The sequence below is a fragment of the Dendrobates tinctorius genome, unplaced genomic scaffold (assembly GCF_039654945.1).
Source record: "Dendrobates tinctorius isolate UK_male_01 unplaced genomic scaffold, ASM3965494v1 ptg000314l, whole genome shotgun sequence".
Lineage (NCBI taxonomy): Eukaryota > Metazoa > Chordata > Amphibia > Anura > Dendrobatidae > Dendrobates > Dendrobates tinctorius.
In genome coordinates, this window is record NW_027361981.1 from 3,108,323 (window position 1) to 3,180,411 (window position 72,089).

Sequence of the window (72,089 nt, forward strand, 5' to 3'; positions counted from 1 at the left end):
GGCCAACGCGCCAAAGTGATTGTTAAAGGGCCAGCGCACCCAAATGAGTCTTTAAGGGCCGACACACCAAATCGGAGACTGAGCCACCCCGGCCTCCAAATCGGAGGCTGAGCCACCCCGGCCTCCAAATCGGAGGCTGAGCCACCCCGGCCTCCAAATCGGACAATGAGCCACCCCGGCCTCCAAATCGGACAATGAGCCACCCCGGCCTCCAAATCGGAGGCTGATCCACCCCGGCCTCCAAATCAGAGCCTGATCCACCCCGGCCTCCAAATCGGAGGCTGATCCACCCCGGCCTCCAAATCGGAGGCTGAGCCACCCCGGCCTCCAAATCGGAGGCTGAGCCACCCCGGCCTCCAAATCGGAGGCTGAGCCACCCCGGCCTCCAAATCGGAGGCTGATCCACCCCGGCCTCCAAATAGGAGGCTGAGCCACCCCGGCCTCCAAATCGGAGGCTGAGCCACCCCGCCCTCCAAATCGGAGGCTGATCGACCCCGGCCTCCAAATCGGAGGCTGATCGACCCCGGCCTCCAAATAGAAGGCTGATCGACCCCGGCCTCCAAATCGGAGGCTGAGCCACCCCGACCTCCAAATCGGAGGCTGATCCACCCCGGCTTCCAAATCGGAGGCTGATCGACCCCAGCCTCCAAATCGGAGGCTGATCGACCCCGGCCTCCAAATAGAAGGCTGATCGACCCCGGCCTCCAAATCGGAGGCTGAGCCACCCCGGCCTCCAAATAGGAGGCTGAGCCACCCTGGCCTCCAAATCGGTAGCTGTTCCACCCCGGCCTCCAAATAGGAGGCTGAGCCACCCCGGCCTCCAAATCGGAGGCTGAGCCACCCCGGCCTCCAAATCGGAGGCTGAGCCACCCCGCCCTCCAAATCGGAGGCTGATCGACCCCGGCCTCCAAATCGGAGGCTGATCGACCCCGGCCTCCAAATAGAAGGCTGATCGACCCCGGCCTCCAAATCGGAGGCTGAGCCACCCCGGCCTCCAAATAGGAGGCTGAGCCACCCTGGCCTCCAAATCAGAGGCTGATCGACCCCGGCCTCCAAATCGGAGGCTGAGCCACCCCGGCCTCCAAATCGGAGGCTGAGCCAGCCCGGCCTCCAAATCGGAGGCTGAGCCAGCCCGGCCTCCAAATCGGAGGCTGAGCCACCCCGGCCTCCAAATCGGAGGCTGAGCGACCCCAGCCTCCAAATCGGAGGCTGAGCCACCCCGACCTCCAAATCGGAGGCTGAGCCACCCCGACCTCCAAATCGGAGGCTGATCCACCCCGGCTTCCAAATCGGAGGCTGATCGACCCCAGCCTCCAAATCGGAGGCTGATCGACCCCAGCCTCCAAATTGGAGGCTGATCGACCCCGGCCTCCAAATAGAAGGCTGATCGACCCCGGCCTCCAAATCGGAGGCTGAGCCACCCCGGCCTCCAAATAGGAGGCTGAGCCACCCTGGCCTCCAAATCGGAGGCTGAGCGACCCCGGCCTCCAAATCAGAGGCTGAGCGACCCCGGCCTCCAAATCGGAGGCTGAGCGACCCCTGCCTCCAAATCGGAGGCTGATCCACCCCGGCCTCCAAATCGGTAGCTGTTCCACCCCGGCCTCCAAATCGGAGGCTGAGCCACCCCGGCCTCCAAATCGGAGGCTGAGCCACCCCGGCCTCCAAATCGGAGGCTGAGCCACCCCGGCCTCCAAATCGGAGGCTGAGCCACCCCGGCCTCCAAATCGGAGGCTGAGCCACCCCGGCCTCCAAATCGGAGGCTGATCCACCCCGGCCTCCAAATCGGAGGCTGATCGACCCAGGCCTCCAAATCGGAGGCTGAGCCACCCCGGCCTCAAAATTGGAGGCTGAGCCACCCCGGCCTCCAAATAGGAGGCTGAGCCACCCTGGCCTCCAAATCGGAGGCTGAGCCACCCCGGCCTCCAAATCGGAGGCTGATCGACCCCGGTCTCCAAATCGGAGGCTGATCGACCCCGGCCTCCAAGTAGAAGGCTGATCGACCCCGGCCTCCAAATAGAAGGCTGATCGACCCCGGCCTCCAAATCGGAGGCTGAGCCACCCCGGCCTCCAAATAGGAGGCTGAGCCACCCTGGCCTCCAAATCAGAGGCTGATCCACCCCGGCCTCCAAATCAGAGGCTGAGCCTCCCCGGCCTCCAAATCGGAGGCTGAGCCACCCCGGCCTCCAAATCGGAGGCTGAGCCACCCCGGCCTCCAAATCGGAGGCTGAGCCACCCCGACCTCCAAATCGGAGGCTGAGCGACCCCGGCCTCCAAATCGGAGGCTGATCCACCCCGGCCTCCAAATCGGAGGCTGTTCCACCCCGGCCTCCAAATCGGAGGCTGATCCACCCCGGCCTCCAAATCGGAGGCTGATCCACCCCGGCCTCCAAATCGGAGGCTGAGCCACCCCGGCCTCCAAATCGGAGGCTGAGCCACCCCGGCCTCCAAATCGGAGGCTCATCGACCCCGGCCTCCAAATCGGAATTTCATCGACCCCGGCCTCTAAATCAGAGGCTCTTTGACCTCGGCCTCCAAATCGGAAGCTCAACGACCCTGGCCTCCAAATTGGAGGCTGAGCGACCCCAGCCTCCAAATCTTACCCAGAGTGGCCCCGCCCACCAAATCGGACCCTGTGGGGCCCCGCCCACCAAATCGGACCCTGATAGGCCCCACCCACCAAATCGGACCCAGAGTGGTCCCGCCCACCAAATTGGACCCAGAGTGGTCCCGCCCACCAAATTGGACCCAGAGGGGCTCCGCCCACAAAATCAGACCCAGAGAGGCCCCTGCCACAAAATCAGACCCTGAGGGGCCGTGGCCACAAAATCGGACCCTGATGGGCCCCAGTCACAAAATCGGACCCTGAGAGGCCCCGCCCACCAAATTGGACCCAGAGTGGTCCCGCCCACCAAATTGGACCCAGAGGGGCCCCACCCACAAAATCGGACCCAGAGGGACCCCTGCCACAAAATCCGACCCAGAGGGGCCCCGGCCACAAAATCGGACCCTGAGGGGCCGCGGCCACAAAATCGGACCCTGAGGTGACCCAACCACAAAATCGGACCCTGAGGGGACCCAACCACAAAATCGGACCCTGAGGGGCCCCACCCACAAAATCAGGCCCTGAGGGGCCCCACCCACAAAATCAGACCATGAGGCCAAAGTGGCCCCTGAGAGGCACCCACAGTTAAATCGTATCCTGAGTTGAAAGTCTTGCAGGGGCAGCAGGCAAGTCTCTCTTAAAGGGGCAGCCCGGGCACCATTTCAAACCACTATCTGTACTTCCTTCAGGAAATACACATCTAGTATTAATGTTGTAATCCGAACGCTGCTAACTTTTTCTTTTTATTCAGTTGATTTCCGTAATTAATGCGGCCCGAACCGCTACACGCACAGACTCCGTTGAGGTTTTGTTTCGAAGCCAGCATCCACGAGAGGTGTGCTAAGTATATTTCGTGTCGATCGGATTTGTAGTTTTTGCGCAATGTGCGTTAGAAATTTTTTTTTCCCGTCATTGGAATGCATGTCTCAAATCTTTTCAATGGGCAACTTAAAATGTGCCCTGAGGCAATTCAAATGGCAGTAAAGCTCATTGATATGCGCAGGCACACCCATTTACTATGCCAACGCCTACGAACATCACATGACGCCCCCAGGACAGAGCTTCTGGCACATAATATCAGCTCTTAAAGCGAAACCCACAGCACAAATGCAAATCTAGCTTCATCACATGGCGCATGCCCCTGAGAGAGAATGTGCACCAAAGTGGATTTAGAAGCCCAGTGAGCCACCCTGTCTCTAAAACAGCCGGCACGCCAAAGTGATTGTTAAAGGGCCAGCGCGCCAAATCGAAAACTGAGTGACCCCAGGCTCCAAATCGGAGGCTTAGCCACCCCGGCCTCCAAATTGGAGGCTGATCGACCTTGACCTTCAAATCGGACCCAGCGTGGCCCCCGCTGAAGAAATCGGACCCAGAGGGGCCCCGCCCAGCAAATCGGACCCAGAGTAGCCCCGCCCACCAAATCGGACTCTGAGGGGCCCCGCCCACCAAATCTGCCCCAGAGTGGCCCAGCCCACCAAATCGGCCCCCGAGTGGCCCCGCCCACCAAATCGGCCCCCGAGTGGCCTCGCCCACCAAATCGGCCCCCGAGTGGCCCCGCCCACCAAATCGGCCCCCGAGTGGCCCCGCCCACCAAATTGGACCCAGAGTGGTCCCACCCACCAAAACGGACCCAGAGTGGTCACGCCCACCAAATTGGACCCAGAGGGGCTCCGCAAAGAAAATCAGACCCTAAGGGGCCCCACCCACAAAATCTGACCCTGAGGGGCCCCGGCCACAAAATCAGACCCTGAGGGGCCCCAACAAAATCTGACCCTGAGGGGCCTCGGCCACAAAATCGGACCCTGATGGGCCCCAGTCACAAAATTAGACCCTGAGGGGCCCCGGCCACAAAATCGGACCCTGAGGGGCCCCAACCACAAAATCGGACCCTGAGGGGCCCCGGCCACAAAATCGGACCCTGAGGGGCCCCAACCACAAAATCGGACCCTGAGGGGCCCCGGCCAGAAAATCAGACCCTGAGGGGCCCCGTATACCAAATCAGACCCAGAGTGGCCCCACCCACAAAATCGGAACCTGAGGGGCCCCAACCACAAAATCAGACCCTGAGGAGCCCCGGCCACAAAATCGGGCCCTGAAGGGCCCCACCCACAAAATTGGACCCTGAGGGGCCCCGGTCACAAAATCGGACCCTGAGGGGCCCCACCCACAAAATCGGACCCTGAGTGGATCCGGCCACAAAATCAGACCCTGAGGCCAAAGTGGCCCCTGAGAGGCACATACAGTTAAAACGGATCCTGAGTTGAAAGTCTTGCAGGGGCAGGAGGCAAGTCTCTCTTAAAGGGGCTGCCCGGGCACCATTTCAAACCACTATCTGTACTTCCTTCAGGAAATACACATCTAGTATTAATGTTGTAATCCGAACGCGGCTAACTTATTCTTATTATTCAGTTGATTTCCGCAATTAATGCGGCCCAAACCGCTACACGCACAGACTCCGTTGAGGTGTCGTTTCGAAGCCAGCGTCCACGAGAGGTGTGCTAAGTAATTTTCGTGTCGATTGGATTTGTAGTTTTTGCGCAATTTGCATTTGAAAAAACATTTTCCTCAACGCATTTCAATGGGGAAATGTTGCCACAGACAAAACATGCCCTGAGGCAATTGAAATGGCAGTTATGCTCATTGCTATGCGCAGGCACACCCAGTTACTATGCCAACGCCTACGAACGTAACATGACCTTTCCAGGACACAGTTTCTGGCAGATAATTTCTGCTCTTAAAGCAAAACCTACAGCACAAATGCAAATCTAACTTCATCACATGACGCATGCCCCTGAGAGAGAATGTGCGCCAAAGTGGATTTAGAAGCCCAGTGAGCCAAACTGGCTCTTAAAGGGCCGACACGCCAAAGTGATTCTTAAGGGGCTGGCGCACCGAAATGAGTCTTAAAGGGCCAGCGTGCTAAATCGAAAGCTGAGTGACCCCAGGCTCCAAATCGGAGGCTGAGCCGCCCCGGCCTCCAAATCGGAGGCTGATCGACCCTGGCCTACAAATCGGAGGCTGAGCCACCCTGGCGTCCAAATCGGACCCAGAGTGGCTCCGGTCACCAAATCGGACCCTGAGGTGCTCCGCCCACCAAATCGGACCCTGAGGGGCCCCGCCCACCAAATTGGACCCAGAGTGGTCCCGCCCAACAAATCGGACCCTGAAGGGCCCCACCCACAAAATCGGACCCTGGGGGGCCCCGGCCACAAAATCAGACCCTGAGGGGCCCCGCCCACCAAATCGGACCCTGAAGTGCCCCGCCCACCAAATCGGACCTGAGGGGCCCCGCTCACCAAATCGGACCCAGAGGGGCCCCGCCCACCAAATCGGACCCTGAGTGGCACCGCCCACAAAATCGCACCCTGAGGGGCCCCGCCCCACCAAATCGGACCTTGAGGGGCCCCACCCACACAATCGGACCCTGAGAGGCCCCGCCCCACCAAATCGGACCCTGAGGGGCCCGGCACACCAAATCGGACCCTGAGGGGCCCCACTCACCAAATGAGACCCTGAGGGGCCCGCCCACCAAATTGGACCCTGAGGGGCTCCACCAACAAAATCGGACCCTGAGGGGCCCGACCACAAAATTGGACCCTGAGGGGCCCCGGCCACAAAATCGGACCCTGAGGTGCCCCACCCACAAAGTCAGACCCTTAGGGGCCCCGGCCACAAAATCGGACGTGAGGGGCCCCACCCACAAAATCAGCTTTGAGGGGCCCCACCCACAAAATCGGACCCTGAGGGGCCCCACCCACAAAATCAGACCCTGAGGGGCCACACCCACCAAATCAGACCCTGAGGGATCCCGGCCACCAATTCAAGCCATGAGGAGCCCAGGCCACTGAATCGGATCCTTAGGGGCCCCACCCACCAAATCAGACACTGAGGCCAAAGTGGCCCCTGAGAGGCACTCACAGTTAAAACAGATCCTGAGTTGAAAGTCTTGCAGTGACAGCAGGCAAGTCTCTCTTAAAGGGGCAGCCCGGGCACCATTTCAAACCACTATCTGTACTTCCTTCAGGAAATACACATCTAGTATTATTATTACTATTCAGTTGATTTCCGCAATTAATGCGGCCCGAACCGCTACACGCACAGACTCCGTTGAGGTGTTGTTTTGAAGCCAGCGTCCACGAGTGGTGTGCTAAGTATTTTTCGTGTCGATCGGATTTGTAGTTTTTGCGCAATTTGCGTTTGAAATTTTTTTTTCCCGTCATTGGAATGCACTGTCTCAATGCATTTGAATGGGAAATGGCAAAACGTGCCCTGAGGCGATTGAAATGGCAGTTAAGCTCATTGATATGCGCAGGAACACCCAGTTACTATGCCAACGCCTACGAACGTCACATGACGCCCCCAGGACAGAGCTTCTGCCACATAATATCAGCTCTTAAAGGAAACCCACAGCACAAATGCAAATCTAGCTTCATCACATGAGAGAGAATGTGCGCCAAAGTGTGCCCCCGCCTACCAAATCGGACCCTGAGGGGCCCCACCCACCAAATCAGACCCTGAGGGGCCCCGCCCACCAAATCGGACACAGAGGGGCCCCGCTCACCAAATCGGACCATGAGGGGCCCCGCTCACCAAATTGAACTCTGAGGGGCCCCGCTCACCAAATCGGACCATGAGGGGCCCCGCTCACCAAATTGAACTCTGAGGGGCCCCGCCCACCAAATCGGACCCTGAGGGTCCCCACCCACCAAATCAGACCCTGAGGGGCCCCGGCCACTAAATCGGACCCTGAGGGGCCCCACCCACCAAATCGGACCCTTATGGGCCCTGGCCACTAAATCGGACCCTGAGGGGCCCCACCCACAAAATCGGACCCTGAGGCCAAAGTGGCGCCTGAGATGCACTCACAGTTAAAACGGATCCTGAGTTGAAAGTCTTGCAGGGGCAGCAGGCAAGTCTCTCTTAAAGGGGCAGCCCGGGCACCATTTCAAACCACTATCTGTACTTCCTTCAGGAAATACACATCTAGTTATTATTATTATTATTAAGTTGATTTCCGCAATTAATGCGGCCCGAACCGCTACACGCACAGACTCCGTTGAGGTGTCGTTTCGAAGCCAGCGTCCATGAGAGGTGTGCTAAGTATTTTTCGTGTCGATCGGATTTGTAGTTTTTGCGCAATTTGCGTTTGAAATTTTTTTTTTCCCGTCATTGGAATGCACTGTCTCAATGCATTTGAATGGGGAAATTTTGCTATAGACAAAACATGCCCTGAGGCGATTGAAATGGCAGTTAAGCTCATTGATATGCGCAGGCAGACCCAGTTACTATGCCAACGCCTACGAACGTCACATGACCTCTCCAAGACAGAGCTTCTGCCACATAATATCAGCTCTTAAAGCAAAACCCACAGCACAAATGCAAATCTAGCTTCATCACATGACGTATGCCCCTGAGAGAGAATGTGCGCCAAAGTGGATTTAGAAGCCCATTGAGCCACCCTGGCTCTTAAAGGGCCGACGCGCCAAAGTGATTCTTAAAGAGCTGGCGCACCAAAATGAGTCTTAAAGGGCCGGCGTGCCAAATCGAAAGCTGAGTGACCCAAGGCTCCAAATCGGAGGCTGATAGACCCGGCCTACAAAAAGGAGGCTGAGCCACCCTGGCATCCAAATTGGACCCAGAGTGGCCCCGCCCACCAAATCAGACCCAGAGTGGCCCCACCCACAAAATCGGACCCTGTGGGGATCCGGCCACAAAATCAGACCCTGAGAGGCTCCGGACACAAAATCGGACCCTGAGGGGCCCCAACCACAAAATCGGACCCTGAGAGGCACCGGCCACAAAATCGGACCCTGAGAGGCACCGGCCACAAAATCGGACCCTGAGGGGCCCCGGCCACAAAATCGGACCCTGAGGGGCCCAACCCACAAAATCACTCAGTGACCCCACCCACCAAATTGGACCCTGAAGTGCCCCGCCCACCAAATCGGACCCAGAGTGGCCCTGCCCACCAAATCAGACCCAGAGTGGCCCCGCCCACCAAATTGGATCCTGAGGGGCCCCGTCCACCAAATCGGACCCTGAGGGGCCCCGTCCATCAAATCGAACCCTGAGGGGCCCCGCCCACCAAATCGGACCCTGAGGGGGCCCGCCCACCAAATCGGACCCTGAGGGGCCCCGCCCACCAATTCGGACACTGAGGGGCCCCGCCCACTAAATCGGATTCTGAAAGGCCCCAACCACAAAATCGGACCCTGAGGGGCCCCGCTGACCAAATTGAACTCTGAGGGGCCCCACTCACCAAATCGTACTGTCGGGATCCCTCAGATTACTCTTTCATCTGAAGGACCGATGTTCTTGGGTGTGAAGCATCATATGTCTCTAATTAAATCAGCTCCGTGGAGAAGAACTACACAGACACCAGCTGTATAATACAACTCAGGATGCCTCCAAGACGCCTCTGGCTTATCAGTTAGGCTTCCGTCTTTTATAGTAAAGAATTTAAATGTTTACAGACATGCGCAGTACAAATGATTTTACAACTTGTTTTCGACAAAGAAAGTCATTTAGGCGAAAAAGCAGAGGTATTTGACCTTGGTTCACAAGGGAGATGTCTGAGACATCTCCTCGAAGAACAGATAAGGTTTTAAACAAGAGAATGCAACATAGACAGAACTCAATTTAACTCCTTCAGTTCCTATCATTCCCCCCTTTGACATCTTCATTTTCCACAATCTGGAACACTGGATCCTGCAACAACAGCGGATAGTGGCTCGTTCACCAGGTACTATCCCAGGCCGACGGGTTGCCCAAGGGAGACAGGTCTTCTACCTTCTCCATCCCCCAGATACTGAAGCCACGTCCATCATTGCAAGAGTACGCTCCTTCATGCCAGAAATGAGATGTCAATCTAGGACTCAAAGGAATAATAGTTAAATTCTTGTTGTTTACAGTCAAACTTCCTTATCTATTTCTACATCTTTTCTTGCATACAGAGATACACCAAAAAACAAGTTTCAATAGCACATATATTACGAAGATACAAACAACAATGATTTTGGACAGCAACGGTGGTGTTCAATATATCCAATATATCCCATATTTGGTCATCTAAGTAATCTGTAGCCCTGACTAATTTATCCCACATTTGAGTAATCATAGGATAAATAAAAATAGAGCTGACAATTTTATTAGCCACACTCATCTGCACTATATGTGGTCTCCCAGAGAGGCGAGGTGTATTGTCAGCAGCTCTTTTGTACAACGTGTGTTTAGGTATGCTCTGAGTACTCAACTGGTCATTCGGAATAACAAAGGTAGCTGGAGTCAAACGACCCAGAGTACAAGCACCTTTTACCCCTACTGGCAACCATTTATATGCATTGTAAAGGGCTACAATACCCTACATCGGGATTTCCACAGGTGGGAGTTCCTTTCTCATATCCAGATGACTCGTTGCAAGGTATATTACCTGAAATATTAATACAAGTTTCATTATTGCCCTGGGGAAATAAATTGGAATACTCCCAGGACGTGTTATGCAACCTTCTTTCTAGCAGTATTGGTTTGAAGGCATCAGTAGAGTGGGAAGTTACATTAAAACTAACTTGTAGGCCATACATTGGAATTTGCCCCAGGTAGGTTAATCGAGTTCTATTCCTGGGTACCCAAGCCCCCCCTTTATATGCCAGATATTGAAGGTATGTATTACTTCCTGAAAGATTACCCTGCCACCAAGGGTATCCTACCCATCCCACAATAGGTATTCCAACAGTTGTGTTCCATAACTTCACATTATTTGTGGCCTTATTAGCAAGTGTATCAGAACAACTGGTCCAGGCAAATAATTCCTCGGGTGGCACAGGAATAACAAGGAACGGAATACTAGTGGCTGATACTGGTGAATGTGTGCAGATCCAGCAAATGATTTGACCAATCATTCAGTAATTTTTCATGATGTTGTATAAACTTATTATTCAAGGACATTGGAGAATTTAGACTATCCCACGCAGCTACCATTATTACAGATAATGCAACAAAACCAAACCAAAACATTATGCACTCTTATGCTTTGTTAATTCCTGTGGCTAGTTTGCAATGCGATGCGTGGATCCAGGTTGGTCGTCCTTCCAACTTAACAGAAGTAGGCGTTGTCAGGAGTACTTGGTAAGGTCCTTGACATCGGGGTTCAAGGGTCTTTCTGGAGTGTTTCTTGACATATACGTAATCACCAGGTTGTAGACAGTGAGTTCCTTCCACACTATCTGGATCTCTGTCTGATTCAATTGTTTCAGGGACACCGAATCGTGGTACTAGTTCCATCACCAGTTTCTTTGCAGTGGCTCGAGCTGTAGCCGTTTTCACCGGGTAGGCCTCTGGCCATCCAGAGAAGAGATCTACACATACTAGGATATTTGCATACACTCCTACCTTGGTAGCTGTATGTCGTCAATCTGCAGTCTCTGAAACGGGTAGAGAGGCCTAGGTGTCGCTTTCTTAGGGACTTTTACTGTTTTACCTGGGTTGTGCTGTGCACAGATGAGGCATGATTGTACAAGTTTCGCGGCTGCGCAACTGAAGCCAGGAGCGATCCAGAAGGCATCTACCATGGCACACATGTGACTTTTTGAGGTGTGATTGGGGCCGTGTGCTGCTTGCGCCATGATTGGGAACAGGGACTTTGGTGGGCACATTTTATCCTTATTCTCCCATACTCCATTTGAGTTCAGCTCAGCTCCCAGTCTCCCCCGGTGTACCTTCTCTGTTTGGGCAGCCTTTTGCTGGAGGGATTTCAGGACATCTAGACCCAATGTGGCTGGAATACGCTGACTCCCCGCCACCGTCCACTGCTCTCTCTAGGCCGCCTTGTGCTATTTTAGCAGCCTCGTTCGCCCTTCTATTGCCCTCTACCTCCACGGAGTCACCTTTGTGTGTGCTTTTACCTTGACAATGCCAACCTGGACTGGTAACATCAATGCCTCCATCAATTGTTTCACCAGCTCTGCATTTTTAATGGGCTTCGAATCTGTGAAAATATTAGCGACTTTACCTGCAGCGGCTCTACACGCCTCAGTGAGTGCCTTCAACTCTGCCTCCTGCGCCGACATGTGAGGAGAGAGTGGTCCGCTCGGATTACCTCATGTGAGGATACTACTGCATATCCAGTGTAGAATCGTCCATCCTGGTGGTATCTGGGGCCATCTACAAAAAAGAAACTCAAAGTCTGCATTAGGAACAGGTTTTTCATGAATGTGTGCAAACCCAACTGTCTCCTGACTCATCAGTTCTATGCAGACATGTTCATGCGTCATGTCAAAGTATCCTTCCTCACTTGCCAATACGGTCACCAATTCCCCCTTTTCTGAATCCACAGGCAGGAGGGTGGCTGGATTCAGAACGTTACATCTTTTGAGGAGTGACATACTCAGGAATTAGTAGAGCACACTCAAGTCGGAGCTGTCTGGCCATAGACAGATGTTTTGGTTGAACTTGTAGGAGTATGGCATGGATGTCATGTGGGGAATAGATTGTCATAAGAAACGTCAGTGTCATCTCACATGCCTTTCCTATTACTTCTCCACTTTTTTCCTTGTGCTCCAGCATACATGACAGGTCGTTTTATTGTCCTTGTTTGCTCAATTTCTTTAGCTACCTTAAGGAGGTCTTTCGGATCTACATGTCTCCATTCAGGTCTGGCTGTCTGTACTGCGTCTCGTAAGTCTTTGTTCATACCGTCAATGAATGCATTCACCAGTATTCTAACATCAAGTGGGTTTATGCAAATGTACCCCATGTCTGCCCATTTCAGCTGTAACCGTCCAAGGTATATCTCTACTCTCTCTCCTCTTTGCTGTGTCACATTAGTCAGGAGTACAGACTGCTCTGATTGTTCCACTGCAGCCCATTGTCTTAGTGACTCACAGTACGTCTCCCCAGATCGTGCAGATTTATCATCCATGCCCCAAGCCTGATTCTTTGTCACATCTGTGTGTCTGTAAAACGGGAATGGTTGGTCCTCAGGGGCAGGCAGCTGCTTCAGCAAAGCTAGCTGGTCAGAGGGGCTCCAGGGATAATACACCTGTATCTTTCTTATTCTATTCACACTTCTAGGTCCTGATGGGGTTGGCCGTCTGATGTCTACTGTCAGCTTACTCCTCAAGGGCCAATGTCCCCACTACCCACTATCCACACTATTATGTCAGCTTCTTATGATCTTGTCTGGATAGGATTTAGTGCAATTCTCTTAGGTCAGTAGCACAGGTCACACAAGTAGCTATTCAGTCTGGGTTTATCTGAGTCTGACCACAGTGTTTACAAGTCCATCTGTTTTGTCTGGGTCTCTGGTTACACTTTGTCAATCAAACATTCATAATACACCTTCCACACTGCTGCACATTCTCAAGCATCATTTATTCACGTGCTATTTTCTTCCCTTGTCTGTGCCTTTTTGTACATCCAAACATTCACACTCTGGTATTTTTGCCTTTTTCAATATTTGTCCCACTTGTTTTACTGCTTCCTTCCTTCTCTGTCTCTTGTAATTTGACACAATTTGCTATACAAATCAATCACACAACTAGAAGCAGGTTCAAACACATTAATGACCAAGCAATCACTTACAATGACCAAACAATCACTTACAATTCCCTTCTAAATTAGGCACCATATCTTACTTTTAACTTCCAATCTTCAATTAAGTACTGTTGCTTTAAAATGCACAAATCTTTCAGCGTGTACCTTACGGATAGAATTACAGAGAATTTTGAGCACAGCTCACACTCAGCAGAGATAAGAGCGAAGGGAGAAGAAAAACTACGCAGCGGTATCATTCCCCCCTCCCATCAGAATGCAGCGTCGTCCTTCACAGAATTCTGTAGTTCTTTAGACTTATCAAAATCAATTTCTACAAAGAAACTCAAAATCACGGGATTTCACTGTAAGGGCAGATAACTGTATAATGAGATTAACCATGCCTTGCCCTTTTTCTGGCCAAATGCATTCAGGAAACTTTACAATGTAATGCCACATATAACACGAACTATATCATTACTCAATTCATTCAGTCTCAGATGTAGATTTGAAATATCTATAACGCATCTGTCCGGGATTCCACCACAACTAGAAAGGTCACAAATCTCTTGACACAAAAATGATGTGTGATGATTCATTCATACGTGCTCATTCACTGATTTTTTTTTTTTTTTTTTACTCAATTACACATCTCTCATCTTATTCAGAGGTTCTCATAGACATATATACAAGGATTCACACAGCCTGCCTATCTTGCACTTTGGATTTGATTAATACTTTTTCCAGGTTCTTTGCTGCACTACTTCCATATCTATCCTCAATTATATCACATAACCGATTTCCTTCTTCAGGTATCTTTCCCTGACTGTTCCCCATCTTATCTTTTATTCTTATCCTGTCTCTCTTGTTGTCTTCCTGTTAGTCCCCTGCCTTAGGTGGTGTATTGGGTAAGCTCAAGACTAGGCTCTACTATACCTCGTTACCTTCTTCCTAAGGTGCTAACAGGCTAAATGGAGTGTCTGTTCCTCGGTGTACTACGTGTTTCGTGTACTTATATGCTATGTAGCATCCGAACAGAAATACTCCCACAACACACAGGATTGTAAATAAAGTGTCCATCTACTGGGGTTCTTCAGTCATATCCTGTCACAGGCTCATTTCACGGTCCTGTGCTCATTCGGTCACACTCTTATCTGTCACAAGGTTTATTCGTAAAGGGTGTTGATTTAAGCTTAGGCGGTGACCTCCCCGGAAGGACGCTGTCACATGACCCAGTTAGGCAATATCACCACTCTTTGAACGAATACCTACTGTGCAGCTTATTTTTCTACTTTCCACAACCTTTCAAATCAAAGTAGCCATTCAACAACCTCCTCTATTCCTAGTGCGGAACCGTCTATTGTGAAAAACTTGTCCGTCCGGGCTGCGCAGTATGAACTGTTCACCCAGCCTTATATTCCGTAATGTCAGACCTCTCCCATTTTGATTTGCATCAGCTCTTTTTCTAAAAATAGCTGTGCACACACAGAACCTACAGTAACCTCTCATTCGAGCAGAAATTACATATGCGTGTCACACCCGATTTCCTCAGAGTTCTTATATGGACCTGATTTTACGGCCCCCTCCTCTACTAGATTCCCCTTTATACGGACCTTAGTTATAATGATAGATTATGAAGAGCAGAGAAGAGAAAAATTGATCTCTTACCTGGCCAGGTGTTTAGGTCTGCTGTTCACAATTTCATCAGTAACTGGAGTGGTCTGTAGATCGGGTAGTCTTGGAGAGGTGCCTATATCAGGTCCCTGTTTCGGGCGCCAGGAAACTGTCGGGATCCCTCAGATTACTCTTTCATCTGAAGGACCGATGTTCTTGGGTGTGAAGCATCATATGTCTCTAATTAAATCAGCTCCGTGGAGAAGAACTACACAGACACCAGCTGTATAATACAACTCAGGATGCCTCCAAGACGCCTCTGGCTTATCAGTTAGGCTTCCGTCTTTTATAGTAAAGAATTTAAATGTTTACAGACATGCGCAGTACAAATGATTTTACAACTTGTTTTCGACAAAGAAAGTCATTTAGGCGAAAAAGCAGAGGTATTTGACCTTGGTTCACAAGGGAGATGTCTGAGACATCTCCTCGAAGAACAGATAAGGTTTTAAACAAGAGAATGCAACATAGACAGAACTCAATTTAACTCCTTCAGTTCCTATCAGTACCCTGAGTGGCCCCGCCCACCAAATTGGACCCTGAGGGGTCCCACCCACAAAATCGGACCCTGAGGCCAAAGTGGCCCCTGAGAGGCACCCACAGTTAAAACGGATCCTGAGTTGAAAGTCTTGCAGGGGCAGCAGGCAAGTCTCTCTTAAAGGGGCAGCCCGGGCACCATTTCAAACCACTATCTGTACTTCCTTCAGGAAATACACATCTAGTTATTATTATTAAGTTGATTTCCGCAATTAATGCGGCCCGAACCGCTACACGCACAGACTCCGTTGAGGTGTCGTTTCGAAGCCAGCGTCCATGAGAGGTGTGCTAAGTATTTTTCGTGTCGATCGGATTTGTAGTTTTTCCGCAATTTGCATTTGAAAATTTTTTTTCCCGTCATTGGAATGCACTGTCTCCAATGCTTTTCAATAGGAAATGGCAAAACGTGCCCTGAGGCGATTGAAATGACAGTTGAGCTCATTGATATGCGCAGGCAGACCCAGTTACTATGCCAACACCTACGAACTTCACTTGAACCCCAGCACAGAGCCTCTGCCACATAATATCAGCTCTTAAAGCGAAACCCACAGCACAAATGCAAATCTAGCTTCATCACATGACACATGCCCCTGAGAGAGAATGTGTGCGCCAAAGTGGATTTAAAAGAAGCCCAGTGAGCCAAACTAGCTCTTAAAGGGCCAACGCGCCAAAGTGATTGTTAAAGGGCCAACGCGCCAAAGTGATTGTTAAAGGGCCAGCGCACTCAAATGAGTCTTAAAGGGCCGACACACCAAATCGGAGGCTGAGCCACCCTGGCCTCCAAATCGGAGGCTGAGCCACCCCGGCCTCCAAATCGGAGGCTGAGCCACCCCGGCCTCCAAATCGGAGGCTGAGCCACCCCGGCCTCCAAATCGGAGGCTGAGCCACCCCCGGCCTCCAAATCGGAGGCTGAGCCACCCCGGCTTCCAAATCGGAGGCTGAGCCACCCCGGCCTCCAAATCGGAGGCTGAGCCACCCCGGCCTCCAAATCGGACGCTGATCCACCCCGGCCTCCAAATCGGAGGCTGATCCACCCCGGCCTCCAAATCGGAGGCTGATCCACCCCGCCCTCCAAATCGGAGGCTGATCCACCCCGGCCTCCAAATCGGAGGCTGATCCACCCCGGCCTCCAAATCGGAGGCTGATCGACCCAGGCCTCCAAATCGGAGGCTGAGCCACCCCGGCCTCCAAATCGGAGGCTGAGCCACCCCGGCCTCCAAATCGGAGGCTGAGCCACCCCGGCCTCCAAATCGGAGGCTGAGCCACCCCGGCCTCCAAATAGGAGGCTGAGCCACCCCGGCCTCCAAATCGGAGGCTGAGCCACCCCGGCCTCCAAATCGGAGGCTGATCCACCCCGGCCTCCAAATAGGAGGCTGAGCCACCCCGGCCTCCAAATAGGAGGCTGAGCCACCCCGGCCTCCAAATCGGAGGCTGAGCCACCCCGGCCTCCAAATCGGAGGCTGAGCCACCCCGGCCTCCAAATCGGAGGCTGAGCCACCCCGGCCTCCAAATCGGAGGCTGAGCCACCCCGGCCTCCAAATCGGAGGCTGAGCCACCCCGGCCTCCAAATCGGAGGCTGAGCCAACCCGGCCTCCAAATCGGAGGCTGAGCCACCCCGGCCTCCAAATCAGAGGCTCATCGACCCCGGCCTCCAAATCGGAAGCTCATCGACCCCGGCCTCCAAATCGGAGGCTCTTTGACCTCGGCCTCCAAATCGGAAGCTCAACGACCCCGGCCTCCAAATTGGAGGCTGAGCGACCCCAGCCTCCAAATCTTACCCAGAGTGGCCCCACCCACCAAATCAGACCCAGAGAGGCCACACCCACAAAATAGGAGCCTGAGGGATCCCGGCCAACAATTCAAGCCCTGAGGGGCCCCACCCTCAAAATCGGACCCTGAGGGGCCCAATCAACAAAATCGGACCCTGAGGGGCCCCAGCCACAAAATCGGACCCTGAGGGGCCCCACCCACAAAATCGGACCCTGAGAGGCCCCACCCGCAAAATCAGACCCTGAGGGGCCCCGGCCATAAAATCAGACCCTGAGGGGCCCCGGCCATAAAATTAGACCCTGAGGGGCCCCGGCCATAAAATCGGACCCTGAGGGGCCCCGGACACAAAATCATACCCTGAGGGGCCCCACCCACAAAATCAGACCATGAGGGGCCCCACCCACAAAATCGGACCCTGAGGGTCCCCACCCATGAAATCGGACCCTGAGGGGACCCACCCACAAAATCGGACCCTGAGGGGCAAACACCCACAAAATCCGACCCTGAGGGGCCACACCCACAAAATTGGACCCTGAGGAATCCCGGCAACTAATTCAAATCCTGAGGAGCCCAGGCCACCGAATCGGATCCTGAGGGGCCCCACCCACCAAATCAGACCCTGAGGCCAAAGTGGCCCCTGAGAGGCACCCACATTTAAAACGGATCCTGAGTTGAAAGTCTTGCAGGGGCAGCAGGCAAGTCTCTCTTAAAGGGGCAGACCGGGCACCATTTCAAACCACTATCTGTACTTCCTTCAGGAAATACACATCTAGTATTAATGTTGTAATCTGACCGCTGCTAACTTATTCTTATTATTCAGTTGATTTCCGCAATTAATGCGGCCCGAACCGCTACACGCACAGACTCCATTGAGGTGTCGTTTCGAAGCCAGCATCCATGAGAGGTGTGCTAAGTAATTTTCGTGTCGATTGGATTTGTAGTTTTTGCGCAATTTGCATTAGAAATTTTTTTTACCATCATCTGAATGTATTGTCTCAATGCTTTTCAATGGGGAAATTTTGCCTTAGAGACAATATGCCCTGAGGCGATTCAAATGGCAGTTTAGCTCATTGATATGCGCAGGCAGACCCCGCTATGCCAACGCCAAAGAACTTCACATGACGCCCTCAGGACACAGTTTCTGGCGATAATATCAGCTCTTAAAGCGAAACCCACAGCACAAATGCAAATCTAGCTTCATCACATGACGCGTGCCCCTGAGAGAGAATGTACGCCAAAGTGAATTTAGAAGCGCAGTGCGCCAAACTAGCTCTTAAACAACCGACGCACCTAAGTGAATCTTAAAGGGCTGGCGCACCAAAATGAGCCTTAAAGGGCCGGCGCGCCAAATCGAATGCTGAGTGACCCTAGGCTCCAAATCGGAGGCTGATCAACCCTGGCCTACAAATCAGAGGCTGAGCCACCCAGGCCAACAAATCGGCCCCGGAGTGGCCCCGCCCACCAAATCGGACCCAGAGAGGCCCCGCCCACCAAATTGGACCCTGAGGGGCCTCGCTCACCAAATCAGACCCAGAGTGGCCCCGCCCTCCAAATCGGACCCAGAGTGGCCCGCCCACCAAATCGAACCCTGAGGGGCCCCTCCCACCCAATCAGACTCAGAGTGGTCCCGCCTACCAAATTGTACCCTGAAGGGCCCCGCCTATCAAATTGGACCCAGAGTGGCCCCGCCCACCAAATTTGACCCTAAGGGGCCCCGCCCACCAAATTGGACCCAGAGTGGCCCATCCCACCAAATCAGACCCTGTGGGGCCCCGCCCATCAAATCGGACCCTGTGGTGCCCCACCCACCAAATCGAACTCTGAGGGGCCCCGCCCACCAAATCGGACCCAGAAGGGTCCCACCCACCAAATCAGACCCTGAGGGGCCGTGCCCACCAAACTGGACCCTGAGGGGCCTCGCCCACCAAATCGGCCCACCAATTCAAGCCCTGAGGAGCCCAGTCCACTGAATCGGATCCTGAGGGGCCCCACCCACCAAATCAGACCCTGAGGGGCCCCACAGGCCAAAGTGGCCCCTGAGAGGCACCCACAGGTAAAACAGATACTGAGTTGAAATTCGTGCAGGGGCAGCAGGCAAGTCTCTCTTAAAGTGGCAGCCCGGGCACCATTTCAAACCACTATCTGTACTTCCTTCAGGAAATACACATCTAGTTTTTACTTTGATCACTGGTCTCATACACTGGTGTACTCGTGAAGCAGTTTATCAGACTTGGCTTATTGCTGGATCTCACAGGCCACCATACCCTTTGGTCATCACATGACACCAGGGTACCATGGTAATGATCGGTACCCGCAATCCTCATCACAGGGGTTCCGATGGTTACCAAGATGGAGAGTTTTTATAAACAGTTCCAACTATTGACCTGTGAGATGGGCAGTACCCTAGATGTTGGAATTTAGATACAGGGGCCAATTTTGGAACTAGGTAATCTCCTTGCTAGAAAGTGTATGGAGTGACATTTACAGATCCATGTATATGTATGTTGGGATTATTTGAAGATGGCATGGGTCCTGCCTCAACCCTGTTCATGGGTATCTCTTGTATCCATTTAAAGCACATCTCTCTACATGTCACTGGTTACACACAACCTCGACCTATTGGAAAGGGAGCAATAAATAGACTTCTCTTTTCAATTAGATCACCGTATACACTAAAGTATAAGCCAAGGCACCTAATTTTGCCATGAAAAACTAGGTAAACTTATTGACTTGAGTATGCATTGTCACCTCATCCCTGTCCTTGTATGCATGGTTCCCATAAACACATCCTACTTGCCTTCCTGCACACCCTCACAGGATCTCATTCGTTCCAGCGCCAGCAGCACTTCTGCAGAGCGACCATGTGGCCCTGCTCAAGGTAATGAATATTCATTCCACACCTCTGGGAGTAGAGGCGTGCATATTCATTACCTTAATGAGCAGGGCCACGTAATCTCGGCAGGAAGGGCTGCTGGCGCCGGAACGCAGGGGATTCATTGAGGGTGTGCAGGAAGGTAAGTAGTATGCAGTGGCGTAACTACAAAGTTATGGGCCCCGGTGCAAACTTTCAAATGGGCTGCCACTAGGAATTTCTGGGCCCCATACTGGCAACATTTTCAGGGCCCCCTTGAGACCAGCCCAGGCTCATCCCTCAAACTGTCCACAGCCCCACCACTCCCATAACTCCACCCCCACATAGATAATGAAAGGAGCAGAGGGCAGGTGTCTGACTTGCTACACCTTAGAATATAATGTCGCCCCCCTATTATATAACACCGCCTCCCCCATAGAATATAATGTGCCCCACATGGTATACAACACTGCATGGTATACAGCACCCCCCATGGTATACAGCACCTTGGTATACAGCCCCCCCCGAGAATGGCACCACAGTCCTGGCTGTACTTACTGTTGCATAAAAAAACACTCTCCTCACCTTCTCCTTGTGCCCATGCTGCTGGCTGCTCCTGTCTCATGCTCTGCCTGATACAGTGAGTGAGCGATGATGTCATCGCTACCCGCTGTGTCAGAGGCAGAGCAGGGAATGATGGGAGAGGGAGCGTCAGCTGACGCTCTCTCCTCAATCATTTACTTTGAAGTGACGCCGATATAGTTCAATGCAGGCCCCCTCTGCCAGAAATTTCTGTTCTAGATATGAAGTTGATGGGGGGGAGGAGAGAGACTGTCTCTTGTAGGAATGCAATATTGATCTGCACTCCACCCCAATGGATGGATGCTGCTAGGGTTACACGCAGCCACCCTTCCCGTTACGCCTGTAATGTCTTCCGGATGCTGATGAGTTTGCAGATCATAATTGTATGTCCTTAAGTTTACTGGGCAATAAGAGAACTAACACTTGCCCAGTTTCAGCATTTATCTCACTATTAAACTATAAGCTTTCAAAGTTCACTAAATGTCATTTATTTCTGTATTCAGGGTCTCCTAATGTCTTTATTTCCAGCTAATGATGAAAGTGGGGATCTCTCCAACCTGCAAGTTTGAGGATGTTTTGGGGTTTGAGAAGGAATATCTCAAGTCTTTTTCCCATGAAGTCTATGCACTACTGCTGCTCTTCCCACACACCCAACAGGTAGCGTTTATAACCTTATGGCATGCTTTCCATCTTCACTAAGTAGGTGTAGAGGTTTTTTTTTTTTTATACAAGGTAGCTTTTATTGTCTAGCTTTGCATATTCTGGAATACACTACTGAAACAGTCTTGTTATTAATCTGATGCTTGCAGGTTCAAGAGGTGGAAATGTTCATCTTTTAGGCCGGTTTCACACATCCTGATATTTCCAGTACCGGAGATGTCCGTGTGTGTACTACGTGTGGCAACCATGTGCCGTATCAGTACAACAGTAAGCGCTGTTCCCCAGCGGCAGGGGCTGAACACGGCTCATCATTCTCCCCTGCTTTGTCAGCGCGAGCAGAAGAGAATGACGAGTAATTGAATGGAAAAACCAGGCAAAGCTCAGTTGTGGGGCTACAGCAGTCAGCTTCAGCAAGGTTGGTCATCAAGAATAGAGGGGTCCTCATGCTGTTTTTTTTTTAATTAAAGAAATAATTTAAAAAAACAACATGGGGGACCCCATTTTTGCCAACCAGTCTTGCTAAAGCTCACAGCTGGGGGCTGCTATTCTCAGGCTGGTAAGGGGCCACAGATATGGGGCCCCCCAGCCTAAAAACAGCCTGCAGCTGCCCAGAAAAGGTTCATCTATTGTGACAATTCTGGTGCTTTGCTCTGCTCTTCCCACTTGCCCTGTAGTGGTGGCAAGTGGGGGTTCATATTTGTGGGGTTGATGTCGCCTAACAAGTCAAAGGTGACATCAAGCCCACGGCTTGGTAATGGACAAGTTCAAGAAAATAGGGGGAACCCATGTCGGATTGATTCGTTTAGACTACATTCAGCTGCTCAGGAATACCCCCATCATCAGCTCCTAATGTCACTGTTAGCGATACAGGTGTAAGAGTCCCAAAAGCCCACACCTGCTGTCCTCATTCACTTTATTATAATTCTCATCATTCTCTGATCGCTGGCAGGGGAGAATGATGAGAGCAGTGCTCAGCACTTGCCGCCGGCAGCCATCCGTGCACACTGATTACATTAAAGTGCATTCTCCGTGTGTGGGATGTCCTGTGGTCCATGCTGCCAGGAAAAAAATGGATGTGTTGGTGTTTTGCCCATGGACACACGGTCTGTGGAAACGTGCAGACCCATTTATTTGAATGGGTCTACGAGTCAGTGTCACCAGTACGTGACAACAGTCACCACACATACCAGAGACACTGACGTGTGAAAGAGGCCTTAAACAGTTATTTTTATCATGTGGATATTCTTAGTTGTCAAACTAAGGTGGGAGTACTCCAAAAGAGAATTTTATAAAGCTGCAGTTGTGTTCCAGTATGGCTATTGGGTCAGTGTAACAGACCATTGCACAATGCCCTCCGTGCTGCACCCCTGAACTTGTGGTTCTTTGAATCTGATTTTGGGATGGGTCTTGTCACACTGCATGTCTCTGGACCACATGGGAGCTTGAAGTTCCTGTGATGGGACCAGCTGAAGCACAGCTATAAGATGCTCTTGTAAAGGGGGTTTCCCAAGAAAGATTATTCTTCCAGTCCAATGGGGGTCCTTGTGCAGAACTTCGTCTGAATGGAGAACGAGTTAATCAGAGCAGTCCCATAGTGCAGCAGTGAGCATGGTCCACATCTCCATTCAGATGAAGTGCTGCAGTGCCCAATTCTCAGAATCGGTAAACTCTAGCCTTTGTTCATGGGATAGAGTAACTTAATTAATGAAGGTGGTGGGAGTGAGATTTTTCCAACATTTGAGTTCTGTGACAAGTAATTCCACTTTAATGTTTTTCTGAACTACTCCATACAATTGTATTGCTTTTTATTTGTATTGCAAACAAACCTAAAATATGCTCATTTGAATAACAAGATGGCACAAAGCTGAAGTTGGCTTCTTATTCGCCAGTTTCTTCAATCTTTTCTCTTGTGTGTGTTGTGTGTTTTTTTTTTTTTATAGATTTAGCAAAAAATAAGCATCAAATAGTAACCTACAATGCAGTGAGGTGCCCTGATGTGAATACACTTAAAACAGCTACAAAAATTATAAAACTGGCACAAAAATGGGCCCTGAAGGGTGTTAATGAAAGAGTTAAATGACTTTGGGCCACTGATATCACACTGCAGACATAGAACAGGGAGCCCCACACCAAAAACCAGGTCTCTCCAGCCTGGCCCAAATGAGTTCTTGGCATCAAAATAGGCATACAGCCCATCTTAACAGATTTGAATAAGTAACTGATAAGGAGTTAAATGACCTTGGGCCACTATCACACTATCCTTAGTGTGATATCAGTGGCCCAAAGTCATTTAACCCTTTCATTAACACCCATTTTTGTGCCAGTTTTATAATTTTTGTAGCTGTTTAAGTGTATTCACATCAGGGCATCTCACTGCATGGATGTTGTTGGGATGCTTATTTTTTTGTTAAACCCATAAACAGAAAAGAGAACAATGAAATGAGAAACCAACTTCAGGCTCAGCAAGATGGCATGGTTACAACCCTATACCATGTGTTCTCAAATGATCAGAGGTGAAGTGGAGTTAATAAACGCTCTAGTGCAGTACCAAGCGGCACACTTATTAAAGAGAGTGTGGGTTTTTATTTTGACAGGATGAACCCCTTAATGGTTTGAAACTTTTGCACTAACTGCAAACTGAAGAAAAAGGTGTGTTCCTGGGGTTCATGCAGACTATATAGAACTAGCAGCGCTTTGGAGTCGGTGCATATGTTTGCTGCATCCAAAGCGCTGTCTACTGAATGCAGTTGAATCCACATGTGCTCACTGAACTGTGCAAACTTGGTGTCCAATACATGGTATGGGTGAAACTTCTTTTGCAGAAACCTGACATGCTGCGATCTGGAAAGATGTTCTGCACAGCTATCACCACGTGTGAAGGCATTGGCAGCCATGGGATTTCTTGAAATCCCATCCACTATTCTGTAACAGTTAAACGCTACACAAGTACACATCGTCCATCCTGCAGCGTTTATGGATCATGTGCATGTATACCCTGAATTTGGGATATTTTGCAAACTCTCTCTAAAGCTTGCCATAGTGTAAACCAGATAGAAGTTTTTTTTTTTGGTTTTTTTTAATGTGCATCAGCTTTACTCAGCAAGAACCAGATAAACTTAAGTACCCTGTCAGAGGATGGGTAAATCTGTCCCATTATTTTGGTTAATAGCATGATGAATTCAGGAAGAACCAACTCGACGAACATAAGGGCAAGGAACCTGATGGCAGTGTATATTTCATGAAGCAGATGATTGAAAACTCTTGTGGAATCGTTGGTCTCATTCATGCTGCAGCAAGTAATAAAGACAAACTGAGTTTTGGTGAGTGACCATGACTACTGTTTAAACAAAAGCAGAACTACATTTCACCACATACGGTAATTGCTGTCCTGTCTGTAGTATAAACCAATGACTCCCTGATTCCAATGCTTGCTCACTGCACTAGTGCCAATGATGCCCTTTTCTCCCATTAAAAATAGTGGTGTCACATGAGAATGTGGGCAGGTGAGCCACATAATGAACATCAAAGGACTGAAAGTAAGCACCTTAATGGAAGTCTAAGCTTGCTCAGTTAACAATGTCCTCCTTTCAGAAGTGATGTGGGGAGCTGTGCCACCTGTTTGACTGGAATCCTCTCAAAGTTGCCTCTTGTGCAGTTGAATGTCCTACCAGAAGTCTGGAAGTGACAGCAGAGTTGGGTCTCCTGACTGTCTGGGGAACCCCTATGGCTATGATCTTTCAAGCGTCACTGCAGAAGACTTAATATATTAAGGTCCTGGTTCCTTGAATGTGGAAGGGCTCGGCTCCAGAGCAGTCTCCTCATACAATAACCCCAGGCCTGATGTACTTGTACACTATTCTGTAAGGGATTAATGGTTGACTAACCTGCGTCTTTATACCACTCACATGTGCTGGCAACTGGATCATGTAGGTTTTGGTTATGTGGTGGGGCACTTGAGCTTGTGGATTAAATCTTGTGTAAATGATATGGGCACCTGGATGTACTACTCTGTGGGGTTTCTTTGCAAATACATGTGTATGGCTTGTATTCATGTGATCAATAACCAGGGCTGGTTTTTACTGCAGATCCAGATTCTGCTTTGAAGAACTTCCTAGACAAATCTGCTGATGCTTCTCCTGATGACCGGGCCAAACTACTTGAGAAAACTGAGGTATGAGTGGGCCTGAGTCATGGTTGACACTTGACCTGAAGATGAGTCTTACATCATTACATAGCCTGTAGCTAAGTGCAAGAAAAGTGGTGTTGGTGCAGCATTTGTAGCATTTGCTGACTCCTCATTTCAGGGAGAGGGGGCAGAGGCTGTAACAGTGACCACAGCCCCTGCTCTGATGCTGCTTGAGTATCCATGGAGAAACCAGACAGGAGGTAAAAGTGTAATTGGGGGAATTTTTAAAGCAAGTATATTAAATGGCTTAGATTATGGCATAAAATACTTTTGCTTTCAGACCACCCCCTTAAGAGTTGCTGCTATCTTATTAAATGCAGTTTTGATTATCTCCCTTCTTGTAATGTACATATTACAAATGCACTGAATGTTTTCCAGGCCCTGTGCTCTGCACATAATGCCATTGCAGCTGAAGGACACTTCCGGGTAAGCGTTAAACCTTTTAAATGGGTGTAATAGACTTGGGGTGAAATATGGTGGCAGAATCCCTTCATCTAAAACTATTAATATGGGCTTAGAGGTCAGACTACTGAAAAGTGATCTCTCATATTGGATGCCTTGATCATAATTATCACTTTATATAGAGACCTCCATGTTATGGGGAGGATGCTGTCTGGAAGGTAACAGTCTCCAGATCAGGGCTATGGAGTCTGTATAAAATGGTCCACCTCAGATGCCTAAAACTGGGTACAGTAGTACAATACAGGATGTGCTGTACTTTATGTACATGCTCAGTAGGTCAGTTCTGTGGAGTCAAGAGGCTCGGATTACTAAAGCCACAGCCTTGCTCAGATTATTATTTTGAAGAGGGAATTGCAGGTGATGTAGAATATCTGCTCCCCTGATCTCACTGCAGAGCAGTGTGTGATTATACCTAATACATCTGCAGGTTCCTCTTAGCTTCAGACAGGGCTGCAATATTATAGTACAGCAGAGCTGAGAAACAAAGAATGCGTTGGCAAGAGTAATTTAATTTCTCCTGTTATCTCTGGTAACTCTATGTAAAAACTCTGCCTCCACAGATATCTTCCAGGCACCATCCTTCCCAGAGCCTGGAAGAGGTCCCTTGTATAAAAGGTGATTTATCACAACAAGGCATCTGATGAGACAATTAATATCAAACTTCTTCTGAAGAGTGTAGTTTGTTTATACGATGCATATCTGGGTGTTTTGGCTTAACTGTTAACAATCATTGTATCTGATCATTGGTCTTCCAGTGTTAGGGTCCCGTTACACATGGCGACACTCCAGCGATCCCAACAACGATACGACCTGGTAAGGATCGCTGGTATCTCGCTACGTGGTCGCTAGTAAGCTGCCAAACAGGCAGATGTACTCAACGACACAGCAACAATACAGCGATCCGTAGAACTACCTCAGCGGTCCGTTGGGACCTTGTCACGCAGCAGCTAGTCTGATGACTCAGACCTCAATAGGCGTGCTTCAGCGTTGCCTTTTCCACGCCCCTCTGCTCCAGTTGGTGGCCACTACTGCGCGATCACTACACGGTTTGCTTCAGCGTCCACTAATTGCACACTAGCGACTCAGGGACGCTGAAGCAAACCGTGTAGTGAAATCCAAGAATAACACACTAGCCACCCTGTCAGTGACTGTGGATCCACGAATAATAACGCACTAGCGACTCAGACAGGGACGCTGAAGGAAAACCGTATAATGCGATCCACAGCGCTCAGGAACAAAGGATGGAAGCGCTACTACGTTGTCATCTTTTATGACGAGGTCGCCCAATCAGAATTGCGCAGTAGTGGCCACCAATCGGAGCTGAGGGGGTGTTGAAAAGACAAGGTAAAATCACACCTGAGTTCTGAGTCACCAACGAGACTGCTTGTCGTTGTTATGGTGTCAAACACAGCGATGCATGCTGGCCAGCGGGACACCAACGATCAAAATAATGGCCTAGGACATTCGAGCACGATCAGCGGTAGCAGTGGGGGGCCGGCCGCCACTGTGTCACATGTAGCGAGATCGCTGGCAAGGTTGCTGTTGCGTCACAAAACCTGTGACGTTTCAGCGATCTCGCTAACTAGCTCGCTATGTGTGAAGTACATTGGCAGCCTACTGACCCTGATTCATGAAGATGTTTTCTGATTGAAAAAAAATTCAATTGTCACAATCTTGCACTATATATGGGGATTTCTTGCTAGTCTTGCCCACTGACTTAGGCTAGTTTCACACTAGCGTTTATGAGCGCAGCGACGGCCTGCGCACGGCCGCCGCTAAGCCCCGCCCCCTGCAGCGCCTCCGCCGGTAGCTCCGCCCACCGGCGCATGACGCTGCATGCGCCCTGCGTCCCCTATCTTTATCACTGGGGGCGCAGGCCGTGCGCAGTATGCGTTTGGCGGCGCATGCGCCTTTTTGACGGTGCGCCGACGCAACCAAACTGCAGCAGGTTGTGTTTGGCGCAGGTCGGCGCACCGTCAAAAGGACGCATGCGCCGCCAAACGCATACTGCGCACGGCCTGCGCCCCCAGTGATAAAGATAGGGGACGCAGGGCGCATGCAGCGTCATGCGCCGGTGGGCGGAGCTGCCGGCGGAGGCGCGGCAGGGGCGGGGCTTAGCGGTGGCCGTGCGCAGGTCGTCGCTGCGCTCATAAACGCTAGTGTGAAACTAGCCTAAGCACACTTAATTCATGTTCATGACATTTAAAGTGTAAACTTCATCAGTCAACCTACTGAGGTGTACACCAGCTGAGATGAAACACTGTATTCAGCACACATTCATTGATTGCGTCTTTATGTTAAAGATTCAGATTAAGAGTTGCCACTATCAATTAGGCCAGAGGAAGAAATGGCCATGTTAAATATTAATAATTCGTTAAATATTTCTTATTACACCCAGTTCTGTAGATTGCTTTAGCTTATATGACATAGGCTTTTTTTAAGCTTGGCTCATGGTAGAAATGTCAGCTCACTACATATTTAAGTTTAGCCTTGAGGTAAATGTCAAACTCCATATATACCGAGATCACGTGCTTCAAGAGACGTATATAATTCATGGCTAACTGTAGAGGTCGCTGTCTTCTTCCCTCACCATCATGAGAGACAGACACGAAGATGTCACCTGTGTTGGGCCATGACATGACATAACAGCTGGTATATTACTTGACGGCTATGTGAGAAGCTGAACTGAGACACAGCAGCTATTTGCTATTCAGGATCCTGGAGAGAAGAAGAATACATGTTGCTTTTGCCATGTGGGATCTCAGAGCATGATCTAATGGACAATCTCTCTTTCACCTATTTTTATTCACCTGTTTTTCTGTAATAACCTTTCTTTGATGGAAGAATCCAAATAAACCACTATATTTTTATCTGGTAACTAGTCCTGAGTATTTTACAGGATAAGTATTATTTTACATTGGAGAGCCAGCCAGATCTGAATTTTTGTACTTTTTTGCGGATTTCCCTCAACTTGCCCACAAGGGGGATTGAACTTTGCTCATATGTGCAAGTTGTCAGGAACTCCACTATTCACAAGAATCAGACGGAACCTAGACGTGAGGACTAAGAAGTGCCAGATAGATTGAGAAGTACTACAAGGGCCAAAAGTACCAAACGTAAGCCAGACGTGTGAAGACAGGAACCCAGCGTTGTCCATCAAAGGAACAAGCTGAGACATTTCAAGGTAAGATAAAATGGATGTCATTAATTGTCTTGCTAAGCAGAGTAAATTGAAATTTAAGTCTGTAGACAATTCTAATTCAGAAGTTTTATGGTTAAGTTTATATGCCGAGTGTGAACTCGAGAATCAAAGGTTAGATTCTAAGTTTTTCAATAGAGAAAGAGAGAGATTAAAAAATATTCTACAGATGGTAGATATATTTCATAGATCTGTGTCAGAGAAATCCAAAAATGATTGTTGTGATGTTCTCGAGATTGGCTGTAAAGTTAGGGAGATTGACTGTAATCAAGTGTCTGTAGCGGCCATTGAAGGTGACCTTGCAGACGTGGAACAAGATGGAGAAGTAGGAGGAGACTTCAGAACTGACGTAGAGGACGTACAAGGGAAAGACGGACCACTAAAAATAGACGACTCACAGGCCGAAATCCGAAGGAAAGTAAGAAAAACTTTGCTAGAGATATGCAAAATAATACCTGCATATGACAATACAATCCATGTTTGTAGAAACTCTGAGGTTTTTGAAAGTTGTGTTGATAAATTTGATTTATCTAACGAGGAGAAGAATCAGTTGTTCAAAATGTGGATCCCTGTAACCTTTTCCAGGAGGTTATCTTTAAAGTTATCTGGTGAAACACATGAGAATTTAACTGATAAAGACAGATTAAAAATTCTCATTTTTTGTTCATCAAATGAAAATCATCCAGATATTGATATTCTTCAAAAATTAAGGATTGGTCGGAAGGAATGTATTTTTACGTTCATGTCAATATATGAACGTTTGTACAAAATCCTGAATGAGAATGTCAAAACACAGTCCCTCATAAGGAGTTTTGTAAGCAAATTTTGGTTTTTAAATCCTGCATCTCGTGTTATTGCGTCACAAAAAGATTCATTGTTTGAATGTGCGCAATCCCTTGATTTTGCCAGAAAACACGAGAATCGTGAAAGGACAGTAAATCGTGCTAATTTTGTAAAGACAGGCAGAGTAAAATCTTATCAGAAGCCTGCATTAGCAAAACCTTCTAAAATGAGTTTTCCCCAAAATCAAATATATGAAGAACAAAGAAAAAGAAAATCACATGTTTGTTATAAGCCATATGGAATGATGCAAAAGAACACCGAAAAGACACAAATTGAATTAAGAAAAATGATGAGTTTTGATCTTCTTTCTGTAACCAAGATGGCCGAATTTGACAGACAGAAACAGGTGGTGAGTGACATCATGGCCTGTAAACTGAATACTCTGCTCCAAGAATCTATCAGCTTTAAAATGGCAAGAACCTTTCAGGATATTTTTTGCAGAGAAATAAGTATGGGTTTAGGAATTGGCTAGAAAAAGTAATTATATAATTATGAATATGATATTAACCTTATTTTTTATGTTTCCTTAGAATTTTCATTTCAAAGCAGGACTTAATCGGGAAAAATTCTCTTCCAAGGATTTATGCCTTTATTTACACAGGAAGTTGCAATAATTGCATGATTTTATATATCTAACCCTTAAAAGGAAATAACTGATTGCATTATAAAATATGTTCTGTGTGTGTGCTTTTCCTGCATGGCTTGAATGACAACCACAGCGGTGAAATTTGAACCTTGTTCTAATAATACAAGTATACCAGTATACTATGTCCCTGTTCATTAGGAAAAGAATTTTTAAGGGGGTCTCAACTTTTGCAAAGCAATGGAATTTTTTTTCCAGGCCTAAATGTCAAGTATAGCTATACATATATTTATGTCATGTGTATTTGGAGGAATATTCAAAGAAATATTAAGACTAAATTGAAATAGTTTACAATGCATTGATAATTAGGATAATTTGGGTTAAAATACGTGTATTCATCACACCTTCGTATGTGAGGTATTTGGTTTAAAATTAATATGTGACACAGTCTGAGTGACAGTGACTGAGTGTATGAGCAGCTGCTGAGCGAGTGATGTGATACGTTTGTAAGAGGCCTCAGGATTCTAAAAGAGAGAAAAAAAAAAAAACCCAAAAGCTTTTATCTTCAGGAGAAATATGCAGATCAGATAAATTATTAGAATATTAGGATATATAATGAAATATTATCTATACAACATATATTTCTGTATTTCTATAGTAATTATTTCTTGATTTAGTTAATAGTGGATAAGTACAAAGTGCAATCGCACATCAAAATGGTTTATGAAGAAAGTCTACATTTAAATTAATTTTTCCAAAGGATAATTTTATGATATTCAAATTAATTTTAATGGTCACACATCTTCAGACAAATAATGGTATAAGCAAGTATAAATTCACATAATTTATACATGAATTATTTTTAATTTTGGTTTTGATAAATGAATTATTTCATGAAACAATATTTTTTGGTATTAAGGGGGAAAATATGTTTTTGATCCTGACTACATCATCACATTTGATTAATACCTCTTCTTCACACATTTTAATAGGAAAAAAATATTAATAAGGTACAATGGTATAAGTATTGGGTATAATAATAAGTATTATAAAGAGTCATTTCTTTACAGTAAGAGGAATATTATATGCAAAGTTGCATAATTTGAATATTTTGATAACACAAGTTTATGACAATTATGAAATAATCCAGATCATGGAAATATTAAGGGTATATGTTACTGAAGACATAACTACTCTGCATCAACATAAAGGCCTTATTCTTATTTTTATTTTTATTCTTATTTTTCATTATTTTTAATTCTTTCACCAATATTTAGTGGGGTAATGTCTACTTAGAATATTGCTTCATTAAATATAGCAATGATATGGTTCTATTACAAAGAAAAACGTTTCACTTCTGAGTTATATGCGACAATTCTTTTATTCATTCATTCGCTCACTCATATATTCTTATTTTGGTTCATGGCTACACATTCCTACATATTATTAGTATAATAAATATATTCCTTATTGATAAAGATGAAAACACTGGTTACATAAAACACAGTGACACCTATGGGTTGAAAAAGGTAATTACACCTATGACATAAAAATGTTCTATCACATGAAAAAAATGGATAATAATGTATTATCACTTATTATTGGTTTATTATTTCAAATATTGAAATCCATATATGGTACAAATTCTGATAATAATTATATGGATATTACTGATTGCTATGGTACGCTGTGATATTATAGGATAGGAAAATTACCAGATTTGGTATAGAATAGGGAATGAAGACTTCAAGCAAGATACTGAAATTACGTTAATAAAGACTTTTTATATTTCTAAACTTTATTGATTCTTATCAGTTGCAAGAAGAAGAATGTCACTATCCAGAAGTCCCAGAAGGTAACAAAGCTATGATTACTGAGTAATAGACTGTGTTACTTACAAGTGCAGTATCCACCACTGATAGTCACAAGTGCAGTATTCACCACTGACAGTCACAATTAAAGTGTCTAACCTGACAACCAGAGGACGATGATCCTATGATGCTGAGATGAACTGTGTTATCACGTTCTTATCAAGTTCCAGAGGTTTTCAATCACCTGAAAAGCTTCCATGAAAGCTGGTGAACAATAAGGTAATTAACCCTGACATATGTCCTGTGCATTAGGACAAGGACTGGTTATGGTGCTATGTTTAGCAAGGAAGAGTCATTTTAACCCTTGCTTTGCTGACCAAAGACGTCACACCTGTTCAAAGACCAGTACCGATGGAGGATTCCAGAATATCCAAGGCGAGCCAATGTAAGCCCAGGTTTTTAAAGGTGACACTACACAGATATTAAAGCTGCATAGACTTTGTTTTCGTATTAACATTTGAATTTATGGACTTTGATTTGATACACAACACAATTTCTACAACATCTATATGCTATAGAAAAACTGTGTTTTTAAAAGAACCAAGAAGAAGACAGAAGACATCAAAATGAAGACCAGATGACATCAGATGATAATGACTGGACCTGAGATGCTTCAATTTAGACTTAGGGAAGTATAATTATACATATTTTATATGAATATTGTTCACGGCTTACCATAACATGAATTCACATCAATTATGTCATTGAGTACTTATAACGGTAATCTGATATTATTATTATGATTGATATTAAAATATTTTGTCAAAGAAGAAGAAAAGAAGAAAAAAGATCTTGTTATATTTGAGGGTTCCAATTAATGTCTGTCTCCCTCAAAAGGGGGAATTGTTAAATATTAATAATTCGTTAAATATTTCTTATTACACCCAGTTCTGTAGATTGCTTTAGCTTATATGACATAGGCTATTTTTAAGCTTGGCTCATGGTAGAAATGTCAGCTCACTACATATTTAAGTTTAGCCTTGAGGTAAATGTCAAACTCCATATATACCGAGATCACGTGCTTCAAGAGACGTATATAATTCATGGCTAACTGTAGAGGTCGCTGTCTTCTTCCCTCACCATCATGAGAGACAGACACGAAGATGTCGCCTGTGTTGGGCCATGACATGACATAACAGCTGGTATATTACTTGACGGCTATGTGAGAAGCCGAACTGAGACACAGCAGCTATTTGCTATTCAGGATCCTGGAGAGAAGAAGAATACATGTTGCTTTTGCCATGTGGGATCTCAGAGCATGATCTAATGGACAATCTCTCTTTCACCTATTTTTATTCACCTGTTTTTCTGTAATAACCTTTCTTTGATGGAAGAATCCAAATAAACCACTATATTTTTATCTGGTAACTAGTCCTGAGTATTTTACAGGATAAGTATTATTTTACAGGCCAGCAGTAAGCACCATGACTCATGATTAAAACTGCTTTCACCTAACTTATGTATAAGAAATGTTATAAGACTGAAATCCCTTTAAGGCCAGGGGTCACATTTGTAAGTGCAATGCGATAAACTCGTGCGAGTCTCTCCCCTCAACACCCAGCACTCGGGACTGAAGTCTGCATGTAGCTGTATGCAGCTGAACACTCCAGTCCACAGTGCTGGGTATTGACACGAGACTTGCACAAGTTTCTGGCACTGCATTTGCAAGTGTGACCCCCGGCCTGAGGCCATGTGCACACTGAGTATTTGAGGTTTTTTTTACCCCAGTATTTATAAGCCAAAACCAGGAGTGGAATGGTCAGCGGAAAAGTATAATAGAAACATTTGCACCATTTCTGCATTTTTCACCCACTCCTGGTTCTGGCTTACAAATACTGGGGTAAAACAACAAATACTGGATGTGTGCATGTGGCCTTAGCGTTATGTACAGGGTTTTGATCGTAATGCACATATATTTTATTCCAGCCCAATGAAGATGGTGTTCACTTCCATTTGGTGGTGCTTACAGCTGCAAGTGGACATCTCTATGAATTTGGTAAGGATGGCTTGTATAATCTAAATACTTTTTGGCAGTATGCCTTGGCACAATGAAAATGGGCTCACTTTTTTTCAAAGGAACAAGGCACCAACTTTCAATCAATATTGTAGACAAATTTTCCCTTTGACACTGTTACTTGATATTAAGAACTATCATTTGATTCTGGACCCATATAAATCATACTGGCTCAAAGTCTTGCCAATGGCGGCTTATCACAGGCCACATTCCAACCACCCTCTTGGGGAGGAATTGTCGCTCCATTTAAATTTATTTATATATATAATTTTTTTTTTTTGCACACCATCTTGTGGCACACTACAATCCAACTTCCCCTGCGCTAGCTTTTAGTGTGTTCATTCTCAGCATGAACAGTGTATGCTTGCTCCATTCCCACCCTTTCTGTACACCATATCGGAATCCAGTTCCAAATGATCAATGTAAATCAGGTTATAATGGATCCCACTTCCTCCTTACATTGGGATACAAGTCTTGTGCTTCCCCCCCCAATTCTGTAACACACATCCCTTAGGCCGGTTTCACATTAGCGCATTTTCAGCGCGCGCACGGCCGGGGGTAGCTCCGCCCCCGATCCGGCTCTCTGCCCGGCGTGCCCGCCCCTTGCTTGTAGCGCCGCCTACTAGCGGACAGCGGCGCCTGCGATCGGCGCACCCTATCTTTAGCATAGGGTGCGCAGATCGTGCGCAGGCCGTGCGCTAGTTGCGCTTTGACCTGCGTTGCGCACTTTTGACGGTGCGCCGTGCGCGCCAAAATCCGAAAAGTTTGATTTTGGCGCGCACGGCGCACCGTCAAAAGTGCGCAGCGCAGGTCAAAGCGCAACTAGCGCACGGCCTGCGCACGATCTGCGCACCCTATGCTAAAGATAGGGTGCGCCGATCGCAGGCGCCGCTGTCCGCTAGTAGGCGGCGCTACAAGCAAGGGGCGGGCACGCCGGGCAGAGAGCCGGCTCGGGGGCGGAGCTAACCCCGGCCGTGCGCGCGCTGAAAATGCGCTAATGTGAAACCAGCCTTATTTCATCCCATGTGCACAACATGCATGGAATGTCCCCACCACCTTATATCTGCAGGTACTGTAAGTTCATATAAGCAGAATTCCTAGCTAATTTTACAGTTACCCTAGTACCACCTTGGCCATGAACTTTATTTTTGTGCTTTATAGATGGGTTGACTTCAAAGCCCATTGACCATGGTGCAACTTCTAAAGGAAAGTTACTGGAGGTAACGGTTAAACATTTTCTGTGTAAATCCAAACTTGGTGTGCCTCTTAAAGTTAATCTGTAGTGATATATAAAGACACTGGGTTACAAGGTCACATTGATATGAAGGAACCAATGTGGACCACATCATGGCTACTCCACCAGTCATTGGCATTAGAAGAACCCATAACAGTCAAGGTTGGCAATGTCAAATATGCTAAATGTAGTAGTTGGTTTTGAAATGTTATAAATGCAAATCTGCTATCAGATTTTATTTGACTTTGTCCTAGCTGTGAACACTAGCAATTGTAAACTGTTTGACCAAGGGAAAAGGTTTCAGGAACACAACGCTCCATTGACTACCACCTTCCTTCTTGCCAGGGGTGGTGTATGATTGAGACCTGTGACTTAACCATGCCACTAGTTCCAGCTGTCCAACTTGAACTTGTAATGCTGCGAGCAGAAGCGGCTTTGCAGCATAACTTAACCTACTGGGTACAGGAAGCCTGTAACCTGAAATATTCATTAGACTGCAGCCACATAAGATGCAAGGGACAGGCTCTGAAATGTGGTGCAAATGCAGTCATTCCCTGGGGCAGTCAATGCACAGTAAGAGCCTGATGAGTTAGTTTCTAGTGTGATCCACAAACTGCAGATTGTGCCATACACTGAGTTTTCATCAGGACCCTGCTGTGCATGCACTGTCCGGTTAATGACTGTACTTGCTGGAGTGATCACTTACAGGCAGGGACGAGGCGGCACAGCTGTAGGTATAGTGCCGGCCCCTGCACATGTGGCTCACTTTCATAACCTCCGGTTTCTAAAATAAGTTAATCGGCATTAGTGTCGCTTACAGTTTCCACTAGTCTGGTGTATAAAAACCTAATGCAGAGCAATTCAGTCTTCCCAAAACCTTGATTCTTACTGGGTGCCTGCTGTCATAAGCGCTACAGGTAAATGTTACAATCTTACAGTGAGTCTGTCATTCTTTTGCTTTAATTCAACAGCGTACAGTGGTGGGACAGCTTGATTCCAACAGTGTTATTTGGTTTATTTGCTGCAGCAATTATGATGGAATTTGGTTTTTTTTCTCTGCAGATTGAGCAAAGCTTAGAATGCTGAGCACTGTGTAACCTCACCCACATCACTCATTGCCCTCCTGCCTCCTTTTCAACCACACCACCGACTGGCAGCTTTGTGTACAGCTAGTCCTCCTGATAACATGACTTAGGAAAGTCTGACTGACGGCTTCACTGTAATGACCCCTCCCAAAACCCACACTTACCCCTTCTTAACTTAAATAAGACACGACTGCGTGACATTGGATGTAAAAGGCCACAGCAGCCCCGTTTATTAACACCAAACAAGCAATAACATTTTATCCATAAACGTAGAAATATTCCATAAACATAACCACCAGCAAAAGGAGGGGGGGTAAATGAAGAGTCCATTGTATATGATTGCAACACCAGCTCCACCACGTGCCCTCAGCCGCACCACACCGGCTCGAGGACACCCAGCCGAGTGTTGCAAAACCCATTGTACATGATTGCAACACCAGCTCCACCACGTGCCCTCAGCCGCACCACACCGGCTCGAGGACACCCAGCCGAGTGTTGCCCAACCAATGTCCTGCTGGGACCCAGCCTAGCAGGGACCCACGTTAACATGCCCCGCTGTGACCGAGCACAGCAGGGTCCCACGTTAACATGTCCCGCTGTGACCCAGCACAGCTGGGACCCACCTTAACCAAGTATACCATTGCACCACCAGGGGTAACCCGCTCCTGCACTGGGTTCACCCCCCCGCTCTTTGTGCAATCCACCGACTTCAAATACCCCCCTCCTTTCCGCCGACTGCTGCGACAACGTCAAACCTCTTCTTCTCTTCACCATGTCGATCTCCAGAAGATCCTAAAATTAGGGCGGGAGGGCGGGACGATTCCGGACGTCTGCAAGGTAAGGAATGACCATCCCCCCACAGTTCTGCCCTATATATCCATCCCACTACTGACCACTCCCTGCCAACTCACATTGCACAATAAGCCCCATAGCTCCAACCCACACCTTCCCCACAAGCACAAAGCACTACTGACCACTCCCTGCCAACTCACATTGCACCATAAGCCCCATAGCTCCAACCCACACCTTCCCCACAAACACAAAAGCACTACACCTTACCCTTCACTAACCCTCAGGCCTAGCATCCCTCCTTAGTCATGTGCGCCCTCCCTGTAGCCCCTTTGGGGCAGGCGTTCGGGCTTGCCTTGACTTAGGAAAGTCTGACTGACGGCTTCACTGTAATGACCCCTCCCAAAACCCACACTTACCCCTTCTTAACTTAAATAAGACACGACTGCGTGACATTGGATGTAAAAGGCCACAGCAGCCCCGTTTATTAACACCAAACAAGCAATAACATTTTATCCATAAACGTAGAAATATTCCATAAACATAACCACCAGCAAAAGGAGGGGGGCTAAATGAAGAGTCCATTGTACATGATTGCAACACCAGCTCCACCACGTGCCCTCAGCCGCACCACACCGGCTCGAGGACACCCAGCCGAGTGTTGCAAAACCCATTGTACATGATTGCAACACCAGCTCCACCACGTGCCCTCAGCCGCACCACACCGGCTCGAGGACACCCAGCCGAGTGTTGCCCAACCAATGTCCTGCTGGGACCCAGTCCAGCAGGGATCCACGTTAACATGCCCCGCTGTGACCGAGCACAGCAGGGTCCCACGTTAACATGTCCCGCTGTGACCCAGCACAGCTGGGACCCACCTTAACCAAGTATACCATTGCACCACCAGGGGTAACCCGCTCCTGCACTGGGTTCACCCCCCCGCTCTTTGTGCAATCCACCGACTTCAAATACCCCCCTCCTTTCCGCCACCGCGAGCACGTATGACACCTTGTACGTGCGAGTACCACCACCAAAAACCCAACCCGAGCCAACTCTGTGGCTCGAGTAACCAATGTTTCTGTACCAAGCACCAATCAATCAAAACTGATCCCCATTAGACCTCACAATGCCAACCTACACCAAAATACCAGTACAACAAGGTCAGCCACACCCAAGACCTGCAACTAGCCAACCGCATCGTCCAATCCTATGCACCGCCTGCGCGACCAGTCCCCAACCTGAGCCGCCGCCTCTGCCTCGTTGAGACCGCAACATTGCAGGCGCCTCCGAAAATTATACTTCACCTAATAATTAATCAAAGCCAACCATTATTGCCGTGAACAAAAGAACCTACATTGGTTCCCCAAACCTCCGATAGATTCTTGAAAATGTGCCCAGTAAAACCCACTATGTAGTCATTCCAAACAGGAGCCCCTATGGACACCAACATGAGCACGGCTCCCAGGCAGAAAATTGCACTCCACCTGATAATAATCAAAGCCAACCATTATAGACGTAACAACAGAACCTACACTGGTTCCCCAACCTCCGACAGATTCTTGAAAAACGTGCCCCACTATATAGTCATGAACAACAACACGAGCATGGCTCCCAGGCAGGAGCATTCAGGCCCGATGTCTCAGATCAAACTCCTTGACGCCCCAGCGACCAAGTCTCCACCACACACGTGCAGTACCAAAAACGCTGTTGGTCCCGTCAACCCTGCGTGATAGCATCTATCTTAAAATATCCACCCAACTAGAAAACATAAACCAATCCACCCCGTAATCACCACGACCCGGAACGAATTAATTGTGTGCATCACCCGTGCACTTCGAACCCAGAATCACAACACTATTGTTGCCACCCTCTTACCAAAAGTGAGATGTACTCCGCACCCATTCCCCACTGAACTGCGGATTCGACACTACTCACAAAAGAAAGAAAAGCGAATCCACACCACCTGAAGTCCAGGAAAACTCAGACACACATCACGTCTCCCGAAAACCCCAGACACCATAAACCCGGGCCATCCGTCAAAACATTGCACTCACCGGTGCCCGATGCTTGTCCACCACTCAGCCTTAAAGCACCGCAAAAAGCACCCCCAAACGGAGCACAGCCCCAGATGATTACCAGGTCCTTAGAATCATTAAAAGTCAATGCACATCGCACTAGCTTCCCCTGCCACAGCGTACCACCAGCCCGACATTAATGAAAGTAATGTTATAGCTGCAACCTGCTAACCCACTACCTAAAGTACACCTCCCCCGCAGCAGCGCTGCACCACAACCGTGTCCCCATAATACCAGCCGGTCCTGACAAGTGCGCATAACGGAATAAATGACATAGCCATGTATTGCCGGACGGGCTACACCCACGCGGGAGACCATTCACACGGCCATCGAAACAACATGTCCTGCCTCATGCTCTATACAGAATTCCTGACAAATGGAACAACACCCGCTGGATAAACAAACCGTTCACCAACCAGGACCCCCGAGACCAGTAAAGCACACGCTGGGTTACCCAACTCAAATGTTGCATCATCCTTGCGCAACACTTCACCCTGGCCCCCCCGTCCGGGGGCACCCAAAAAGAAAAGACTCTAAGGAGAGCTGTATACCCAGAAGGCAAAGCAGGACCAGCTGCACCCACAATAAACCTCCTAGCCCATTGTAACGAAAAACTATCCACTCTGTATAATAAACTCCTACGTAGCTACAATCAACGGCTGTAACAAATATCACCCGATACAGTCTGCCAAAAGCTCAATCGGCAACCCTAAAGAACCGCAGTGAGAACCCACCAGTCCTTACGTACAAAAGTTGTTAAAACTGCCCCAGGGCAGCCATGACCAGCAAATTACCGCAAGAATGCCATATGACTGCAGATCATGCAAAAAACCCCAGTGGATCATAGCCCCAAGTATTCAATAACCAAAATCAACCCCCCAAAACAGCAGCGCGATATAAACGGGAACCTAATAACGACCCCCGACCTGACACGATGTACTCGTTAACCTAACCTGACTTAGACATAGGGCCCCAGGTGAATCAAACACTTTGACTTATCCAAACACATGATAACCGCAACAACGCCCTGAGCATGAAGAAACCCAAAGTAGTCAAGGGTTGGACCATGAACAGAAATAAGCACACCACCTTCCCTAATACCAGATAGTAGTTCCAGGTTGGACCATGAACAGAAAATAAGCACTGCACCATCCCTAATACCAGATAATCCCCGACTACCACACAGAAACCAAACAACGGACCTCAACAACCGGACATTGACCAACCATAACCCCAGCTCCACGCCATATCTACGTATCCCCAGAAATTAACCAGGAAAACAAATCCGGTAAAAGGTCAACTCCAAGCCCCCCGGGGGAAATGTCATCCATTGCTGCCAGAAAGGCAGGTTCCCGAAAGATCTGCCGTCCCAAGCATCTCGACCTCACCAGAACGTCTGCCGCAACAAAACCAAAATGCCCCTAGTGAACATGAAAACCCTTAGTACACTCAAAGCCCCTATTGGAGAACCGAACCCGGAATATAAATAAAACACACCCTAATGAAAACTCGACCACCTACCCCCTCACCTCTGACCAGCAATAGAACACACCCCACCGTAACGTGAAAGATTAAGCCGCCCGATGCACTACACCACATCAGTGAACTACCATCAAACCCTTATCAAATACTTGGCGCGGCGATAATCCTCCAGCCCAAAGACCCCATGCCTATAACAATAAACCATAAAACTGGCATGGATATGGCTATCCACCACCGCTCTGCCAATATCCGTATCACCACCTGAATTACTCACAAACCGCCATGGAATCACCACCAGTCATACACAAACACCCAGAGAATGCAAGCACAATTATACTAACCAAAATAAAATGATGTCGTCACCTATAGATATACCCACTATCATAAAAGCAAACTAGCATGAAATTAAAAAATACCTCCCAACACTCATGAAGTGCACAAAACAGCCTCCTGGACCACAAAGCAACCATTCCCTCACAGATTCGAACGCTGTCCACATAGATCAGCCGCGCATCTTTCCGAACCCCCAGACAAACACCCGAAACCATACGTAGCAACACCCTTCCCAACCAATATAATCTAGACATTAATAAAGGTTTAAGTGAGCCTTACTTACTAGGCTGACTCCGCGGAACCCCACGGAACAGCCGTCACGTGTCCTCCGCGTCGAGCACCGCAACTGCGATCTTCTCCATGGATCTACGCCGACTGCAGCCCTCCTGGGCCGCAGCGCCAGCGCCCAGACCGACTGTCCGTCCGGGAACGCATGGCAAAAAGTCACTGGCTCGGAGCCTCAAACGGGGGGGGAGGTTGGCGCTCCAGCCGCAGGCAACACCTCCTGAATCTGGCACTCAACGCCGGGGGAATGCGACGCCGGACCACATGACCTGTGGTCCCTGGCAGCTGAAGGGTGGCCACATGACCGAGCCACCGCCCGCTTCCCCCCAGCGCCGCGAGAAAGGAAATGAGGCCGGTGAAGTCACACACCACCTCGCCACCGGGCTCCTTGCCGCGTCACGTCACCGCCGTCCACCGATGCCGATGACCGCGCCGGGTCAGGTGACCACGCCGGGTAACGTGGCCGCGACGTGCGCGTCACCACTGTGTGACGCGATCCGAAATGGAGGGGAGGCCGGCCACGTCACTCACCGCCCCGTTACCTTGCTGCCTGCTTCTCGACTTCTGGCTCCGGCCCCGCGATGTCTTCTGCAACAGGTCTGCTAATGGGGCTCATCCTCCGCTGCAAACTTAACTCCGGGCTGAGGTGCTCAGGAGGCCGGGATCGTCGCTGCCGCTTCGGAGGCAGAGGGGTCCCATCTTCTCCGCCGTCGCCATCACCAGACCATCGCTGCAGCTGTTCCTTCATCCACTGCTGGCCGCGCTGCTCCATCATCCTCTTCATCTGTGCCACGAGGTATTCCATCTTCTGGATCCAAAGATTCAAGCTGAAGTCCCAGTTGTGAGGAGCTGACGATTCCGGACGTCTGCAAGGTAAGGAATGACCATCCCCCCACAGTTCTGCCCTATATATCCATCCCACTACTGACCACTCCCTGCCAACTCACATTGCACAATAAGCCCCATAGCTCCAACCCACACCTTCCCCACAAGCACAAAGCACTACTGACCACTCCCTGCCAACTCACATTGCACCATAAGCCCCATAGCTCCAACCCACACCTTCCCCACAAACACAAAAGCACTACACCTTACCCTTCACTAACCCTCAGGCCTAGCATCCCTCCTTAGTCATGTGCGCCCTCCCTGTAGCCCCTTTGGGGCAGGCGTCCGGGCTTGCCTTTCCTTGTATTGAAATGGCATATTACACAGCCCAGTAATATATGGCTGTAATTGGTGCCTCATCAGGCTGTGAGCACACGTTGCAGATTTTGCTGCGTTGTACAGTACCGTTGTATTCAATGGAAATTAATGCTGTGCACATGCTGCGGAATTTTCCGCGTGAATTTGCTGCAGTTTCAAATTTGCAGCATGTCAATTCTTTGTGTGGAATCCACAGCGGTTTTACACCTGCTCCATTATCCAGGTGTCAATCCGCAGGTCTTTTGACCTGCGGATTTTTCCAAATCCACAGCACCATCCACTACATGGCCATATAGGACACTTATACTGAACCCCCATATCTATTTTCTAAAAACACACTTGAAATATTAAAGCCACCTAGCTCTTTATACTTAGACTCTCCCATGGAATGATCATCAAAATGATAGTGGAGAAACTGGCCAACAGATCCAGACAGACTGCTTAGGCTGGTTTCACACTTGGATCTGTGCACAGCATTTGATCTGCATGTGTCATGCATACATATATTTAACATGGTGTACTCGGGGACATGTGTTCGCACGCATTTGTCAAACGCACCATGATATATATATAAAAAAAATTTTTTTTTTTTGGAAGTGTCAAATCAAATGTGCAGGCATGCGGATGAGTGCATCAAAAAATGCATTACTGTCTATGGGAACACATTGGTACACAAGGACATGCATTCAATATGCATGTGTTATTCAAAATACATATAGAAATCCCATGAGACGTGCCCATTTTTGTCTGTCATAATGAACCCATGCACACTCGCATCTTGCATGCAGATGATATGCTGTGAACTCAAGCACTAATGTAAACCTAGCCTAAAGGCCCCATCACACACAGCGGGATCGCTGATTTTGTGACACCACAACAATCTCGCCAGCAAGATCGCTGTGTGTGATGGGGATCAGTGACTGGCGACGCCCCCCCCCTTGCCGGGTATCGCTGATCATTCTCGATCGGCCTGGGCCATTTTCCCTTCTCCCATGACAGCACACATGAGAGAGGGGATCCGCCCAGTCAGGACAGGAACCCTACTGAAGATAAAAGGGGCGGTACCTCTCCCTCGCGTCAGTTGGGACCAGTGTACTGAAGATCACATACCTGCCTCTCTCTCGTGCCGGCGTGGAAGAACAGGCGGGGTCCTGTGTGTCAGGAGAGGGAAGCGCCGTCCTGGGGCTCTGCCGTGGCTGCCACGCCGCCCTCTCCCCCCTCTGCCGCATCCTGGAGCACGGAGAAAGCAGCGTCAGGAGCGGCTGCTTCCGGGGCGTGCCATCGGGAGGTGGTGCCAGGATCCAAGATGGCGATGCCCATAGGGAAAAATGCTGGCAAGATAAGATCCTGGCGGGGGAGGGGCTGTGGGGGTAACCAGAGGAGGCGGAGAGTGCAGTGGATCTCTTACATAAGGGGGATGACCATAGAAGACGCACTCATGCCTAAGGCTTCATGATGGAAGTGGGGCAAGATCAGCAGCAGGAACGCTCGCCAGATGCCGGGCCGGCAGCAATCTGAAGAGCCTCCGAGATCGGTACCCCTGATTGACAGCGGTGGTGAGTGATCTACGTGAATGCCACCCTTAAGGTACTGTCACACTTAGCGATGTACTAGCAATATGACGCGGTCAGGATCGCTGGTACATCGCTAAGTGGTAGCTAGTGAGCTGCCACACAGGCAGATCTCACCAGCAACATCGCTGGGGATGGGGGTCGCTACTTACCTGTCACACTAGGCGATTCTGCATCCTCCCACCCGACTCCACGCTCGTCTGTCTGCAGGAAGCTGACGACGAGAAGCGGTCCAGGACGTTCTCGCGCGATCAGCGATAACCAGCGGGGGAGTGGGTCGTAGGTAAGTATCGGACACGGCGATGTTGCTAGCAATATTGCTATAACGTCACAAGTTATAGCGATATTGCTTAGTGTGACAGTACCTTTATGGTAACGGGGTTCCATTTTTCTCTGTTTGATCACTAGGGATCAAGGAAGGCCAGCAGCAAAACCAAAAATAGAGAATGTGCCCTATGCAAACACCCGCTGGCAGATAGTGGCAGAAAGACCTCTGCGCTGACTGTATAAATAAAACTATACAGGAGGAGACCCCTGATTTGGTAACCAGCCTTAAGGCGTTAATACAGCATGAGGTGAAAGGTTCCCTAAAGGCAGCCCTTAAGAAGGATAAAAGGTCATAGAAGGGATTCTGATTCAGAGGCCTCACCAGGGCAGAAGGGGCGGGGAAAGATCCTTGTCCCCCTCCACCTCGGACAGCGATATAGGAGGCTGTCAATGTTTCCCAACAGAGGATGTGGAAAAGCTGGTCAAAGCTATTAGGGCTACAATAGGCCTTAAGGCGGAAAAGACTCCTAAATCATTGGAGGATATGATGTTTGGAGGAAAAGAAAAAATGTACCTTCCCTGTAAATGATAAAATAAAGGCCCTAATTGACAGGGAATGGAAAAAACCTGAGGTCAGGGAGCTTTCCTTCTACATCAAAAAGAAGGTACCTTTTGAACAAAAGGATTCAGAGACCTGGGAAAGTCCCAAAAATTGATGGGGCCGTAGCCAAATCCTCAAAAGTATCTCTACCATTAGAGGACTCGGGCATGTTGAAAGACCCGCTTGATAAAAAAAGCAGATGGTTAGCTAAAACATCTGGGAAGCTTTGGCAGGTGGATTAAAGCCAGCAATAGCTGGCACGAGCGGTACAGGTACCCTCATGGTCTGGCTACAACAAATAGAAGATCAGGGATAGAGTTCCTAGGGATGAAATTCTGTCTAATCTGACACTGGTACACGGAGCAGTGGCTTTCCTAGAGGATTCCTCTGCAGATTCTGCAAGATTGACAGCTAGAGCAGCAAGCCTGTCAAATGCAGCAAGATGAGCCCTGTGGCTTAAAGGGTGTCCCAGAGATTTACCATCAAAACATAGGTTATGTTCCATTCCATGCGATGGCCAATTCCTCTTCGGAAAAAAACTAGAAGAGATTTTGGAACATGCGGGGGATAGGAAGAAAAGCTTTCCCCAATTTCCAGGAGAACCTAAAAAGCAGCCCTTTCGGAGGAGGAGATTTAACAGGGGTCGTCCCCCGGGGGATAGAAAAAGCTGGGACTTTAAAGAAAGAAGAGGATCAGGCTATATGTTTAAAGGGCCCTCCACTTCCTCCAAAAAATCTCCCCAATGACATCGGGGAGGTAGGGGGAAGGCTTTCTCTCTTCCTTTCCACCTGGGCAAATATCTCCCCCAGTACATGAGTCCTAAACATAATCAAGGACGGTTTAAAAATAAAATTCACCCGTCCGCCCAGGCATACCATTATGACACCCCGAAGGAGAGCCCAAGAGCAACAGCTGGCCCTGGAGACGGAAGTCTTGGGACTAGTGCGAAAACAAGCCCTACAGGAAGTCCCAGTGCAAGAAGATGGAAGGGGGTTCTACTCCCCCCCTCTTAATACAAAAACCAGATGGCTCTTGGAGAACCATAGTCAACCTGAGGAGACTGAATCAGTGGGTAGACAATTGCTCCTTCAAAATGGAGTCAATCAATATGGCCACAAAGATCCTGTTCCAGCATTGCCTCATGGCAGTGATAGACTTAAAAAATGCCTACACCCCAATTCATTGGGAGTATCAAATATTTGAGTAGCGCTCTGTCCAGGGGCAGGTGAAACACTACCAATATGCAGCCCTTCCGTTTGGCCTGTCTACAGCCGCCAGAGTATTCACCAAAGTGATGGCCGAAGTAATGTCTCTTCTTCGTTCCAGGGACATAGTGATCATCCCATACCTAGACAACTTTCTTGTAATTGGGAGGTCGGAGTCCCACTGTGCACAACAAGTGAAGGAAGTGATAGCAATTCTAGTAGGACTAGGATGGATAGTAAACATCCCCAAGTCAAGGATAACCCCAGTAAAAGAGCAATCCTTCCTAGGGTTGATATTGGACTCTGAGCAACAACGCTGCCTCCTACCAGAGAGCAAAGTGACCAAGATAAGAGGCCTAGCTCGCACGGCAATACAAAGACCAAATATGACACTGAGGAACGCAATGTCCTTTTTAGGCTCGTTGACCTCATGCATACCCGCAGTAGCATGGGCGCAGTACCACTTAAGGCAACTACAGTGGGAAGTTCTGTCAGCACAGAAGCAAAAGGACATTTAGAAGGCAAACTATGTCTCTCAGTGGCTGTAAGAGATTCCCTGCTCTGGTGGACTGTAGAAAAGAACTTAACAGCTGGTGTCCCGTAGCAAAAACCAGTCGAGGACATCATTACAACAGACGCGAGTGCCACAGGATGGGGAGCATACCTGAGATCCCACTCCATACAGGGGACCTGGTCCTTGCTAGAAAAGGATCACGGTTCAAATGTAAAAACTATGGGCAGTGGAAAAAGCCATGAAACATTTCCTTTTACTTCGGGGCCGCTACACCCGTTATGACGGACAATCAGGCAGTAGTAGCCTACATCAATCACCAGTGGGAACGAGATCTCGGGGCCTCATGCAAATATTGGGTCTACTCTTCCAGCTAGCAGAACATCCTGTTATCCATCACAGCACTGCACATAAAGGGGGAAGAAAATATACAGGCAGACTTCCTGAGTTGCAGGCACCTAAGACAAGGGGAATGGTCCCTAAACCGCCAAGTCTTTCAACAAATAGTTCAGGCCTGGGGCAAACCAGAAATAGACCTGTTTGCTACCGCACACAACCGGAAGGTCAGGAAGTTCTGCTCACTAAATCCAAGTGGAAAACCCCTTCGCAGTAGATGCCCTGCAAATACCCTGGAAGTTCATCCTGGCCTATGCATTTCCCCCGATAACATTGATCCCAGTAGTCAGGAAAATCAGGGAGGATCGAGCGAGAACAATTCTTATAGCTCCGTTTTGGCCGAGGAGGCCTTGGTTCTCCCTTCTGAGACTCATGTCAGTGACAGATCCATGGATATTACCAGAGATTCCAGACCTGCTTTCCCAGGGACCAGTGGCCCACTCTCAGGTGAAGGGCTTCCATCTGGCAGCCTGGAATTTGAGAGGGTGCTACTGAGTCGCCAGTGATTCTCTCCAGGGTTAGTCTCCACCCTGTTGAAGAATAGGAAACCTATAACATCCAAAATCTAGGGTAGAACGTGGAAAAAGTTCCTAGACTTCCTGGGGGATCCCTTGGGGGATGTAGCGCCAGTGGGACCTATCCTAAAATTCTTACAGTTGGGGCTGCAACTGGGGTTAGCCACTAACACACTCCAAGTCTCAGCTTTGGGGGGCCTATATAACTGCAACTTGGCAGCCAATAGGTGGGTGTCCCGATTTATAAAATCCTGTGGCAGGTCAAGGCTGGTCATTATCCCAAAGATACCACCCTGGGACCTCAACCTAGTCTTAGAGGCCTTAACCAAAGATCCCTTTGAACCACTACTAGAGCTGTCACCAAAGCTACTTACACTTAAAACTGTATTACTGGTAGCCTTAACATCGGCCCATAGAGTGAGCGACCTACAAGCTCTATCTATATGCCCTACATATACACAGATCTTGGATGACCGAGTGGTTCTAAGACCAGACCCGGCCTACCTCCCCAAGGTAGTCCAAAAGTTTCATAGGACTCAGATCGCCTTGCCATCTTTCTGTAACAATCCTAGAAACCCTGGGGAGCAAAAGTTCCATACATTAGATGTAAGAAGAGCCATAGTACAATATGTCAATAACTAGTCAGTGGAGGAAAGATCAGTCCCTTTTTGTAGCCTTTCAGGGTAGTAGAAAAGGGCACGGGGTAGCTAAGAGTACCATTGCCAGATGGATCAGGGAGGCCATTATGTTATCCTACTCTGCAAGTGGCGCTCCGGTTCCAGAAGGCATCAAGGCTCACTCCACCAGAGCTGTGGCTACCTCCTGGGCAGAGAAGGCTGAGGTATCGGTTGAGCAGATTTGTAAAGCCGCTACTTGGTCCTCACCTTCAACCTTTTTAAAGCATTACTGACTTGATCTATCTTCTACTGACCTAACCTTTGGTAGAAGGGTGCTTCAAGCAGTGGTCCCTCCCTAAGGTGTCTTATTCTACAAAAGTCTCGTGTGCTGTCATGGGAGATGGGGAAAACACCATGGTTACTTACCGGTAGCCGTTTTTTCTGGAGCCCATAACGGCACCTGTATATTCCCCCCCCTCCCCCCTATCACTCCTTTGGTGTGCACTATAGTTTGGGTGCTTTTTTTTTTTAGTTGGATATAATGTGGTGATAGTTTTACCATGTGTAATAACCTGGGGGGCCTCTCATGCTCTGTCAACCAACTGAAGCGAGGGAGAGGTACCACCCCTTTTATCTTCAGTAGGGTTCCTGTCCTGACTGGGCGGATCCCCTCTTATGTGTGCCGTCATGGGCTCTGGAGTAAACTGACAACTTTTTTTTTTCCAGCAGTCGACTGCTATTTTAAACTGCGCATGCCCAGAAGTTTTTTTCCTTTAATGCATTTTAACCCTAAACGGCATTCTGGAAGCAGCGAAAAATCTCTATCTATCGGTACATCCGTTTTGTAACATGGCATAAACAGATCCGTTTTATCACACTTTGGCGGATTTCAACTGATGCTGAATAACTGAAGTGTGAAACAGGCCTTAATGATATGCTTGTGCTCCACAGCAGCTTGTGGTGCTCTGCTTAGGTATTCATCTGTATGGCTTCTGACAAATCACTGACCTGCCCCCTAGCTTACATAATGAATATATGTACATACTGAAGTCTTTGCAGGTGGCACCTTTACTGCAGCATATGTGCATGTTTACTGTATATATAACCAATGTGGTTGAGGATATCCTGACATTCCAAAAAGTAATTTGAAAATGGTGTGGCCATCTAAATCCTCCTCCCTAACATACTATTGCTTCTACAGGCTACACAAAGGGTTTAACCCCTTTCTGCCATCTGATGTACTATCCCGTCCATGGGTCCTATGCCCATGGACGGGATAGTACGTCATAGCGATTGCGGCCGGGTGTCAGCTGATTATCACAGCTGACACCCAGCACTGTCAGGGGCGGTCACGGACCACCCCCAACACATTAACCCCTGGCACACTGCGATCAAACAATCGCAGTGTACCAGGGTTAATGGAAGCATCAGCAGGGAGGGGGCTTAGTTTCCAAAATGGGGTCACTTGTGGGGGGTTTCCACTGTTTAGGTACATCAGGGGCTCTCCAAACGTGACATGGCGTCCTATCTGACTTTTTCAGTGCAAAATTGGCTGGAATTCAAACGGCGCTCCTACCCTTCTGAGCTCTGCCATGCGCCAAAAATAGAATTAGTCTTACCGGTATTTAGGTTTCACCCTAATGGGGGACAGGAAATGCACAAGAGGTTAAATAACCCTCCCCTTCCTGCTACCACCAGTGTGTTTTCTGGACACTAGCATGTATAGTTACCACCAAAGTGCATCAATCATCCAATAAGAGTATCAGATGGGAAGGGAAATTAGTGCTGTTGTGGAAGGTTCCTAGAAACTGAATTACCAGTAAGACTAATTCTATTTTCTCTAGTCACCTTCCACGACAGCCATATCGGAGGAATACCAACAACTAATTTCTTAGGGAGGGACAACAGCCTGCAGAACACATCTGCCAAACGTTAAATCCCTGTTGAAACTTAGTTTGTGATGTCTGGATGGACAGATGACCAGGTGGCGGCTCTGCATATCTGCTCCGAAGATGCATTCCCTCTTTCTGCCCATGATGACGCTGAACGAGTAGTGGGCTTTGAGAGATGTAGGAGGAGGAACGTTCTGTGACAAGTAGGTGAGGCTGATCGCTTGCCTGAGTCAATTCGCAATTGTATTTATTGCCACCTTTGCCTTCATTCCGACCAGAAAATTTGAATGAATTTTGGTCAATCCTCCTACCTCCAGCAGATAGAATTGAAGAGAACTATTCTACAGACGTCAAGAGTGTGAGAGTTATTTCGTGTTGGAGGGGTTTGTACAGAAGGAAGGCAATATAATGTCCTGGAACCTATGAAGGTTTGAGACTACCTTAGACATAAGGAGGGATCAAACCTTAGGATGATGCTATCCTCCGTGATGGTCAGGTATGGCTCCTGTATTGAAAGGGCCTGTAACTCTGTGCCCTGCAGTGGTGATTGTTACCAAAACACAGTTTTTAGTGTTAATTTTCCCAGGGTCGTGGAAGACAGTGGCTCAAATGGTTCCCTGGTCAAGCCTTTGAGAACTAGGTTCAGGTCCCAGGGGGGAATCTGACCACGGAGTCTGGGACGAATTCTAGTTGCTGAGGTCATGAATCGCCTGACCCATCGTTGGCTTGCTGGATCTAAAATTAACAGCTGACACCTGAATCCTTAGTGTACTAGGAGTGAGCCCCAGAACTAAACCGTCTTGAAGAAACTCTTAAGATCTGTGCGATATTAGGATGAAAGGGGTCTGGGCACTTGGGGAACACCAAGATGAGCACTTCTTCCAAGCCTTCCTGAAATGGTGTTAGTTACGCTCAGCTTAGAATAGCCAGTGGCCCTGTAGAGATTGGATCACTTTCTCAGAAAGGCCTTTTAGCTTTTAGAATTTCTTCTTCAGTAGCCAGGCTGCAGGGTTCATTCTGTGCGGGTCTGGGTGGAGTAGGAGACTGGCCCTTTGAGGCAGAAGTATTGGGGCTTCCTGAGCCATGTTCCGTAGGGCTCCATACCAGCTTCTCCCTGGCCACATGGGAGCCACTAGGATTGTAGCGACTTGTTCTGCCCATATCTTCTGCAGTGTTTCCGCTATCACGGGAATCAGAGAGAAGGCATAAGCCAGACCAAACTGCCCCAGATGGGAGGAGGCATCTACTCCCTACGCTCCGTCAGTGGGACTGAGGGAAAGCCATGTTTTGACCGATGGCAAAAAGGTCCACATCGGGATTTCCCCACCTTGACACCAGAGACAAATACTGCTTGGTCTAGGCTCCACCCCCAGAATGAATGTCCTTCCTGCTGAGGAAGTCCGCCTGCTGATATGGACAGATGTTTCTCTGCCAAAGAAACTCTTGCAGCCACCAATTTTATTTATTTTTTTTTTGGGTTGAAGATTTTCATGTCTCCTTGGTGTCAGATGTAGGACACTGTAGTCGCATTGTCCACGTACCTGCTTTCAACACTTCCTCTACAGCTTTTAGTTCTCATTTGAGGAGCTGGTTCTGATGCCTGGGGGCCATACCCCCTAGAAGTGTGAATACTCCACTATAGCACCCCAGACTGACTGGTGTCTGTGGTGACTATTTTCAGGGAGAGCTGATCCCAGCTGATGCCCCGCTGGAGGTTCTGGTAGTCCAGCCACCATAGGCGAGACACCTTCACCTGACCAGGAAGAGGGGTTCTCTTGGTCAGAGTATTCCAATACTTTGAACACCAGAGTACATAGGACTGAAGGGTCCGAGTATGGGCTTGAGCCCTGGAAACAGCTTGGATGCACACTGTAAGTGAACCTAGGATGGACATTTGAGTCTCTCAGGGTTGGTGCTCTTTGGTCTCTGAACATGGAGGTCCTCTGAACCAAGTCGAGTTGTTCCTGGGTAAAAAATGCTTGCCTTCCTGATTCCAGGAGTATCCCTAAGAACTTCTTCCTTGCAGAGGGAAGAAGGTCTGATTTCTGCAGGTTGGGGATCCAACCCAAGGACTGTAAAATCTCCAGGGATTTTTCTACGTCTTGGTTCAGGCGAGATGTGGATGGAGCCATTATTAGAAGGTCGTCTAAGTATGAGGAAAATGCAAATTCCCTGCTGGCAAATGAAGATCATTATCTTGGTAAACATTCGAGGGGCTGATGACACCCCAAATGGCAGGACATTGAACTGGTAGTGTTTTTATGTCTGACAGCAAGGATTTTTTTTTTTTTTTGGAGGTGCACCTGCAGGGACGTCACTCTTAGACTGAGATTGTGGTTCGAGAGTCCTCGTCCTCAATGCCTATCGCGAATGGTGCAAATAACCCATTGGTTTGAGGATATGGATTGCAACAATTTATGCAAGTTGATAGTCAGCCCCTGACTGGAGAATCGTCATTGTGAAAATTGCATACTGTCGTTGTATTGATCAGTACGTTGCAGTCACCAGTACGTTCCTTGCTGTTGTGGGCAAGAATATTCTGCCCTTGCCTCCTTTAGGACAACTCCACCGGCCCGTTTTTGCCCATCTCTCTGGGAGGAATTTGGTCCGGGCCCAGCCTTAAGCTGCTTAACAGCTGTTCTGGAGGCGACTTCTTTCTATCAGTGGCTTCCTCTGGGATATAATCCAGAGATGAGCCAAGTGGTAATTTCCCTGAAAGGGAATCGTAAAGTCTCCTCCCCAAGATTTCAGCCACAGCTGGCTGAGTTGGAGAGGACCACAGATTTTGCTGCTACCCGGACGGACTTAGCGGAAGCATCCACTTGGAACCCTGTCGCTTTGTAATAGGGGAAGTGAGTCAAGGGGTTTCTTCCCCGGATCTGTCGATTGCCCGCTGGCTAGAGGTCCCCCGAGTGAGGTGATCCAGTGGAACTGGGAAGCAGGGTTGTGGAGGTGTCCCAGGATTTCCTAAGCAAGCTCGCTATTGAGAGTTGCCCTCAAATGGAAGAGCCGCTCTTTAAGATACCCTGGACTCCACACGTCCACTTTAGAGATTTCCCATAAGGTGCAATTTCCCTCCAAGGGACTAATTCCTCAATTTCTGAGATGACACTAAGTCTCTCTCGGTATGGACCCATTCCTCCAGATTCCGGATATATCCGTGAATGGGAAAACCCCTTTGGGTTTTAGACTTCAGCCCCTCCCAAACGTCTCATATTGTATAGAGAATTCCACTTCCTCACCATACTAACCTCGGAAGAGAAATAGTAATTTCAGAACTGGGGGGTGGAAGTGGAACCTTCATTTTCCCAAACCTCCTAGAGGTATCAATCTCACCTGAATCAGTCAGATTCCACAGATGCCCATTTCCTTCTAGCAGGAGGGGGCTGTGGTATTGGGTCTGGGAAAACGTCGCCATAGAAGATTGGACTTCTGTGATGATAGGTTTTTATACTGTCCAGTAGGGAGGCTGCTCTGTACGTAATACATCTGTGCAGGGCTGAGAAGGCTTCCTATATGAAGAGGGAAGTCTGAAACCACACATGCACATTTTTAGGGTCAGAGGCCTTGTCTCCCTTTTAGAGAGAAGGCATACTAAGTCACCTCCGAGACTACCCCTGGACAGAAAAGTGGGGACCCACCCTGCTACTTAGAATAGGAGGGTGAACGCTGGGCTCCGCAGAAGCAGGCAGTAAGGGTTTGTCGCCATCCATGGTCAGTATGTCAGTGTACAGATAATGCCTTACCTGGATGCACACAGACCAGGATTTGGAATAACCGAGGTCCACCAGCGTGTTGTGTTCCTCCTCCCCTCGGTCCACAGGGGGGTCATTCCAATCACCCCCTTCTCCATGGCTGATTATCCAGCTGCTCAGCGGCTGCCCCTGCACACACCCTGTCACCTGTGGGGGTCGGCGGTGCTCCATTGTTCCCAGCCTGCCTCAAGCTGCTTGGCGGCTGCCTGACTAGAGCAGTCTTGACAGGCCAGTGGCTGGGGCCCCGGACCACGTCCAGTCTGGTAACTGCAGGCCGCGCATGCGTTACACTCCGGTGGGAGGCAAACCGGAAGCTCAGCGCCAGTCCCGACGCCACTTCCGGTGTGCACGCAGTCCCAACACATGCTGCATGGGGAGGAGGATGCCGGGGAGCTCCAGGAGGACCCCAGCCGCACCGCCCCGCTTTACCCCACTGAGGGAGCGCAGGAGGGGCGGGCAATGGTCCCGAGTACAACCGAAGTGGAGATGGAAGCAGCCTTCCCAGGGAGGAGAGCAGAGCCCCTGACTGTTGGCTGCCTGGCAGTCACAGGTATTCTGATGTTGTAGTGCCTCCGGTTGCCGGCCACGGCAGCACTATCAGGACCTCTTCATGCCCCGTAGGGGACCGGAAAAATACTGGTGGTAGCAGGAAGGGAAGGGTTATTTAACCTCTTGTGCATTTCCTTTCCCCCATTAGGGTGGGGAGACATCCTCTGATATGGCTGTCGTGGAAGGTGACTAGAGAAAGTGGTTACACACACACACACACACCAGCGTACTCAGGACAAATCGCACAATAACTTTTGCAGTCCAATTTCTCCTGTTACCCTTGGTAAAATAATAAAACGACCTGAGGTAACTTTTTTGTGGAAAGTTAAATGTCTGGTTTTTTTTGTTTTTTTTTTTTAAACAAAAAAATTCCTGTGTAGCACCTGAAGGGTTAATAAACTTATTGAATATGGTTTTGAGCACCTTGAGGGGTGCAGTTCTTAGAATGGTGCCACTTTTGGGTATTCTATCATATAGACCCCTCAAAGTGACTTCAAATGTGGTCCGTAAAAATAAAATGGTGTTGCAGAAATGAGAAATTGCTGGTCAACTTTTAACCCTTATAACTTCCTAACCAAAATATTTTTGGTTCCAAAATTGTGCTGATGTAAAGTAAACATGTGGGAAACGTTTAAGTTTCTTGTGTGCCATATCTGTCATTTTAAGCGCATAAAAATTCAAAGTTGCGAAATTTTCTCCATTTCCGTTTTTTTCACAAACACAAGTTACATAAAAATTTTACCACTATCATGAAGTACAATGTCACGAGAAAACAGTGTCAGAATCACCGGGATCCATGGAAGCGTTCCAGAGTTATTACCTCATAAAGGGACAGTGTTCAGAATTGTAAAAATTAAGGGTTTAATGTCACAACTGGTTAATCTCCCCCCCCTAATGGCTCAAGGTCAACAGCCACCTCACATTTAGCTTATCAGTGGAGAGTTTTTATAAACAGTTCCAACTATTGCCCTGTGAGATGGGCAGTACCCTAGATGTTGGAATTTAGATGCAGGGGCCAATTTTGGAACTAGGTAATCTCCTTGCTAGAAAGTGTATGGAGTGACATTCACAGATCCATGTATATGTATGTTGGGATTATTTGAAGATGGCATGGGTCCTGCCTCAACCCTGTTCATGGGTATCTCTTGTATCCATGTAAAGCACATCTCTCTACATGTCACTGGTTACACACAACCTCCAACTATTGGAAAGGGAGCAATAAATAGACTTTTCTTTTCAATTAGATCACCATATAAGCCAAAGCACCTAATTTTGCCATGAAAAACTAGGTAAACTTATTGACTTGAGTATGCATTGTCACCTCATCCCTGTCCTTGTATGCATGGTTCCCATAAACACATCCTACTTGCCTTCCTACACACCCTCGCAGGATCTCATTCGTTCCAGCGCCAGCAGCACTTCTGCAGAGCAATCATGTGGCCCTGCTCAAGGTAATGAATATTCATTCCACACCTCTGGGAGTAGAGACGTGCATATTCATTACCTTAATGAGCAGGGCCACGTAATCTCGGCAGGAAGGGCTGCTGGCGCCGGAACGCAGGAGATGCATTGAGGGTGTGCAGGAAGGGAAGTAGTATGCAGTGGCGTAACTAAGCTATGGGCCCCGATGCAAACTTTCAAATGGGCTGCCACTAGGAATTTCTGGTCCCAATACTAGCAAAATTTTCAGGGCCCCCTTGAGACCAGCCCAGGCTCATCCCTCAAACTGTCCACAGCCCCACCACTCCCATAACTCCACCCCCACATAGAGAATGAGAAGAGGGCAGGTGTCTGACTTGCTACTCCATAGAATGTCGCCCCACATGGTATACAGCACCCCCATGGTATACAGCACCATGGTATACACCCCCGGAGAATGGCACCACAGTCCTGGCTGTACTTACTGTTGCATAGAAAATACTCTCCTCACCTTCTTGTGCCTACGCTGCTGGCTGCTCCTGTCTCCTGCTCTGCCTGATACAGTGAGTGAGCGATGATGTCATCGCTACCCGCTGTGTCAGGGGCAGAGCGGGGAATGATGGGATAGGGAGCGTCAGCTGACACTCTCTCCTCAATCGTTTACTTTGAAGTGACGCCGATATAGTTTAATGCGGCAGGAGTCAGCGCTGACATGGTGCGTCTGACTACCCTGCCGATGCAGGCCCACTCTGCTCATCAGGCTCCATACGCCAGTAAGGGGCCCCGTAGCAGCTGCGACCGCAGATGTTACACCCCTGGTAGTAAGTATGCTGGAACCCAGTGGCTGTAACTTTGCATTCTAGAAGAGAAATTTAGCCACAGCCACTGTCTCCTGCCTCTGTGACCCGCCGCTCTCCCTCCCCTGCCGGCTTTATGGGACAATTGACTTGTGTATAAGCTGAGAGAGGGCGTTTTCCAGCACAACAAAGTACTGAAACTCAGCTTATACATGAGTATGTGAAACACAACCAAGGATCCCACTTATCAAATTTATGACCTGGTTAATATTCAGGGCACTCCCAAATCTTCTAATTTGTAGATATTTATTATTGGCCCAGTTCAAACAAATTGCATTCTCTATTGTAGAACTCCTGTAACATTGAGATTTGGGTTAAGGGAGGCTCGTTATTGGAAGTTGGATTGTCATGTAATATGGAATTATGGAAAACTTAGGTTTTCAATAACATTTTTAAATACAACACTTTGGTCTAGACTATAACTTAATAGCTCATGATCTTTCTTTTGCAGGATGCTGGCATGATCTGCAAGCAGTTTACTGAGCGGGAGAAGGGCAATGTTCGTTTTTCATCAGTGGCTCTGGTCAAGGCTGCATAACTTGTTGCCATGCCAAAGTTCCTTGTAGTTTGGTTATTGACCGTTACTGCCTTGTCTTACCGTTAAGTGTTTCACCAATTTACTGCTCCAGCAGGATTTGGTATGGAAGTGCTTTTCACAACCTGCTCCTGGCTTGGTAGATATGTTTTGCTGTGATTTTGTGCTCTACAAAGCCTTTCACCTCTCTGCAAACATAAAGCGCTTGGTGCAGCTGTTGAGCTGAATTAAAATGTTTTTGGAGAACAAGCAATCTACTCTCCTAGTCTTTATTGAGCAAATGCAGTGATCAGCTGGAAGTGTCTTGTGGTTTGGTTAAAGAAAATTCTGTCAGCAGTGATTTGCTAAAATCAATTACATGCGCTTGGGACTCTCTGGGCATGGCCAAACATGAAGTGATCACCACCACAGCTTGTTCTCCATTTATTTGCACTTCTCAAGCTCTATAGTCCGTTGTAATTCAAAAAAGGTTCAGCATCCCACATCCTTCCATGCAGGGCTAGTGTTGCCACTTGGCCAAGTCCTGGAACCCTGGACAAACAAGGGGGCTGTGGATGGGGTGGCACTTGCTGGGGTGGCCCAGGCCACTTCCCCAGCAGCTGTGAATGGCCACCTTTGGTGCTGCTTGATTGCTGTCCCTTGATCAGACATGGCCATGCACTGCATCTGCCTCCTAATGGTGAGACAGCTGCGCCAACACAAGCAAAATTAAAGACAGTGCCAGCTCAGCCATATCACTACTGGCAGATACAGTTGCATTGTGTGCAGCCATATCAGTGACAGCCATTAAACAGCATGCCCTGTAGGTGTCTTTTCACTGCCTGTCTGGTTCTCCCACTAGGCACACTTGCTATGTGTTAGCAGTATAATCCCCAATGTGTGGACTGACACTGGCAAAAGGTGAGGCTGGTGTACAGACTTGGCCCTATACTAAGGGCTTGTGCATGCACTGCAGATCCTTGTTTTTGCCACGCATATTTTTGGCAAAACCTGATGCCAGGAAAGTTATGAGGAATCAGAAGTGTCATGCACATGGTGCCTATTTGTGACTTGCAGATTTGCTGCAGAGAATGAGTTGCATGTTAATTCTCTGCCCTGCGTTTTTTTTCACCACTGACTTCACTCAGATCAGTCAACCTCATCAAATGTGTTTTCGTAGCTGCAGAAATTTCTGCATACCTCGGCAGGAAAAATGCATCCTATTACTCAATGTGTGCATATCGTCTAGCATCTGTTCAGATCGTAAGGTTATGTAGCTCAATGGCACATAACCAGACTTTAATGTCACAGCACCATCTCCTAAACACTAATGCTTAGGGAATGTGCACACGGTGCGGATTCTGCTGCGGATCCACAGCAGTTTTAGCCCTGCGCGTCCGCAGTAGATTTAGGTGCGTTGTACAGTACCATTGTTTTCAATGGTAAACTGGAAAATGCTGTGCACATGCTGCAGATTTTTCCGCGCGGATTTGCTGCAGTTTACAATCCGCAGCATGTCAATTCTTTTGTGCAGAACCGCTGCAGTTTCACACCTCATCCATTATGAGGTGGTCCTGCGGATTTCACTACAAAATCCGCACCACCAAAAAACTCCGTGTGCACTTACCCTAAAAGGTTGGTGGTTCTAAAAAAATAATTCTTGTAATAAAGTTTATATTAGGAACACCTATAATGCCATTAACTCTTCCATCATTTTTAAATGGTCAAACAATCTGGATGCAAAAAATCAGAACCTTTAAATAAAAAAAAGCCTTGTTTTGGTTTTAATTCATTCTCCAAACATAACTACACCTATAAGGCAGTTAATTTAATGGGCAGTATGTAATGTTTATCTGGGAAAATGGTTTCATACGTGACAACACACGAACTATATGAATCTATATGGTAATATAAAGCCTATTTTGGTCTATAAAGCAATGTTGCACTTTAACCATTCATAACCTACTGTATTAATGTCATAGGTGGTGTCCTAGCACTTGCTAAGGTTTCTGGCATTGACCCTGTTCAGGCACAACAGCTGATCTAATTAACTGACATGTGCCTCAAAGGCTAGGTTCACATTTGCGGTTGAGTCCGCAGCGTATCGTCCGCAACCATGAACGCATGCAAACGCCTAAAAAACGCAGCAGTTTTTAGCCGCATCATCTTGCGCAAGACGTCAAAAATGCCTTTGTGTTTTTATGCGCATGCTTCCCATTTGGAAATTTTTCCAGGAGATATTCTGGGACACAAGTCACGCCCAATGGGCGTGTCTCATGGTATTTCGCTATATAGACCCTTGTAGAGCTGGAAACAGCAGATTTTGAGGCTGTATCCTGCATCAAGATGGATATTACCAAGGAGAGTTTCTTGTTTAAACTGGATTTGGATATCAAATTGGCTCTTGCCTTTGCTTGTGAGCAAGAAAGAAAAGAGAAGACTGCATTGGTGCTCTTGGCAAAACCCCATTCTTGAAGTCTGGGAGAGCCGTGGAGCCTACCACTCCATATTCAGTGAGCTCTGTGAAAACCCAGACAAATATTTTGATTACACGAGGATGTCTCAACAGAACTTCTAGGAATTGCTGGGTCGTGTAGAGGGAGCCATCAGCAGACAGGACACCCAGCTCCATTGAGCTATTGGGTCGCCCTCCCAGGGCTGTGGGGTACTCGGCACCGGACTGGTGTCAGGGGGATGTGTCACAGCAGCGGTGACCCGGTCTGTGGCCCTGGGCGCCCAAGCAATGGGGGATGTAGTTAATGGTAGAATAGTTTGTGACGCCACCCGTGGTGTTCGGCTAGTATGGTGTTAGGCCATTGCTGCATACAGATCCTCTGGGACTGATGGTAGGGTGCAGCAAAGATGTAAAAGCTCCCCACAGGTGGAGCTGTAGTCCCAGGGCAGTGTAGATGCAACCAGCATGGGGATGTAGCAGTGCTGGAAGCGTAGGAACAGACAAGACACAGCGGTTGCAGTTTTGGTACCTTTACTTAATATACGCAGTCCAGGGTCCTGATGACAGATGGTGTTGGAGCAGGTTAGCCTGGAAGCAGATCAGGATTCTCTCTCAGCAGAAGGGCTGTGCAGTCTCCTTCCTAGCGCCTTGTGGGGTGAAGCACCCCAGTCCTTAGTTACTCTAGAATGCCTCTCTTCCGATGTTCCTAGAACTATACTTGTATGACAGACAGCTGTAGCCTCTCTCGGGGACTCCTCTCCTGAGTCCTGGCTCTCTACTCAATTGCTGTTGTGTCCCAAGTCTCTGATGGGAGCAGGGCATTTACAGCCTCCTACTCCTCTGGTATCTGTGGCAGGACCGTTAGTATCCGTACCACCGTGGAGTCCAGGCTCCAGTTCTCGCGCTCTTGCAGTCAGGTAGCTCTCCACCCGGAGCTCAACCTCCACTTCCTTCCACACGTCTGCACACGTGGACCTCCTTCAACTAACTGACCACTCCTCTCAGCCCTCAGGGAGCACCCCCTCCCCTTCATCCTGGTTCAGAGTTCCCCCTGCTGGCCTGGAGTGGAACTGTGTTGCATGCATTAGGATGAGACCCATCACTGCTTCCAAGCCTGGCATTACCCTCCCCTGGAGGAAGGCAAGGCCAGTGTGGTAATATTGAAAAATAAACGCATGACTGTTATAATAACATTAATTGTAAAGTGCTGCAGAATATGTTGGCGCTATATAAATAAAAATTATTATTATTATTATTAATGTCCCTTTTTTTTTTTTGTGAGGGGGGCAGCAAAACCCCTTAACATTTCTAAAAGAACTTTCTGTTGGGCTCTCTGCCTATCAACACTCCATTTCCAGTTCCGGATAGGCCTTCCCACCTTTTCTGGGATTGTTACGGACACTTGCCGGGCTTTGTGGGACATGCTTTATCATGAATTTATCCCCCTACCCAACATGGAAATCTGGCAGGAAATGCTGAAAACTTCTGGGAAGTTTGTAATTTCCCCAACTGTGTGGAAGGGAAACCTATTAGGATAAAAAAAAAAAGGTTCGAAGTGAATCAGAGTAATTTAACTACAAAAAATTCTTCTCTATAGTGTTCACAGCCATAGCAGCTGCAGACTGTAGTTTCATTGCCGTCAACATTGGTTCTTTTGGCCGTGGAAATGACTCGCAAACCTTTAAAAACTTGGACATGGGCCAACTGTTGTATACCAATACTTTTAATTTCCCCCTCCCACGACCTCTTCACAACAGTCAAGGCCCACCAATACCATTTGTTGTGTTAGGGGATGAGGCTTTTCAGATGTGTGGAAACCTACTCAAGCCACACTCCAGTTGAGACTTGAACCACACAAAAAGGATTTTTAATTACCAACTGACCAGGGCCCGCAGAACTGTTGAGTGTGCCTTTTGGTGTTCTTGTCTCAAAATGGCGCATTCTAGGGACTGCAATTAATCTGAAAATTCAAACAATCAATGAGGTGGTCAAGGTGTGTGTGTTTCTCCACAACTACATAATGGCTAAAGAGCGACCATCCTTCGAACTAGATGAAACAGTTGCTAACCCATTGCCAGATTACCAGCATCACCCTCTGAGGACAACAAGGGAAGTTGCCAAAATGAGGGATACATTCGTGGAGTATTTTGGTTCTGAGGTTGGACTTGTGGAATGGTAAGATGCAATGGTTTAATGTTTAAATTGTATAATTTTAGGGCCTTTTGAATGTTTACCTGTATTTTAAGTGTAATAACTAACAAACCCAATGAGTATGATTAAGGCAAAAACTCAATGTAATTCATACACCAAAAGACATGAGTCTAAATTGCCAAATGTACAAATTTTATTAAATGCAATAGCATGATATACATTACTCAATAAAGAACATAGCTAAAATAAGGACACTGCTATCCAAATAGGGAGCCTATATTGCACAATTGCCCAAGACAGTATATACTAATAGAATAAGTGCATGAAGACATTATACATATGCTAAACAGAGGTTACATCCATGAAAAATGCATCTGAACTGAAAGGGACTTTCCACAGTGGAAACAGGCATAACCAATCAACAGGTTCATATGGATTCCAGGTATACATATTGTACTACTCAGCTATTACTAAGTACCTCGACCATATAGCATTACGGTATGAACCCAATCAAAGTTTAGTAGATAAAAAGATGTTTACACCAAGGCACTTACATAGTTAAAGTGTGTGGCACTGGCTTCCCTGTCGCCCCAACACGTGTTTCGCTTCTTTGTCAGGAGGCGTATCTAAGGGCTTGTTGAACGGGCGTTATGTACTGTGGACAGCCAATCACATAGGAACAACCGTCCACGTCTCTAAGTCGCGCTGGAGCGCATCCCAACTACGTGTCTCCACTTCCTGCCCCATGGCGCATGTGCCGCTGACGTCACCTTCCTTGAACAAAGAGACTACCGGTTCGCAGACGTGGAGTAGGAGCGGCGACGCGTCGCTATAGCGACCGCGCAAGCGCACTCCTCTCCTAGTGTCTGCTTATCGGACAGTCGGAGCTGACGAAGCCAGACATGCGCACTGGGCAACAGTGGTTAGATTGTCATATACAAGGAGCTATGTAATAGGTCAATTAAGCTATGTGTAAAAAAAAAAAAAATAAAGTGACCTAGTGTATAGCTTATAATAATTGCGACCAGAATATATAGCCAATATTTGTGAAAATAACAAAATAATATATTGTTAATATTATTAATATCAATTATAATGATATTCAATTAAGGTACATAATGGAGTGAAAAAACACCCTAAGAAAGTGCATACATATATAAAAATTGTACACGTGAGAAAACGCAGAGATCTTACTAAATACAAAAAATAAAAAATAAAAAATTTTTTTTGCAAAAATTCCTGTGCACTTCATGAAGTCCCTTGTAATACAATCCATGTTGTCTATGTCTCACGTTCATAAGGGATAACCCAGTGAAAAATATCCGTCCATTTATAATAGAACCTAGACAGCAAGATGGAAAGACATGAAAAATTAAAATAAAATAAAATAACCAGCCCTCTAAAACCCAATAAAACCCAAACAAAAATGTTAAATTAAAGAAATGAACTAAACCCAAAACTCTCATTCAACCCAAAGGGGGTAATGGAATGCAATCTGTATATCCACCTACTTTCGACCTGGGATAAACTTTTGAATAAGTCACCCCCCCTAGGACCAAGGGTCACCTGATCAATCCCTTTAACCACAAGCTTACTTGAATCCGAATTATGATGATCTTTAAAATGTTTCGCAAGAGTCTTCAACGTATCCGTGGGATCCGAGTTCTTTGCCTTTTCAATATCACGTACATGTTCCCGTACACAAATTTTTAATTCTCGAGTAGTCATTCCTACATAAATCAATCCACAAGGACATTGAGCGTGATATATGACCCCTGTAGATGAACAAGTGAGGCTATGCAAAATTTTAAAGATGCGGGACCCATCAAAATTGGAAAAGTCTTTACATTTCACTAGATTTCTGCAAGCTTTACAAAGCCCACACGGAAAAAAGCCCTTTATGGACTGACTAGCCGAATTAGTTCTAGAACGTTCATAGTGACTTCTCACAAGCAGATTTTTGGATCTTTTGGCAGTAACTAAAGGGGACGGGGAAATAAAATTGAGCGTGATTTGAGTAAATGGGAACAAGATATTAGTACAATTAAAACTAAGAAATATCAAAGAGATGTTTGTGACTATGAAACCAAGAAGGTGTATCGTTGGCAGTCTAAAACCAGACTGTCCCACCTCAGCTGTAGATCTTTGCAGTTCATCTAGAGTGATCATGGGCCCCTTGGCTGCATCTCTGATCAGTCTTCTCCTTGTTTGAGATGAAAGTTTAGAGGGACAGCCGTGTCTTGGTAGATTTGCAGTGGTATGATACTCTGATATGAATGAGTCACCGTAGGAGGCAAAAACAGAAATACTAGCTAAGCCCAGAAAACCAGAGAAGTTGGCAGCTATCGGATTGCAGACCCCTGAACCTATCAACAACAACTAGCAGTAGCCGTGGGGGGTTCCTACGGTGCCCTAGACCCCTCGATCACAGCCGGAGAACTAAATAGCCTAAAGACAGAAAGGGAAATCTAAACTGCCCCAGAGCAGACCCCAAAGCAATAGGCAGCCCCCAACATATAATGACGGTGAAGCAAGAAGAAAAAACTCTCACACAGATAGAAAGATAGGATGAGCAAATGATGGGGCCCAAGCTAACTAAATAGGACAGGATAGAAAAGCTGCTGTCTGCAATCCACCAAAAACCCATCAAAACAAGAGCCAACAGACTGATAGGGAAAAAAGCCCTGAAGACGCTAGGCTTCAAAAAGACTATATCAGTACTCAGGTATTTTATGAAGACAGAGCAAAAAGGAATTCAGCTCACCCCAGCAGGGAATGGCAGAAATCCAGAAAAACAAGGCAAAGCAAAACCAAAACACAAATGCAAAAAGCAGAGCAGAAAACTTAGCATTTGAGGAGCAGGAATCAGACTGGTCTCTTAGAATCCCTCAGAGAAATCACCCGCAAGGCAGAAGGGCGTCGGCTGCCTTATATCCAGTCAGCAATTCCAGTCACCCAGTCATCATCATTCTGCTCAGGTGCTTGGTAATCAGCCTCACTACCTTCCTTCACCAGAAGAGGGAGTTCATCAGACCTCAATGGTGAAGGGGAAAATGAACTCACAACAATACTCCTTCCATTTCAATATAATCGCTTGCACAGTGCTCCTTGGGATGTTTAAAGTTTTGGAAATCATTTTGCATCCAAATCTGGCTTTAAACTTCTCCACAACAGTATCACGGACCTGCCTGTTGTGTTTGTTGGTCTTCATGATGCTCTGTGCTTCAAACAAAACCCTGAAACTTTCACAGAGCAGGTGCATTTATACGGAGACTTGATTACACACAGGTGGATTATATTTATCATCATTAGTCATTTAGACAACATTGGATAATTCAGAGATCCACAATGAACTTCTGGAGTGAGTTTGCTGCTTTGAAAGTAAAGGGGCCGAATAATATTGCACGCCCCACTTTTCAGTTTTTGACTTTCCACAAAAATGTTAAATAACCAATAAATTTCGTTCAAATTCACAATTGTGTTCATGATAGGTAAAATTTCATTCAAATAACTTGCGTTTATTTGTGAAAAAAATGGAAATTTGGCGAACATTTTTACAATTTCGCAATTTTCCAACTTTGAATTTTTATGCCCTTAAATCAGAGATACGGCACACAAAAAACTTAATAAATAACATTTCCCACATATTTACTATTACATCACCACAATTTTGGAAGCAAAATTTACATCAGCACAATTTTGGAACCAAATTTTTTTTTTTGTTAGGAAGTTATAAAGTTTAAAAGTTGACCAGCGATTTCTAATTTTTGCAACACCATTTTATTCTTACGCACCACATCACATTTGAAGCCACTTTGAGGAGTCTATATGATAGAAAATACCCAAAAGGAACACCATTCTAAAAACTGCATCCCTTAAGGTGCTCAAAACCACATTCAAGAAGTTTATTAACCCTTCAGGTGCGTCACAGGAATTTTTTTGAATATTTAAAAAAAATGAGCATTTAACTTTTTTTCACTAAAAAAGACTTTTTTCAAGTTTTTTTTATTTTACCAAGGGTAACAGGAGAAATTGGACTGCAAAAGTTATTGTGCAGTTTGTCCTGAGTACGCTGTTACCTGATATGTGGGGGGGACCACTGTTTTAGCGCATGGCAGAGCTCAGAAGGGAAGGAGCGCCGTTTGACTTTTTCAATGCAAAATTGGCTGGAATTCAGATCGGACGCCATGTAACGTTTGGAGAGCCCCTGATGTACCTAAACAGTGGAAACCCCCCACAAGTGACCCCATTTTGGAAACTATACCCCCCAAGGAACTTATCTAGATGTGTGGTGAGAACTTTGAACCCACAAGGGCTTCACAGAAATTTATAACGTACAGCGGTACAATTAAAAAAATCATATTTTTTCCACAAAAATGATCTTTTCACCCCCAATTTTTATTTTCCCAAGGGTAACAGGACCCTAAAAGTTATTGTACAATTTGTCCTAAGTAGGCTGACACCCCATATGTGGGTGTAAACGACTATTTGGGCGCATGGCAGAGCTCAGAAGGGAAGCAGCGCCATTTGACTTTTTTGGCTGGAATTGATATCGGACACCATGTCACGATTGGAAAACCCCTGACGTACCAAAACAGTGGAAACCCCCCACAAATGAAACCATTTTGGAAACTAGACCCCCCACGGAACTTATCTAGATGTGTGGTGAGCACTTTGAACCCCCAAGTGCTTCACAGAAGTTTATAACGCCTGGGCGTGAAAATAAAATCATTTTCCACAAAAATGATATTTTTGCCCCCAATTTTTTATTTTCCTAAGGGTAACAGGAGAAATTGGACCCCAAAAGTTGTTTTGCAATTTGTCCTGAGTAGGCTGATACCCCATATGTGGGGATAAACCACTGTTTGGGCGCATGGCAGAGCTTGGAAGGGAAGGAGCACCATTTTACTTTTTCAACGCAGAATTGGCTGGAATTGAGATCAGACGCCATGTTGCATTTGGAGAGCACCTGATGTGCCCAAACAGTGGAAACCCCCCAATTATAACTCCAACCCTAACCCCAACACACCTCTAACCCTATTCTCAGCCCTAACCCTAGCCCTAACCCTTGCCCTAACCCTAGCCCTAACCCTAATGGGAAAATGGAAATAAATACATTTTCTTTTAATTTTATTATTTTTCCCTAACTAAGGGGGTGATAACGGGGGGTTTGATTTACTATTTATGGCGGTTTTTATGTTTGGAAGCTGTCACACGCTAAAAGACGATTTTATTGTAAAAATAGTTTTTGCATCACCACATATTGAGAGCTATAATTTTTTCATATTTTTACCCACCGAGTCATGTGAGGTCTTATTTTTTGCGGGACGAGCTGACATTTCTATTGATATCATTTTCGGGCACGTGACATCTTTTGATCGCTTTTTATTTCAATTTTTGGGATGCAGAATGAGCAAAAACCAGCATTTCATGAATTTCTTTTGGGGGGTTCGTTTACAATGTTCCGTCTGCGGTAAAATTGATAAAGCGCTTTAATTCTTCGGATCAGTACAGTTACAGCGATACCTCATTTAGGTCTTTTTTTATGTTTTGGCGCTTTTATGCAATTTTATATAAAAAATAATTATTTTTGCATCGCTTTATTCTGTGAGATATATCTTTTATAATTTTTTGCTGATGATGCTGAATGGCGGCTCGTTTTTTGTGGGACAAGATGACATTTTCAGCGGTACCATGGATATTTATATGCGTCTTTTTGATCGCGCGTTATTGCACTTTTTGTTCGGCGGTATGAAGATAAATCATTATTTTTTGCTTCGTTTTTTATTTTTATTTTTTAAGGGGCTCACTAAAGGGGTTAACTAATGGGAGAGTTTTATAGGGCGGGTCGTTACGGACGCGGCGATACCAAATATGTGTACTTTTATTGTTTTTTTTTTTATTTCCAAAAAATGAATTTATTTGGGAATATTTTTTTTTTTAATTTATTTAGCGATTTTTTCAAAATTATTTTTACACTTTTTTTTTTTTTACTTTATCACATTGTCCCAGGGGGGACATAACTGTCATGTGACAGATCGCTAATCTGTCACATCACAGATCAGCGATCTGTCACAGGCACTGCACACCTGATCTCAACCAATTGAGCATGCATTGCACTTGTTAAAGACTAAACTTCAGACAGAGAGGCCCACAAACAAACAGCAACTGAAAACCACCGCAGTGAAGACCTGGCAGAGCATCAAAAAGGAGGAAACACAGCGACTGGTGATGTCCATGAGTTCAAGACTTCAGGCAGTCAATGCCAACAAAGGGTTTTCAACCAAGTACTAGAAATGAACATTTTATTTACAATTATTTAATCTGTCCAATTACTTTTGGTCCCTTTAAAAACAGGGTGGCACATGTTAAGGAGCTGAAACTCCTAAACTCTTCAGCCAAATTTAATGTGGATACCCTCAAATGAAAGCTGAAAGTCTGAACTTCAACTGCATCTGAATTGTTTTGTTTAAAATTCATTGTGGTAATGTCTAGAACCAAAATTAGAAAAATGTTGTCTCTGTCCAAATATATATGGACCTAACTGTACAAGAGGAGGTGAGGACTCTGCTCGAACATTTACAGCTCATATGTTGGACAACAAAGGTAATAAGTGTTTGTAGTATAAGGTCCAGCCACCTTTACAATAAATAAGGATATACATATAAGGCTGCATGAATCGGCCAGTATCTGTATATGTACAGATTTTTATCAGACAACAAAATGCATTATTAAGTATGATAAATGTGAAAAAAATTTCAATAAACGTAATAGTTTTTTTTTATATATATATATATTTTTTTTATTTTGATTAATAATGGGATAGAAGGATAAAGGAGGGGTAAAACTAGGAACAGAATCAATAGACACAATCATAGTCAGGGAGTCAGCCGGGGTCAGATACCAGGTGATCAGTAAAAGCCCAGTCAGGCGAGCAGTAGGATTACCGCTGAGCCTGGTGATAGAGGTGATACCAAAACATGACTGGGTCTAGATGTAAGTGTCAGAAGGTCACAGGTAGATGGTGAAGGTCCTTCTATGCAGGTCCAGCAGTGATGGTGGATCTGCTGGACTTCAGGGAGGGAGAAGATAGTAAACAGAATCAATAGGCTAAATCATAGTCAGGAGGACAACCGGGGTCAGATACCAGGTGATCAGTAAAAGCCCAGTCAGGTGAGCAGTAGGATTACAGCGGAGCCTGGTTATAGAGGTGATACTGAAACATGTCCGGGTCTAGATGTATGAGTCAGAAGGCCACAGGTAGATGGTGAAGGTCATTCTATACAGGTCGTTAATAATGTTCGGGTAGAGCTATTCAATAGCGCTATCCATGAAGAAAGTGCACGGGTAGAGCTATACGATAGCTCTATTCCTAAAGGAAATGAACGGGAAGAGCTATCCAATAGCGCTATCCCTCAATGTTCCGGAGCGTAAGCTATTTCACATGGTTGAGCGCACTTGGGATCTGCCCCCAAGGCCCTGCCCATGCCCAATGTTTGGTCCGTAGACCGCGGCTAGGAGTTAGTCCCGCTTGTAAACAGGTCCAGCAGTGATGGTGGATCTGCTGGACCACAGGGCGCTGGATGCTTACGTTTCCTGTTCTGTAGATGTACTATGGCAACAGTGACAACAAGGAAATGCTTGAGCAGCCCTGGATAATCCGCTCTGGCAGGATGATAAGATCCAGCGGAAGATGGAACCTATGAGAAGAGAAGTAAATATAATGTAAGTGATGGGACTACATATGACATGATGCTACTGTGCGGTCACTGTGGCCAGACGGCAGAGGAATATTATCACACAGAGGGCAGGATCATTGTCAGCCATCATACAAGTGATAATCCCATCACTGACAGATGACATCTGCTCCCCACGAATGATTCTCACTGACATCCCACAACATGGAGCTGATTCTCACACTTACCGAGATTCTTTATCCCCTTTTCTCCATTTTCTGATTTTTCTTCTTCTTTACTCAGATTTACTGGAGTATTTTTTCTTTCCGCCTGAGCTGGAAATTCTGATCAGAAAGTAGAAAAAAAAACCCTCATTAATGACATATCCTAATGGGATCTGCTTTGTCTCCTGTATATAGTAGGATTGTTCTAGTCCTGTCTCCAATAGTCCTGATAATCTGGTATTATATCATAATAGGGCAGAATAGGTCCTATATAATGTACATAATCCCATCTGAGGGGCATTAAATGTGTCACTGATATAGAGCAGTAAGCGCCCTGTGTGCCGCCATGTGGTGCATCACTGATGAGCAATATTCTATGATAGGAGATGATGTCTCCTTATGATGATGTAGGTTATTGGATGCTACAACGTATCTCACAGAACCCATGAAAAAAGCTGTACAAAATTAGTGAAATAGAGGTACAGTATGGGCCCATGGGCAACATAATTGGGATCCATAAACCATGGACAACATAGGAAACCTATTACAGAAAACCATGTGGAAATATTTGAGCCTTGAAGTTAACATTCACAGTGTTGGTGCAGCAGACATGGACATACCTGATAGTGGGGGCAAGGTTGGCAAGGTGGTAATAACGTTGTCTCTATCAGATACGGGGACAGATTCTTTCTGCCTGTTAGGAAGAAAAAAACATGTAAATCACAAGTAAACGCAGTATAAAAGTTGTTTCACTATAAGAACACCGACTATAGGGCCTAATAGGACATATGGTTGTCATAGTTGGGAAGGTCTAATGCTCAAAACTATGTTTTATAGAGCAAAGCAGAATTAAGCTACTAAGAATATCTGATATGTAATACTATTAATACTACATCTCTCCTACAGTGTGGGCAGCACTAAAGATGCATGACTGGCTGCAATCATGGGCTGTTATCACCAGCACTTACTAAGGACAAAAGCAAAATGACCGCTAATCAAGGGCATGTGGATGTTGCATTTGATATTATGGCATTCTGTCCTATATTTGATGGTGTGCATATATATCAGCCTGGAGCTCCCAGTAATGAACCCATAATCTACTCACATTTCTGAGATGTTTGTGATGGATTTTGGTGCACACTCTGGAGGTGACTTGGGATCTTCATCGTTCTTCACCCCGCTAATGGTGGTATAAAGCTACATGCAGAAGCAACAAGATATGAAATTATTTCATGTTTACTTTTATGGGTCTTTTTTATACATCTTTTGAAGTTACTGATCATACACTTACTTTAGAAAGCCTTTCAGATGATGATGTAAAATTTTGGAAGTCCTCACTTGTGCCTTTCTCATCCTCTGAGACCAGATGTTTTTTTATATCAGAATGATCTATAAAACATAGATAATGAAGTGTTATTAGAGGTTGTCAGTATAACACAGTCACCATTTATCATAAATATTAATGGGAACCGATTATCGCATAATATGGAAGACGAGACAAACAGACACTTAGTCTAGATGATGTCTTTTCTACTTACTGATAAATAAACTGGTGTCCACATCTGATGCAAGCTGAGGAATGTACAATGGCGTTTGACTTAGAAGGTTATCGAAGTCTAAATCTCTAAGGAATGCATGATCCTTGATCTCAAATGCTCCTCCTGGATAAAGAAAAACAAAAGTGATGCGGACATTGTCAGAGAGAGCTCCATACCAACAAATTAAGGGAAGCGCTTAATTGAGTAGGCTGGGACCATCTCATGGTAACTGGGGATTCTGACCATAAATGGGGCATGTTTAAGGATATACGACGAAAATCCAGTATTAAACTTATACTCTCTGGTAATAAAAAGTCCAGGAATAAAAAGAAGCCATTATGCATAAATAAGACACTAAAAAGGTTAATCAGACTAAAACAAAGGGCATTCAAAATCTTGAAAGCCAAGATTACTGAAATAGCATTTCAGGAGTATAAAGATCTTAGTAAGAAATGTTAAAAAGAAATCATGCTGGCAACATTATCCACAGAGAAACAAATTACCAGTGACATTAGGATAAATCCCCTAAAAT

General features: G+C 47.0%; 1 protein-coding gene and 1 long non-coding RNA gene across 2 annotated transcripts; one reads left to right on the top strand and one right to left on the bottom strand.

The window, feature by feature from the left end:
- Positions 1–8,987: 8,987 nt before the first annotated feature.
- On the bottom strand, positions 8,988–13,367 carry LOC141073738 (uncharacterized). Its single transcript, XR_012227059.1, has 2 exons — positions 10,623–13,367; positions 8,988–10,031 (listed from the first exon to the last, which is right to left on the bottom strand). It is a non-coding gene; the product is annotated as an uncharacterized lncRNA (long non-coding RNA).
- A 7,700-nt stretch (positions 13,368–21,067) lies between these two features.
- Positions 21,068–57,787, top strand: LOC141073739 (ubiquitin carboxyl-terminal hydrolase isozyme L1-like). The gene is made up of 7 exons (XM_073561144.1): positions 21,068–21,197; positions 24,370–24,520; positions 25,286–25,371; positions 25,765–25,812; positions 34,271–34,340; positions 35,520–35,578; positions 57,451–57,787. Exons 1-7 carry the CDS (start codon positions 21,072–21,074, stop codon positions 57,535–57,537), a joined length of 627 nt encoding a protein of 208 aa, XP_073417245.1. The 5' UTR covers positions 21,068–21,071; the 3' UTR covers positions 57,538–57,787.
- The last annotated feature ends 14,302 nt before the right edge of the window (positions 57,788–72,089 follow it).

Coding starts and splice junctions, on each gene's coding strand:
- LOC141073739 (XM_073561144.1), top strand. CDS start 21,072: ATGATGAAAGTGGGGATCTCTCCAACCTGCAAGTTTGAGGATGTTTTG. Junction 21,198..24,369: donor TCTTCCCACACACCCAACAG/GTAGCGTTTATA, acceptor TTTGGTTAATAG/CATGATGAATTCAGGAAGAA. Junction 25,372..25,764: donor AACTACTTGAGAAAACTGAG/GTATGAGTGGGC, acceptor AATGTTTTCCAG/GCCCTGTGCTCTGCACATAA.